The 71,886-nt window shown below is 47.2% G+C and overlaps 1 protein-coding gene across 1 annotated transcript; it reads right to left on the minus strand.

The window, feature by feature from the left end:
* Positions 1-25,746: 25,746 nt before the first annotated feature.
* Positions 25,747-43,866, minus strand: LOC309392725 (vomeronasal type-2 receptor 26-like; the record flags this gene model as incomplete). Its single annotated transcript, XM_081954152.1, has 5 exons — positions 25,747-25,835; positions 27,431-27,572; positions 34,410-35,308; positions 35,605-35,731; positions 43,777-43,866. The coding sequence occupies 5 exons, from the start codon at positions 43,864-43,866 to the stop codon at positions 25,747-25,749; spliced, it is 1,347 nt and encodes a 448-aa protein (XP_081810278.1).
* Positions 43,867-71,886: the final 28,020 nt, after the last annotated feature.

A 71,886-nucleotide genomic window follows, 5' to 3' on the forward strand; every position in this document is an offset into this window, starting at 1 on the left:
AATTATACCAGACAGGGGTGTGGTTTAGATGGTTGATGCCTGAAGGGATGTTGATATTCTGGGAGGAGACAAGAATTAGAATTAATACACCCGTAGAGGCTCAGGCCTTTATGGAAAAAAATAAAGCAAACCTAGAAAAAGCAGAAGACTCTACAACGGTTATACAGGACACGGGAGGGGCCGGAGCTCTGCCAGCGGGGGGGGGGAAGGGGCAATACCAAGAAAGCTCAGATCACAAAAATGAATAAGAAAACCACATTGTTATAAACATACCGAAAGTAATAATGAAATTATATTTAGAAAATATATTATGATATATAAGTTGATTGAAAACTTTTATTCCTATATGCTGATTTTACATGATTATGTATTAATGTTTTATATCCAGATGTATACCATGAGTTTGGAGGGAGGGGGCGTCTGCCATACTTGCAACTGCCAAAATTTGTATATTATTCCACATACCCTTTTCCTAGTAAATGTTTTAAAAAACCAATAAAATTTTTTGAAAAAAAAAAAAAAGAACACTACAATTTACTCAAAGTTAGTTTAATAAAGGGGGAGTTAAAGCATAAGAATAGTAACATGTTAAAATTAGTTAGCTTATGTTAGCATATGGTTGTTAAATGTTTATACCCTGTATTTTGCTCTGGGAGGTTGGGGGAGGTCGGGTGGGAAGAGGGAAGGGTAAGGGGGGGTGATAATTGTAAAATTTATTTAAAAATTTAATTAAAAAAAAGATAGCATACCAGAAGACAAGATCAAACAATACTTACATTTTGCAACCATAAATCTAGTCCCAGACAAACACAGAGAAATAATAAATAGACCAATTACAATAAAGGAGTTAGGGATGGCATTGAAAAAACAGAAAAATAACAAAACTCTAGGTCCAGATGGAATCCCGATGGAATTATACAAAAATGAAATTATACAACAAGAAATATTGGAAGAACCTCTATTAGAAGTATTCAATGAAGTGCTAGAAGAAGCTAAAATACCAACATCATGGACAGAAGCAACAATAACTCTCATACCAAAAGAAGATTCAGACCTTCAGAAAATTCAAAATTATATACCCATCTTGTTAATGAACTTGGATTGTAAAATATTTGCCTCAATTATGTCATAGTGGATTAAAGGGACTCTAAATGAACAGATTCACCCAGATCAAAATGGTTTACTTCCACACAGACAGATTAAAAATAACATGAGGATTATAATAAACATCCTAGAATATTACGAAACACACCCGGAGAAACAAACTGCACTGGTTTTCCATGATGCCCAAAAGGCTTTTGACAAGGTAAATTGGAAATTCATAACTACAATGAGAAATTATGAAATTTGGAGAAAAATTCGTAAAAATGATAGAAAAAATATACACAAACCAAACAGCAAAACTGCTTATGAATGGGGATACAACAGAAAAAAAGGAGATAACAAAAGGAGTAAGACAAGGATGTTCTCTCTCTCCACTTCTTTTTATTCTAACCTTAGAAATACTCCTAACCAGAGTTAGGAAGGATCAGGAGATAATGGGACTAAAAATCCAAAAGGAAGAATATAAAATCCAAGCTTTTGCTGATGTTCAAGTTTTCATATTGGAAGACCCATTGGAATCCGGATTTAAATTAATTCAAAGGATAGAAGAATTTGGTGGTGTGGCAGGTTTAAAAATCAATCAAAACAAAACAGAAAATCCCAAACAGGCAGAACCCAAGGGGACTGATTGCTTCCTTGGCATTAGAAGACAGGCAGCACCAGTTAAGGGTCATCAACCTCAAGTGACACCAAACTCCATAGCTCTGGACGACCTCTTCCAACAGACTCTGGAGACAAAGAGAACCAATTGAAGTCAATTCCATGGTGTTCGAAGTTTCTTTTTCCAGCATTCCTTTCCTGACATATTCTGACATGATAGACCACAGAAAATGACCCCAGGAGTGTAGTTGTAGTTTTTCACTAACATGTTTTTCTCCAGCCTCTCCTCTGCACACATGGAGCTCAGAAGAAGCTTAGGATCCCAAGAGGAGAAGTTGCTTCTCCCTGTAATTAAGACCATTTGGGCCTTTGAGATCTCCATACCTGTGATAGAGGCAGCAGACTGAAGCAATATGCAAAGGATCTTATATCAGAAAAGGATAAATTATTTAAGTCAAGCATTCTTGGAACAAGTTTTGGGACAGGCAGGATCTGTGCTCTTGATTGTACCTCTCTCTCTTTTCCTGGTGAAGCTGAGTGTTTCTCTGTTTGTATTAGGAAAGTCCCTGGCGTTTCCATCTTGTGAGAATGCTTTGAATTCTTCCAACTGTTCCTGCTGTTGGTGTTAGAAACAGGAAAAGGATTAATAAAGGTCCATGAATTATGAACCTCCTGCTTCTGCTTCTGATGCTGCTGGTGTCCCAGTCAGTCTCTGGGAAGCTTGGAATGAAATGCCCACTGAGTCTGGAGCACCAGGATGGAAACAATCCATGGAGCTATTATAGGCCAGGAGACCATCTCATTGCTATAGTCACAACTGAAACACTGTTATTGCCTATAACGTTGCCTTTCGACAGTGCTCCTTCTAGTCCATCACCGTAAGTCATTCAGGGTGATTGGAGTTTCATCCCCTCTATTTGCAGTCCTAACACTCTCCTTCTTTTCTTCTTATGTCACTTACTTTTATATTACAGAAATTCTCTAATTTCCTGAATAATTTTGTTTTCCCTAGCTTGCCTGTTTTTTCTTATTTTGTGGAAGATTCAAATCTAAAGATGGGGTTATAAAAACCTGAAGGCAATACAGATTATTTTTCTATCCCAGTTCAATCCTCAATTCATTCACACTTGAATTCATTTTGTTTAAAGGAGTGATTGAAACAGTTGTAGTTGCCTCTGCCCAGCCCATTCCCAGATTTCTATAACTGATTATTGATGTTGGATCAATATTGGCTTAAGACTCAGTAGGCTTGTGGAGGCAAAAAGGAATAAATTCTTTTAAAAAGTTATTTGTTACTGTTGATGAGAATAACATGAACATTTTTTTACAGTAAGGATTCTTTTGGTTTTTTAAACACTCTACGATTAATTTTCAATATTCAAATGGTCAACAAGAACCCCCAGCTCTTGCACAATCTCACACTTGGCTACAACCTCCATGACAATTATTTGAACACTTTACGCACTTCTGATGCCTTGCTGGACATTCTCTCCACTGGAGAAGCCAATGTCCCCAACTACGGCTGTGGAAGGAAGGAGAACCTTCTGGCTCTTTTTGATGCAGCTAACAGTGACATCTCTATCCAGGCATCAACATTAGCAGCACTTTACAAAGTCCCACAGGTTTGTGTGTGTTTTTCTCTCTGATAAAGTGAGTGGTGGGTGTTGGTGGGCGAGCAACAGATACATCCTTATCTTCTCCATGTAATTCAAAAGCTGATTTTCTCCATATTAGCGAATGTGTCAATTATGGTTTTCTTCTCTTATGTTCTTGTTCAAATTCCTCAAAAAAGGCCAGAAATGCAATAAGGTCCTTGAAGAGGACTTTGTCCTGGCTATTCGGTTTTCAAAAAACATCCTTAGTTGTGAGTGAAATATTGGCATGTTCATTTTCACATAGAAATAACACCTGCAGCATGTGTGTGTGTATGTATATGTATATATGTGTATGGTTGTGTGTGTGTGTGTGTGTGTGTGTGTGTGTGTGTAATAAAAAAGTTCGTAGCAGTTACAGGCCAATTAGTTTGGTAGGTATTGTGGCTAAAATATTTCCCATGTTCCTCTAAACTAAACTTGAGATTGGGTAGGACAAAAGTGCATTAATTGCAGAAGAAGAAATAGAAGGCTTTTTAATAAGGAAAAAGTTTTATAAAATCATAATAATTAATCAATGCATTAATAATCTAATATCCGCAACATATTTGTTTTGAAATATCTAATTACATAATATGTCAGTTGGGTAAACCAGGGTTTTTTGGTTGTATAGATGTTAGTACAGCATTTGACACAGAGAGCAGAAAAAATATGATGGAGGAAATTGATTACCCTTAAAATGGAGGTCAGACTGTTGGCCCTGATCCCAGCCCTTTCTCAAAGCCCTTGTTTGAGAGGGAGGTTTCAGCTTTATGGAACCATGAGAAGAAGGATCTATAGTATAGATCTATAGATTCTATACTTACCAAGGGGTAACACAGAAGGGTGCATATTTGAACCATTGTTATTCAGTCTAGATATTAATGACTTACCAGGTCTAAGGAAGGATCTCAGTACATGGCTAAAGTGCTAAATTGTTTATTTATTTAGCATATGGCAAAGGCGTAATTAGCTAGGAGACTACAATGTTAGTACATAGTATTTGTCCCACTGCCGTAGAGTGCTAGTCCGTTCAGTTTGTGCTCATGAGCTTCTCCAGGGTTCATCACAGGGGGTGAACTAGCTCCGCACCAGAAGGACAAGAGGTGTCCTGTGGCATCATATGGGCTTCTCTCACCACTGATGTCACCTTGCAGTTGGGTTTCACATCCAAGCAAGTCCAGCACTGGCAGGGGCCCAACCATCTGCACAAAACATACCATATTTTCCACCAAAGTGGTGCCTATTTATCTACTACTGTTGTCACGTGTTTTCAAATTGCTAGGTGGGCAGAAGCTGAGGCAAGTGATGGGAGCTCACCCTGCGATGCAGTGGTAGGACCAGTGGTGGGTTCCTAACTAGTTTACTACCGGTTCACTGAGAGAGGGCATTTTGTACATACGTAACATTTTTGCCCCCCCCCCCTCTTCTCTATAACATGGCTTCAGTTCATTGAGGTTTGTGGGGTTTGTTTCTACACAGCCCTCTCAGGTCTCACCACGATATTTCAATTGTGGTGGGGTCTGGACTCTGCCTGGGCGATTGCAACATCTAGATTATTTCTTCTTTCAGCCACTTGTTGGTCTGCTTGGGATCATCAGCCTCTTGAATGACCCAAAGTCCTCCAACCTTCAGCCGTCAGATAGATGGCCTCACCTTGGACTCTAGAACACTTTGGTACCCAGAGGAGTTCATGGCCAAGTCAATGATCACAGGGTCCCCAGGTCCTCTGGCTGCAAAAGAAGCCAAAATCACCACCCCTCCATCCCTGTGGTTGACGGTTGGTGTGGCATGTTGGTGCTGATATGCTGTGTGAGGTTTTCACCAAATATGGCTCTGTGCATTATGACCAAACTTCTCCACTCTGGTCTCGTCTGTCCAAAGGAGAATGTTCCAGAAGTCTTGTGGTCTATTCAAAGGCAACATGGCCAACCTCAGCCATGCTGCCATGTTCTTTTTAGAGAGCAATTTCCTCCTGGCAACCCTTCCCAACAAATCAAAGCTGTTCAGTCTTTTTCTGATTCTGCTGTCATGAACTGGAACATTTAACAGGCTCCCCGAGGCCTGTGGAGTCTGAGGTGGAACTCTTGGGGTTGTTTGCCATGTCTCTGAGCATTGCAGGGTCCGACCTTGGGTGAACTTCCTGGGATGGTCCCACCTGGGAAGATTGGCAGCTGCCTTGAATGTTTCCCCCTTGTGAATAATCTTCTTTGCTATAGAATGATGGACTTTAAATTGTTTGGAAATGGCCTTGTAACCCTTCCCAGATTGACAGGCAGCAACAATTCCTTCTCTAAGATCACTGCTGATGTTTTTACCCTTTGGCATTGTGTTAACACACACCTCAGTGCTGGAGACCAGAAAACCCCTGAAACTTTGGCTTTTATAGAGGAAGCCACACTTGTGATGATCGATGAATGAAAGTCCCTTGATCAGCAGCCCCGGGCTCCCTCTTAGCCTCTTCACTCCTATGGAAGCAGTCAGGATGTCCACCTGTCTTCTCCATTTTGGCTCTCTTTCTGTAAAATACAGGATGACAGGGTGTGATATGTTCTCTGTTGTTGTTGCTTATCTGAGGTTGTATTTACCTACTTTTAAGAAATGCTTAAGACCAGATGCTTTTTACTATGCCTTGTAATTTGAGAAATTATATTAGGAGCTGTGGTCTCCCTATCTCTTGTATAACTAGGTGAGACAGAAATAAAAACAAAAGTCAAAAGATTGCTTCAACAAGCATCTGGAATATTGAATGTCAACTGCATAAGAAAGAAAGAGCTCAGAGTCTTGGCCTGCACATTAGATAAATAACCTATTGGGATAGATTTGCTGTTCAATCAGAATTAAACATGTACATATAATACGGCCCTTTATTGGAACAAAACATTCACTTGACCAATGTTCCCTCTAATTTTTTTTCGATGTGAGCAGAAAAGTATAGTGTTTGAGTGGCACATTTTCATGCCTGAGCACCCGAATTTTTTTCACAGATGTCACCTAAGACAACAACGAAATCAGTATTATTTGAAACTCAAAGTTATGTTTCTTCAAGGTACCTGCTTAATTCAAAGTGTTATATAATATCAGTATCACTTAACAACGCTCCTGCTTAGCAACCAAAATGTTGGCTCAGAAACTCTGGCATTTGAAGCACGCAACTCTTAAAGCTGTCAAGTTACAAGACCCTTGCACCCCTAACCCTTTAGGGAAAAAAACCCCCAGGGGTCTTCAAACCTGACAGCTTTAAGATTTGTGGACTTCAACTCCCAGAATTTCTCCTCCAGTCCTGTTGGCTCAGGAACTCTGGCATTTGAAGCATGGAAGTCTTAAAGCTGTCAAGTTACAAGACCCTTCCACCCCTAGAAAAAAAATGCAGAGGTCTTCAAACCTGACAGCTTTAACACTTGTGGACTTCAACTCCCAGAATTCCTCCACCAGTCATGTTGCAGCGACGTCATCTGCGTGGATCTGCTCCATCTTTGCTTTCTTCATTGTGGGCAGGGCTTCTGCTGAAGATGCCGACGAGTACGAGTTGCCACCAGAATAACTGCTGCTACCTCCTCCTCCTCCTCCTCCTCCTCCAACAGAATCACCAGATTTGCTCCTGAGCTCAGCGCTGGGTTACCTCTGCCCCCTCCCCCTCCTCCGTGCTTTTGAGGAGCCATGAGGCTTTTTTCCCCCTGCTCCCCCCCCCGCCTTCCTACTGGCTCCTGCAGCCTCATGGCTCCTCAAAAGCACGGGGGCGGAGGAGGAGGGGGCAGGGGTAACCCAGCGCTGACTGAGCTCAGCTGCTCCAAGCGGAGGGGAGGCGCCGCTGCCACGCACGGAGATGCCAGCTGGAGCTTTGGTGGCTTCATCTCAGCCACAGCGCCGGGCGGCAAATCCGGCAGTGCTGCCTGTTAGAGGAGGAGGAGGAGGAGGTGGCAGCAGTTCTTCCGGTGGCGGTGGGGGCTTTGGGGCTTCACAACTAGCCTCAGTCGCCCCGTGCTCCTCAAAGCAAGTCTGGGGAAGTCCTTTGCAGGCGGCCCGTGCTAGCTGCCTGCAAAGGACCTCCCCAGCTTCCAAAGCCTGTGGCAATAGAAATCACTGCGCGGCAGTTGAAAACTGCTGTGCGGTGTTTTCTTGCCACCTGCGCGCTAGCGCAGCCGCGCACCTTAGAGGGAATGTAGCACTTGACATTTGCATATGTGGGTCTGATTGTCCCAAAGGTGCTTTTTCAAGAGGCACTTTCTGGTTTTTCTTTGAAGACATTTTGCTTCTCTTCCAGAGCTGAAGAAGCTTCTTGGATTAGAAGCGAAATTTCTTCAAAGAAAAACCAAAAAGTCCAGTTGCCTCTTGAAAAAAGCATCTTTGGGACAACCATGACCTGGATGACTAAGATTGTACATAGACATGTGGGTCTGATGATTACAATAAATTGGAGGAATGATACAGAAATATGTTTTTTATTCTTATTTATTTAATTTGTTGCTTGTATTCCATTTTTAAATAGTGTTGTTAACTCTCTGTGCTTGATATTCTGTTTCTTGCTATGGAATAATTGATAATTTGTACATCAATACCAAGTTGAATTTATTAAAAAATAAAGTTTCGGACTTTATCTGACACCCTCCCCCCCCCAAAAAAAATATATAACACAGCTTTCTTCCTTACTTTTTTCAGATCACCGATAACATTGTTTCGGAGACTCTGAGTGATAAAAGCAAATTTCCCTTTTTTCACCAGATGGTCCCCAAAGAAGGATTCCTGTACCCAGCAATTGTCCAGCTGCTCCTCCATTTCAGATGGAACTTCATTGGCCTCTTTGCTTCAGGCACAGAGAAGGGAGAGAATTTCATGAGGACTTTCACTCCTATGCTTGTCAGGAATGGAATTTGTGTGGTTATATCACAACTTTTCTCAAGAATTGGATACACAGCGCCCTTTAGGGAGGCCCTCTCTAGGTGGAAACAAGTCAATGTCTATGTTCACTTCATGGATCATGTTCCTGTTACGGACAGAATTGTTCCTTTCCATTTAACACTTATGCGCCTCCCAGGACCCATTGAAGGGAAAGTCTGGATCAGTACAGCTTTGGGAGGATTCCAGTTTAAAAAGCACAAGCACAGACTTGTTAAATACATGCATAGTTTTTGGACCTTTGCTTTTCTGCCAAAAGAAAGGCCAAAAGATTCTGCCTTTGAACCCAATTTCTTTGTGGAAGATCCATTTCAAGATCCTTATTTCCGCTGTTCTCTTTCAAAGAATGTCTTTTCTGTCAAAGGCCGCAGAAGATGCACCCAGAAAGCCCCAATGGAGACCCAGTGGGAAAGGAACACTGTCCGGATCAAAAATCACTCCCATTTGTACAGTTTTATTCAGACTCTGGCCCAGGCCATGAACGCTGCCTATTCCTCCAGATCGAGGAGGAGGAGAAAGAAGGAGGGCGAAAAGATCTTGGGGGCTCCAAGGCTGCAGCTGTGGCAGGTATGGGCTCCTGATATTGTGGAATATGAAGTATTGTTTCTAAAATAAAGTTTCATTATAGCTTCTGCATAATAAATAGAGAAAATAAGGAACTGGGAAGTTAAGGAACTTTTTGAACAGCTCGTGAAAACAGTCTTGTTCTTACAGTCAACAAAGTGATTCAGAAAAGTCTAGAAAGAAAAGGGGGCGGTGCTTTCTGAGCAATAGCTTAACTGGCACATTTCAAAATATAACCGATTTACCCAAAAGAGAGACGGAAAGTTGGTGATGTTAGATACTAGCTTCAGTTATAATGGTTTCCACCAAGGTCCTCTGTTCCAGCGGGAACAGAGGTTTAATCTCATTAGTCGAAGGGTCTGACAGCTCCCTATAAAAGGGCTGCTGTCAGACTCAACCTTTCCTGGATTGTTCTTACTTGTTGTGTTATAATAAAGAGCTGTTGTTGCCTTTAGCCTGAGTGTGCCTTTCCATAACCCGATCTAACACTGGCGACGAGGGTGGGATTGGAAGGCAACTAGGTGAACCAAAAAGAGTGTAGCAATCCAGCAAGTATATCCAGCCTGTAGCTCAGCGCGGCTTCGAGCAACCATTTTTGAGTAGCAAACTCAAAATGCCCTCAGAAAACAAAATGGCCATTCATGCCCCACTCACTCCATATGACCCAGTCACTGAGCACTGGGACTCGTATATGCTGAGGTTCGACTGCTTCCAACGACCTCATGTACCTTTCTGAAGGCCGCAAGAAGAACGTGTTCCTCGGTTATTGTGGACAGGAAGTGTTCGAAACTGCCAAAGACCTCTCTGAACCAACGCCGCTACAATTGGTTGCTTGGTCCATGCTCCAGCAGACGATGAGGACCCACTACGCTCCCAAGCCGTCTAAGCACGTCCGCTGGCATGAATTTAATATTCGCAACCAGAAGGAAGGCAAATCGATCAATGAGTACGTTGCGGCGCTACGAAAGGCCACAGTGTACTGCGAGTTCCGAGACCTAGACGAACATATTCTTGACCGCATCATATGCGGTTTGCGGGACATTAATTTACAGAGGAGGTTACTTGCCAAATCTGACCTCACTCTACAAATTGCCTTGGACGAAGGCAGGGCATCAGAATTGGCCATTAAGTCTACAGAAACCCTGCAGCGCCAAAGCACTCCGCAAGACGCGTGGAATAGCGCACGCGCACATCACAAGACTGAAGAGGCCGAGAGCTCAGAAGGTGAAGTAGATGACAGCTGCCGCATGCGCAGTAGCCGCACCAAGCCGGCACGCAAATTCAAACCACGTCTACCGCCTTGCTCTAACTCTGGAGGAGACCATGCCAGATTGTTTTGCAATTTCCATGATGCTATCTGCCAGTGCTGCGAACGAAAGGGGCACCTCACCAAGGTTTGCAGAAGCAAGCACCCCACGATGACCTGGCAGCCAAGAAGCCGACCTAACCACTAGCAGAGGCCCCACCAAGGGGCATGGCAGCCACCACCACGGCGCTCAGAGGGCGATACCAGAGTCACCCACCACACCTCAATCGGCCAACTCCGCACTAGGCAACCAAAAAACCTGAAGGTCACAGTCCTCATCGAGGGCTCTCCATGTGAGATGGAGATCAACATGGGGTCATCATTGACCATCATGCCATGGTCTACACTAAAGCAGGCTATCCCTAGCTTGAAGAAGCAGCATCTATGCACCCCTGACATCCGCCTTCGCGATTACCAGGGGAACCGAGTCCCCATCGTGAGCCAGGGCACCTGCCTGGTGAGCTTCAATGACTTCAGCGGTCAGATCCCAGTGACAGTGGTCAGCGGTGACCTGCAGAGCATCCTGGGGCTTGACTGGTTCAAAGCCCTGGGCCTAGAAGTGACCAGTATCAATGAGAGCGCCGACGAGCTACTCGCAGACCCTACCCCCGAGACACCAGTCCTTCGTATTGACTGCTTTAGAGACTGGTCCCATCTAGCTTAGTGACGTTGCCCGCCACTCTGCAAGATACTCCATGATCAAACAGGTTTTGAACTGGGTGTGGAGGGGGTGGCCCAAGGGGCCTGTTGGGTCTGATTTCAAAATGTACTATTATAAGAGAGAGGAGTTGTCTGTTGTTAATGGCTGTGTGCTGTGGGAGGACCGGGTTGTTGTTCCACCCAAACCGTGCATTGCAGTATTAGAGGCTTTACACGTAGGGCATCCTGGAATTGTCATGATGAAGTCTTTGGCTAGGAGTTACGTGTGGTGGCCTAACATGGACAGGGAGATTGAAGAATGGGTGGCTACCTGCAGACCATGCCAGGAGTCCAGACCAACTCCCTCAGAGGCGCCCGCTAAGGAGTGGGAGCGACCTCAAGCACCGTGGTCTAGGGTGCACATTGATTTTGCTGGCCCAGTTCATGGCCAGACATTCCTCGTAGTTGTGGATGCCTACTTGAAATGGCTAGAGGTAGTCCTGATGACCTCCACTATGGCAGAAGCGGTCATCAAGGTGCTACGGAGACTTTTCTCCACACACGGCCTGCCCGACGTCCTGGTCTCTGACAATGGGCCCCAATTCACAGCCATGCAATTTGAGACCTTCTTAGCAGCACAGGGAATCAGACATGCCCTGGTCGCACCATTCCATCCGGCCTCCAATGGTCAGGCGGAGAGAATGGTGAGATCTGCAAAAGAGGTCCTATCTAGGATGGGCCCAGGAGATTGGCAAACACGGTTTGACCACTATTTGCTAATTCAACACATCACGCCAAGTGCCACTACAGGGAGAAGCCCCTCCAAGCTTCTCATGGATCGCCAGTTAAGGTCCCACTTAGACCGGCTACATCCAAACTATTCTGCCGCATCACCCCCTGACTCCACAAGCAAAATTCGGAACTTTAGCGTAGGGGATTCAGTTTGCACCCACAAATACGCCGGGGGAACTGTGGATTCCTGCCACAGTGATAGGTATCACCGGGCCTCGCTCTTATCTCGTAGAGCTTGAGGACGGTCAGAATTGGAGAAGGCACGTTGACCAACTCCATGGCCGCCTCTCCAACTCCACTCTTAGGCAGCCAGAGGTAACTCCTGCTCAAGTTAGCCAAAGCCCTACCCAAAAGGAGCACGAAGTCACTCCTTCCACAGCCAACTCAAACCTGAAGTCACCAGGACAGTTAGCTACTTGTGTTGCAGGCCTGCAGTGAGCTCTGAGCGAACCGGCTCTAGAAGCTCCAGCCGCGGCCTGTGAAAGGTTCCAGGAGCTTCCACCAAGCGGAGCTGCAGAGCAAACATGTCCGTCTGACCTGTCCGAAGAACACCCTCCGGCTGAACTGTGCAGGTCTGGTAGAGCTACCAAAAAGCCCGCCTACCTGCGTGACTATGTTACCAGTAGGATTATCCCATCTAAGAGGGGAGGGGTGTTAGATACTAGCTTCAGTTATAATGGTTTCCACCAAGGTCAGACATTCATGGCTTAATCTCATTGGTCGAAGGGTCTGACAGCTCCCTATAAAAGGGTGTCTGTCGGACTCAACCTTCGCTGGATTGTTCTTACTTGTTGTGTTATAATAAAGAGCTGTTGCTGCCCTTAGCCTTGTGTGCCTTTCCATTACCCGATCTAACAGGTGATGAATAACTATATCAGGCCATGGAGACAGAGGGTTGCTGGGGGAAATAAGGCCATATTGCTGAACAGGCGCTCCGAATAGGTTGAGAGCTTGGTAGTACCCAGCCAATGGGGACACAGGACAGTGTTGAGTGACGGGAGGAAGGGCATGAAACTTCTTGCATGCTTTGATCCGGGTCCACCTGGTGTATCTGCAGATGCATTTGAAGAGAAATAATAGTAGAATTAGCAGAAGCTTGTTAGACATAATACCGGTAGTAGAATATACTATACTGGAATAATAAAATCTGTAGAAGCTTGTTATTCTGTTCTGTAAACCTTTGCTTCAGCTAAACCTTTGTTTCCTGTAACACATGCATGCTGTATTAGGTATCTGCCAAACACTTGCTCCTGCCATCAGTCTGAACCCCATACATCATCCTCAGGTCTCACCCAGCAGACACATATGGGGGCACCTTGTTACAATTCACACCCCAGTTCTAATTTACACCTTTGGTCTGCGTTGCTAATCACTCCCCCCGTCCGTCTGTCCCCGTTCCCTGCTGCACAACCCATGCAGGGCTACAAGGAAGGCATGGGCCCGGGGGAGGGGGGGCGTATTGGGTACTAAGCTGATGTCTCTAAAGGAATAAAAGGAGGCCATACCTTCTCTAAGGTGTGGCCTTCCTTACATGTCTCTTTTGTACATGTTTGGACCCAGCTCTTTGCTTTGATCAAATTAAACGCTGATTCTTTCTCAAGCCTCCGCTTAAGTTCTTCTCTTGGCTCCTTGCTGACTTAAGCACATCGCCAAAACTTACACGTTAATGAACTTTTGCTACTTTTTGGTACCAGATTGCCTTCCTTGCTTTATTTCCTATTTCTAACAATATGGAGTTCCTTTGCGGAAGGAACCCAGAGGAGAAGGAGGGGAACCTTCTCAACCACATTGTCCTTCAGAAGGTCAACAGTTGGGCCAATCTAATTGCTTGAGACATAATCTTCTAAACACCAGGCACCACAAGAGATGAATTTTGGTTTCAAACACTGTTAATTTTAAAAGCATGTATGCATTTTTAAATACATTCATGTCTTTATGGGTTTGTGATTAGCAGAGTAGAATTATATATCAGTAGCTTTGAAGGACACACTAAGTTCATCCAGCCCAACCCTCCTCTCTGCACGAATCCCAGTCAAAGCTTCTCTGACTGATGGCTGCTCAGTCTTTGCATCCCTAGTGAAGGGGAGGCTGAACTTCTCTGCTTTGAGGGTTCAGCTCTGAAACTGCTCCTCTTTCCAGGGTGTTTTTCCCCTCCTTCAGCCAGAATCTCCTCCCGTCTGACTGAGCTCATTTCCCCCATTTCCCTCCCTCTGGAACAACGTTGAGAAGATCTGGAGCTTCTGAGCAACTTCTTCCAGGTATCGGAAGAGGCAGGAGGGGATTTACCACCACAACTGAGCTCAGCATTTCTGTTGCTAAGCAAGACAGCCATTAAGTGGGTTTTGCTCTATTTTATGACCTTTCTTGCCTTTTCCTGTTACGTGAATCATCGCAATTGTTAAGTCAGAAACATGGTTGTTAAGTGAATCTGGCTTCCCTATTGATTTTGTTGTTTTAACCTTCATACGTGGATGCCAAGAATTCTGATTTTGATCCCCTGGAGACCCTGGAGATGCTGCCATGATTGTGGAGGAAACTATCATAGGTCACCTTTTTCAGTGCCCTTGTAACTTTATACAGTCACTAAATTAATGGTTTCTCGTGATCAACTTGATGTTTTCTAGGCGTTTATTTATGAATCTTTTTTTCTATGATTCGTTTTATTTGTCACCTGCTCTAGAATATCCCCCATAACTTACCAATTGCATGAATTATATTTTGTTAATATATATATTTGCCAATATATGGCTGAGAAATTTTGCTGACTGTTTTTTTATTTATGAAGATAACAGTAAAATCTATTTTTTTCTAAATAAGCATATTTTGATGTTAGACATCTGTAGAAGGAAGATAGAAGTGTATAAAAGCTAAATGGGATTTTTTAAAAAAAAGCTTTCAGATTTTAAACTTCCTGGATATTCTCCTCCTAGTTCCATCCTTTCCTGCAGAAGAATGAGTTTTGCAATATTTCTGATAGGAAACTGTACTTGGATCAAAATGGAGATGTAGCAGCAGATCTGATAATCCTGAGCCAGTTGATTCTCCCCAAGGAGGATTCCATCGGACACTATATGGGGACTTGGGAAAGACAGAGACTTTCTATCCACCAAGGAGTTCTTTCGCGGCTAAAGTTGTTTAACAAGGTGGGAGAAATTTTTGGTGTTTTCCCCTTTTCCCCCCCAAAGATTTAGGACCCATTTCATGTGGACCAAGCCTGTTAATCTATTAAATCTGTTAGAGTGCAGCAAGTGGGAAATGAAATATCAGCAGAGAGCCAGAACATGCAAAGACGAAGTCAGGAAAGCAGAGTCTCAGAACGAACAAAGACTTGCAACAAAAGATTTTTTTTTAAAAGTTCCTTCCGAGATATTAATAACAAGGAAAAAAAAATCAGGGAAACAGTTGGTCCACTTAAGAGAGAAGACGGCAAGGAAGTAAAAGGCAGCAGAGAGAAAGCAGAGCTGCTTAACTCATTCTTTGCATCGGTCTTCATGCAAAAAGAAATTATAGCCCCATCTATCAAAAAAAGCTACTGTAAATGACAAACTCAAAATTAAAATTAAAAAAGCAAGAAAATGGTAAGAGAGCACCTTTCTGACCTTGATGAATATAAATCACTGGGACTTGACAGATTACATCCCAGAGCTGTCAGTTGTCATCTCAGAGCCATTGTACCATATCTTTCAAAAATCCTGGAGCACCGGAGAAGTACTGGAGGTTTCATCTCCAGACAGGCAAAATCAAAGGTATAAGTACAAATTAGATGAGACTTGGCTCAAAAACGAACAAAAACTGTGAGCGGGGCCTTGGAGTCCTAGTGGACGATCAGTTAAACATGAGCCAGCAGTGTGCAGTGTCCATTCCATTCCATTCCCCCATGTCTATCTGTCTCGTTCTCTGCCTCTCTCTATCCCTGCCACTATTTGTCTGTCTGTCTGTCTTTCTGTCTGTCTGTCTGTCGTATGTATGTAGGTATGCATGTATGTATGTATGTACCCGGAGGTGGTATTCAGCAGGCTCTGACCAGTTCTGGAGAACCGGTAGCAGAAATTTTGAGTAGTTCAGGGAACCGGCAGATACCACCTCTGGCTGGCCCCACCCCTATTTGCTGCCTCCCGAGTCCCAGTTGACCACCTGGGTCTTATTTTGTTGCTCTGCAGAGGAGTATGAAGCTGGAAATCAGGTTGGTGGGGTGGGGAGGAAATGGAGACTTTCCAGTATCCTTCCCCTACCACACCCACCACGCCACACCCACCAAGCCATGCCATGCCCACTAAGCCAGACCCATAGAGCCGGCAGTAAAAAAAAATTTATCCCACCTCTGTTTGTATCTCTCTATTTTTATTCTATTCCATTTCTATTACTTACCAGGCCCAATGGCCTTTGCTGAGAATTCAACATGGGGAGTAAAACCTTATAGTTTCATTCATTGTATAGACTACCTGGGAGGTTTTAATACCATTGAATAAGGTGCTCTTTAATATTGGAGACTTTTTTTAGATGATTCATCCTAGGATGAGAAGCCCTCAAGTGCTGGAGATTGTGTTGTTAATAGCCTCAGGTTGGCTTCTTCCTTGTCTTCAAAGAGCAAAGCAGAAGGGAATTCTGTTGAACAGACCCTGAATTCAGGTGTGGACTGAATGCAGTGGTGTATTAACCATTAAGCAGACTAAGCACGTGCTTAAGGGCACTAGGCCCAAAGTGGGCACCACAAAGTTGAGAAAGACTTCATTTGTACAGTATGTGCACAGGACAGGGGCACCAAGATTGGTCAGTGCTTAGGGCACTAGTGAGCCTTAATCCACCACTGACTAAATGAGATTGGATCATGGCTGGATGGAGCTCCTGGTGGTCCCATTGGTAGAGAAGCTTCCTCTTGTCCTCCTTAAGGAAAGGCCATTGGGAAATGCTTCCCTGAAAGGGCATGTCCAGGGTCTGTGATAGTTTTCAGTGGTCCAGCCCTGGTCAAAATTAGCCATATCTGTCTTTCACCCAACTGGGGGGAGCAATTGGCCTTCTGCCCCTAGGAAGGAGGTCCAAGACTTTCAGTTCCCATAAAATAACAGTGACCAGTGTGATAATCCCTTGACCCAGAAACACTGAAACACAACTTTGATTCAAGGAAAAGACCTTCCTGATATCAGAAGTAAGGAGAGAGATTGTGACAGGAAACACTACTTAGATTTGGCCTTTGGCTCTTAAGAGGGCTCTTCATCTGAAAATCCCTTCAACGGCCTTGTTTATCTTGAATGTTAGCCACCTTTAGTCCAGTGGCGTAGCGTGGGTTGTCAGCACCCGGGGCAAGGCAAGTAATTTGCGCCCCCTAACCCCAACTGTCATATGAGAGCAGCCTGGATAGTTGTAATTAGAGGGAGATTAACTCTGCCCTCCAAAAATGATAGATATGGTATTTCAGAAGCAGGTGTACTACTGTCTCAATTTCAAAGTCTGAGCAGAGATACCAATGGTCTTCATAAGGAATACTATTGTATCTTTCTATCAGCTCCACCCAGTTAAGAGCATCCAAATGTGACAATATATGTGAAACAAAACCAATAAATGAGACAGCTACTGGGGGGGATTGTAAAATGGGACTCTGTTAACATTGTAACAGAGGTGAAAAATGATTTATTTTTTGTAAAACAACACCTAAAATTCTGTTTTACTTCTTTCCAGGTTTCAACCAAGCGTAGCATGACTTGGGGGGGGGGGGGGGAGAGTCTACTACAGTGAACCACGTCATCCATTATTTGTTTCTTCCAACAAGACTTGGTATCTGTCAGGACTTGTTGGGATAGTAATTCATCTCCCAAAAATTTGTTTTAAGCTAATAATTCAATTAGCTCAGACAAGAGAAAGGCAGAGATTGGATAAACTCTACAGTGTTAATGAGCCAGAAGTCAGCAAAATACTGGCTTTGGCAAATAAGTCTCTTTGCGTACTTGCTCCAAACAGAAGCAGTTTCAAGCAATGCTAGTGTACTTTCCTCCAGCCATCTACTAAGAGATAATATCTCAATCCAAAATGAATAAAGTATACATTTGTAAGGGAGGTGGGGGGAGATGAGTAGCAGCCTCTGCTAAGTGGCCTGAAAACTTAACTCTCCCTTGAAAATGCCTTTAGAAGTAAAGGTTTCCCCAAACACAGTTCAGCCGGTTTACACCTACAGATCAATTTAATACTCTAGAAAATCTGATCACGAATGTCATCTCCTTTTAATACCTTTAGTAAAGGGACTGAGAATTTTGTAAGAGGTCTAAGGAACAAAGGGAAGTTTTCTCCTCCTCTGCCTCCCCCACACCCTATTTTTGACAAAACACGAACTATTTTGGATTTGTTAGCAATTCTCCACAAGATGCAATGTGCATTTTTTTAATCAGTGCAACGCTTCCAAAACTGCATGGAGCTAAGAAATCAAATTCCCATAGACTTCAGCTGGGTTCGTTCCTGGATAAACGAATCTAGGCTTGCAAAATCTGGCATCATACCCATCGGAAAAAGAACCCATCTCTCTGCTAGCCTCAGCCTCATAAGGCTGGGTTCAATACCGAAACCGGTCTGCGTAACCCTAAGGCCTACGCTTTGCCTTAAAACCAGGATGAGGAACAAGAACCAAGTTCGGGGCGGGGACGCATTCCCACAAAGAGACTCCGCTTCCAGCAAGACAGTCGTGGATACCGCCTCCAGCAAATCTGGGGAGGATACCCTTTCGCGTGCTTTCTTAACTACTTTATTTACTAGCTACTTACTACTTAAAAATAATTCTTATTAATCGGCTGCCAGTTCTCGTTTGCTTGCAAAACCCAAAACCAACCCCAGCCCGGCACTCTTTCTCGCTTTACAAACTACCGTCCCAGCCGGTAGACCTTTCTGAAAAGTGCTTGGAAGAAGGAAGAGAGAGGAGAAGAAAGTCAAGGAGAGCCGCTTTCCACCTCTTTCCAGCCCGAAAGAAAAGGAGCCCACAGACCCTTCCCGCCGGCCACCACGTGAGCCAGAAAAGACAGGCCACCGTCTCAGACAACGGCAAGCGAGGAGAACGACTACCTACCGCCCGAAGAGCGGTGAAGGGCGCCAGCGGGGACGAGTCACGGAAGCTCAGCAAGAGCGCACGCGTCACGGGATGCCCGGGACTCGCGCGCTGGGTCGGCCCGGAGTGGCGTTTGGGGAGGGGCAACTTCCACCCAGCGGGAACTTGGGCTGGGTGACCTAAGCCAGCATTGCAGTGAGAGAGAGAGAGTGAGCCAGGCAGGGGCAGAGAGCTGTGAGTGTGAGCGCGCCCCCCCCAGATGTTGCGCCCGGTGCGCCCGGCCCCCCTGCACCCCCAACGCTACGCCACTGCTTCAGTCTCTCTGGGCAGTGGTGGGATTGAAATAATTCAACAACTGGTTCTCTGCCCTAATGATTTCTTCCAACAACCAGTTCACCAAACTGCTCAGAAAGTTAATAACCGGATCTCCCAAAGTCGTACGAACCGGCTGAATCCCACCAATGCCTCTGGGTGAAAAAGAGTCTCCCAATTTAACCAATATGAAATGTGGCTCTGTCTTTCCATGCCAGTTGGAGTCTCCCTATTGCAGTTCTTCAACACAAATGACTTTCTCTTGGATAACTGGATGGGCCTTAGACATATCTCCTTCTGACCCAGGACTCACACTCATCTCTCATCTGTTGCAGCCAAAGATTTGAGACTTAATCTTTTTCAGGGAGACTTTCTCATGATCTCCCCTCAGTCTCACTACAGTTGCAGAAACTATGCAGAAACCTTTAGTCTTAATAAAGGAGAATATTTGTAGCTCAGGGTTGACATGGGGGCTCCTTGGTGCTCTCTGAGCTTCCTTGTTTTCATGCAGACGTTTCATTACCCAACTAGGTAACATCATCAGCTATAATTTATGAGGATGTTTTCCTTTATCTCTTACCTGGGAGACTGTTTTGAACTCGTGTCAAAGGGGAGCAGCTTTGCAAGGCTTTCTCTAGTCCAGAAGAAACCTTTTCAGAAGCTTCCTTTTAAATCACATTTTATTCTACTTAAATAAATCTAATAAAATAACAATTTAATAAATCTTTAACAATAAATGTATTCAAAAATCTAATATGGGTTCATCCTAACCATGGATAAATGAAGAGTGGAGGAATGCATTTTAATTCAGCCATGAGGAGGAACTGGTTGTTTGTCACTTAATGCTTAAACCTTTACTCAATTCCATCCCTCCAGACTTTATTAAGTAGAAAAGTCCTTTATTATTGCAATGTTAAATGCCAGAAGCAAAAAGGGGGAACGAAAGAAAGAAACTGCCAGAGTCGCATCTCCTACACCTGTTTGGAAGGAATCAGAGATTTCATATTTACCTACGCGAAGCTCAGAATCTACTTGTCTAATATCCACGCCTACCCCCATTTTCCATAGACAGAGAGTCCTAATATCTTTCCTTTGGCATTCCTTTTCTTCTGCTTAGCCTCTGCCTGAGTCCAAATGTGTGGAAAGTTGTCAGCCTGGATTTGTCAAGAGGGCTCGAGAAGGAGAGCCATTTTGCTGCTACGATTGCGTTCCTTGTCCGGAGGGGACCTTCTCCACTCAGAAAGGTGGGTGATACCAGAGGGGTCTCTACGGCCTTCAGACTCCTACCCTTGGCCTCCTTCTCCTCCAGGCTCCCTCATTTACCTCCAGTTTTCCTCCTCTGTTGGCCCTCCCCCAGGCATTCAGCCTGGCCAATGGGCCTCCGCCCCTCTGCGTGGAAGCGGGAGCCTGGAGGAGAAGGAGGCACAGCCAAGGGTAGGAGCCCGAAGGTCCCATTCCACACCAGAGGAAAGGAAGGCCTGGTGGAAATGGATTTATCCAGAGCATTTTTATGAAAGTGGAAATTAAAACATTGCATTGAAGCTCAGTTCTTTTTTTGTGTTTATTCAAAATGTACTAGAAATCATCCAATATTGTATACCTTAGCTATAAAGGTATTAGAAAATTATACTATCTTTTTCCCCCTGTGGAATGGTTAAGCAACAAAATGTCCTTGGAATTAGGCATTTCCCCAAAAAGGTATTTCTTGAAATGTAAAAGAAAAACCAGAATATTAAAGAAAAAATGCTTTTTGACTTTCTCAGATACAGGAAAATGCACCAAGTGTCCGGATGATAAATATCCAAATGAGGAGAGGGTCCAATGTATCCCCAAAATTATAACCTTCCTGTCTTATGAAGAACTTCTGGGCATCATCCTGGTCTCTTTTGCTGTATTTTTGTTCGTAAAGTCAGGCCTTGTTTTATTCATTTTCATTAAATACAGGGAAACACCCCTTGTCAAAGCTAACAATCGGGACCTCTCCTACATCCTCCTGGTCTCCCTCCTGCTTTGCTTCTTGTCTCCTCTTCTTTTCATTGGTCAACCAAGGAAAGTCACCTGCCTTCTTCGACAGATGGTTTTCAGCATCATCTTCTCAGTTGCCGTTTCTTCTCTCTTGGCCAAAACTATCACGGTGGTGCTGGCTTTCCTGGCCACAAAACCAGGAAATCGAGTGAAGAGATGGTTGGGGAAGAGTTTGGCCAACTCCATCATCCTTTCTTCTTCTGCTCTCCAAATAATCATCTGCTCCATCTGGCTGGGAGTTTCTCCCCCCTTCCCTGACTCTGACCTCCGCTCCCAGCCTGGAGAGATCATCTTGCAATGCAACGAAGGGGCTGTTGTCATGTTCTACGTCACCCTCAGCTACATGGGCTTCCTGGCTGCCATCTGCTTCACGGTGGCTTTCCTGGCCAGGAATCTGCCTGGGGCCTTCAACGAAGCCAAGCTGATCACCTTCAGCATGCTGGTCTTCTGCAGTGTCTGGGTGACTTTTGTGCCCACCTACCTGAGCACCAAAGGGAAATACATGGTGGCTGTTCAGGTCTTCTCCATCCTGGCCTCCAGTGCTGGTCTGCTGGGCTGCATCTTCATCTCCAAGTGCTACATTATCCTTCTGAGGCCAGACCTGAACACAAAGGAGCAGCTTACGGCCAGAACAAATGTAAAAGCATGAGATATAATACCATTATGATATTGGAAGAATTATTACATTTTCTTTTATTTGAAAGGAGATATTCTTTCCATTTAGATAGTATGCAGGAGTCAAAGAAAATCATATCTACTTGTTTCAGAACGGGAAATGGTTGAATGACTGTAATTCTTGTAACTTTTCCCCTTTAATCCCAATAAATCTAGCTAAATACAACTCTGTGAAAGTCGTTCAGAGGAATTTAATATTCAGCAACTGCCAATAAACATTAGACCTTTTTAAGAAATCCTTTGAGCAATTGTTCCTGCTGACAGCATCTAAAAGTGTCTCTGTGTGAGAAAGTGAGCAGGAAAAGAAGTAAGATGGAAGCCATGGGAGGGAAGACCCAACCATGGTGTATGATTATCTCTATGGGGACCACTGTCCCTCTGTGAGAACAATATCCCTGATGTATTTTCTATATACTTAAGAAAAACCAAACAAGGAGATTATAGGCAACAAAAAGCTTTATTAATCAATAAGAAGAAGTCTTATTGAAAACTCTCATGCGCACGAAAGGATTCTCAGAGAGAATCCTGGGCAATGCAACAGGTGAGACTTAAATACACAAGTTGAAGTCCCATAGGTATCATTAAAGTGAGTCGTAATACACTTACATAAATGTACTTGGCGTGATCGATAGTTGGCAATATTGACAATAATTGGCAATAATTAAGCTGCAGCCCAAAAATAAATTTCCCGTGTTCTTCTCTGGGAAATTTTCTTGTTACCTGCGTGTCAAGAACAAATGACATTTTAAACTTTACCCAAAATTCCTCATTTCCTCCGTTCTCACACTTTAGACAATAACAAGATAATTACCGACTTCCCAAAAACATATCCGTATCAAAAGAGACATCCAAGTTCCCACCTGGGCTATTCCTGGCTGGGTCAGAGTGACCCAGGCTGTCAGCAAAACATGGGATGCTGTTACAAGCAGTATTTTTCCAGCCTGAGCAAGCAAAATAGAGATGTATTTGTTCAAAATGGAATCTGTCAGGTTCATTCTCTTTACACAAATAATTCAGATCTCATCCCAATTCTTACACCCTCCAACCAAAGCAGACAGGCTGGTGGCCTCCAGGTACTCTGCTGGGGAGACAAATATTCATTGCGATTACATGGTTCCTTCTTCATCTGCCAATTAAACACACTGTGCAGTAGCTGTTGATCACAACGGCTGTCCAGGATTTCATTTTGGGGTTGTTGTTTAGGTGTGTACCTCTAAGAAATTCTCACTTTGGTTTTTTTTTTTTCTCATCCAGAGAATTAAAAGAAGATTGTGAGGAGACAAATTTCTTGGAGAAATGGGGGCATATTAGCAAGACAGAAATATAGACGGAATGTAGGGAGGAACGTTGATGCCCTCGTTTCTCAGTACATTTCATTCAAACTGCTTTGCCAATGCAGCTGAGATGTTTCTTTTTATTTACACAATAACTCTTTCTTGAGGGTAGCAACAGTACAAGGGTGGGGAGGTAATGTGAGCCGTGCTAATTATGAATATTCATGTTTACATTGTCTATTAAATAAACTATGCACATGTATGATTGTCATTTTCTCCTCCTTTCCTGGAATGTATAAATATGTCTGCATCCTTTTGTCTGTAAGATTTCCTCTCACTATTTTCTGGAGGGAAATTCCTCCAGTGGAGACTGAATAAATAACAACTCCACTGAGCCTGGATTATTTGGTTTCTCCTGCATTTGATTCCACAGAAACTGGTGTCAGGAGTGGAATTCACAATCTTCCATCTGCCACCAGGGACAGCAGATGGGGCAGCCCTATAGGGTGAGTGTTGTGAGATTGATCCCATATGACCCTTCCCACTGCCCCATAAAGGCCCCATTGAGGAGCTTCTGTGAGACCACAGTCTGTGTCTGAGAGTCAGTTGTGGCTGGGGAAGCTTGAAGAGGGTTTGTGATCCCTTCCATCCCAATTCTCAGCCACTTTGGCCCTGCTGTGAGCTGAGCGATGGACGGAGGTATCCAGGAACCGAGGGGGGATTGGGCTTTGTGGAGGGAGTGTCACCCTCTGAGGGGAAGAACGGAGACTGACCCGGGGACTCTGTCCAAACTCCCTTTTTCCTATTGTCTGAAGGGAGGAATTCAGCTGATCCTAGGCAGGGAGGGAAGTGGATGATGGAACTCAGGCAGGCTCTGCTTGGGGAAGGAATCTTTCCAAAAGAAACAGAGAGACCGGCTGTGTCCCAGGGCTGGGAGGGGCTCTGGGTTCCCCACTGGGGCCTCCACAGGAAGTGAAAAAAGGAGTGAGAGAAAATGGAAAGGATGATTTTTTTAAAAAAAGAATCTTCCTCCCTGGTGAGAAGAGAAATTCCTGGATCTGCACACGGCCAGGACAGATTCCATGCAAACAGAAGCAGGAAAGTCCATTTTTATTTTTGTTAGATTTTTTCCCACTGTTTTATTATTTTTTCAACTAACTAAAGGAGGTGAACATGTCCAACTCGTCTTCCTCTTCCTCCTCTTTTCCCCACAACAATCACCCTGTGAGGTGGGCTTGTCTGAAAGAGAGCATCTGTCCCGAGGTCAGCAAACAGGCTTTCAGGGCTAAGGCAGGACTTGAACTCAGGATCTCCTGCTTCCTAGCCTGCTGCCTTAACCCTTGTCAATGTTAAGGCAGGGCGGATTTTGGGCAGAGGCCCTGCTGGTCACCACTGCCGCCTTGTCTTCCAGCAGGACCCCAGGTTTCCCCCCTGGGTCCTTCTGGGGTAGAGCAGCCCCATCCGAGAGCATAGGAGAGAAACTCCTGGACGGACATGGACAGACACACACACACACACACACACACACACAAATACACCAGCCACAGCCCCTCCCTCTTGCCAGGGTTCAGCTGAAACTCACTGCCTGTAGGGGGCAGCATAGAGTCTGGCCCTGAAGTCCTAGCTGGGCCTTGGGAATTCAAATCAGAGCCTTCTGGTGATTGGTTCAAAGTCCCCAGCTGCCTTTGATGCCTAAGGCGGGACTAGAACTCAGAGTCACTTACTGATTGGCTCACAGTCACTAAGGGGCTCCACCTAATTTTCTTCATAGCAAGATAGGTTGGCCACTGCCTTCCTCTCAACCTATCCCTGGCATTTCCTGGTGGTCTTCCATCCCTGCTTAAATCCAGGCCTGCTTAAGCTTCTCCAAACCATCTTGCTCCTGCATTCTATGGGTTGTCCTCGACTTATGATCAGAATTGGGACCAGAAATGCCATTGCTAAGCTAGGCGGTCATTAAGTGAGTTGTGCTAAATTTTACAATGTTTATTGCTACAGTTGTTGAGTGAATCACTGGGGTTGTTGAGTGAATTTTGCAATCATTAAGCAAATGCCATTTCGCCCCTAATTTTACTTGTAAATCCATGTTGATTGCTGTGCACCCAAACTGTTATTATGAGACCATGGAGATGCCTCAATAGTCATAAGTGTGAGGACCCATCATAAATCACTTTTTTAATGACTGTGGAACTTGGCACTGTCACTAAATGAATGGATACAAATCGAGGACTTCCTGTAGGGTACTTGGTAAGACTGTACAAAATTGGATCCATTGTTTCTTCAGGCACCTTCTCTCAATGCCTTTTGAATATTAATAATATTTAATCTTTTATGCATATATTTCCCTCTCGGCTCCCCTTCATCTGGGCGTGGAGAGAAAAACCTGGATTCCCTGCATCTGTAATACCAGATTCCAGATCCAAGGGACAAGATTCCCAATCTGGACTCCACCACCAGGGAAGGGCCAGTAATTTGGAGCTCCTCGACCTCTCCAGGTGACCAAGGGTTCGCCCTTCAGAGGGAGACACTCCGGCTGAGGCAAATTCGGGGCTTAAAGCCCCTTCAGGATTGGCTCATCAAGGAATAAGCCACACTCCCAGGGGAAGGCAGCCGGTTGGTGATTATTCTTCAAATCTCAGGTCCAGGCCATTCAAACCCTTGGTTTGTGACATCAGGCTCCTCCTGAGCTCATTAGCTGGAGCTCGCCATGACAACCTCCAGCATCCTTGGGGAGTCTGGACCACATAATGGAGGCTCTGCTCAACATCCCTGGAAAGTGGCTGGATTGGATGGATGGCACTGGGGGCATCGCAGGGTTGCCCTCGGCTGGGGTCCTCAGGAGGGAGAGACCCCTCCCTTTTAGGCAGAATTACAGGGTGGGCAAGAATAGAAAAGGGGGCTTCAACCAAACACCACAGACATGCTGATACCTGCAATGTCTGCAGCCTCCATACCTTCACCAAACTCCTCATCCAACTTGTCAAAGGTTCCTGTCTGTGGAAAGGGGCTGGGAGAAGCCGGCTGCTGCCGCCCCCCCCCCCCCATGTGATCTATGACAAAAATTGGCTTTAGGATGTCCCATTTGGAGAGGCATTGCGACCCCAAAGATAGAAGCTGACCTGGGGAAATTAAAATTAAAAAGGGATTCCATTGGCCAGATATAGTTATTTCCTAAACAGACTCATCCTGCTGGTTGACTTATTCATATATTTTTATTTTTTATTACTCATTTATCCACCTTTATTATTTCTCCAAATAGCTCAAGGCAGTGAACATATGGAAGACTCCATCATTTTCACAACAACATGCTTGTGGGTTAGGCTGTGGCTGAGAGAGGGGGACTGGCTCAAAGGGACCCACCAGGATTTCCTGCCTTGGATGGGACTGGTAAGTACTTGGAGGGGGGGGGCTCTTTCCTAATCCGAATGGTCCCCCCCTTTCCGTCTCATGAGAAACCCCCTAGCAGTGTCAGGATAGTTTGAAGGGAGATCAGTTGTGATGGATTAAGTCAGAGTTTCTCAAGCTGGGCCACCTGAAGGCATCTGTGGACTTTAGGCAGTTAGCAAAATGTTCCCTGAACTGAGAGAAGAAGTGATTGTGTCTCTCCATTTTCCAAACAGGTCAGCAGCAGGGAAGAAATGGTCCTTTAGGGAATATCCTTGGGCTGTTTTCTCAATGAGCAGTGATGGCCTCCATGATCTCCAGATTAACCAGATTCCCTTGACTTTGAGAGCCAGGAATCCATGAAAGACAAACAACGAATGAAAGAGCAGCACAGTTGTCTCAAGCAGACAGTGAATCGACTTCGGATCACAACAGAAGACCTGCAGAAAACTCTGCTGGACAACAAAGGAAGCTTGGACCCTGCCAACACGATGACCCACCAGTTGGAGCCAGAGAAAGAATCTTTGGTGAAACACACTGAAGAACTCCGGAAGGAAATGTCTGAGGTTCCTAGCCAAGTGGCTTTCCTCAAACTTGAGAAGGCTGCCTTAGAACTTCTGAGAAGCTCCTCAAAAAGTTCTGGAACCTTCTTAAGAACTCAAGAAGCACCTCTAGAGTCTGCAGCATGAACTGGCTGAGATGGATCAAAGTTCCACTTTGTGGAGAAAAGCCATTGAAGCAGAAAGTCTCCATTCTTCAGAATGTGAGGGGAAATGAGAAGAAGCACCTCAAACATCTGCAGCAGCAGCAGACCTGTGTTTACCAGGACAGAATGGAAGACCTGCAGAAAACTCTGGAGGACAACAGAGAAGGACTGACCCATGTCAGAATGGCCATCCAAGAATTAGAGCTGCAGGACAGGTGTTTGGAGAAAGACAGGGAAGATCTCCACAGGGAGGTCAGCAGCCAAGTGGCCTTCTTCAGAAATGATGTTGGCACTCCTGAGTGACCAGCACATGGGACAACTTTGCTGACACTCTCTCTCCCCATACCTGGAATGGAGGAATGGTGGCCTTTTACCCATTTGAAAGAGAAAAGAGATTCTTCCCCTCCCTTCCCTTGACTTGCCACCCAGTGTGCCAGGGGAGTCAGGAGAGCCCCACCCTTACCAGCTTAAGCCCCTCCCTTACCCCCACCTTACCAGTCACTGCAGGACTGTCAGTTGAGCTGAAAGCTTCGCAGCCAAGAAGGAGGATGGAGGTGATGGCCGTGGCAGTGGTGAGGTGAGGTTGGTAGAGGTGGATCCCCAGGCTCAGCTCCAAGCCTCGGAGTGCCATCTGAGGCTAAGGGGCAGCAGTGAGGAGGGTGAGGGCTGTGCTGTGGGGAGGGCAGAGAGTCTGGCCAGAGCCAGATCTTGGAGCCAGAACCGAGCAGCCAAACGAGCCGAGCAGCTGAGATCTGGGCAGTCCACAGGAGAGGAGAAGAGAGTAGAACAGCTAGAAGCCGAACTGGGAGCAGAGGGGTCTGCAGGAGACGCGTCGAGGCAGCAGAGACCCCCGGAGGCCGCAAGGCTGACAGAGCTGGTGGCCGAGGTGGAGGACAGGGCTGGGTTGAGGGTCTCGGGGGCAGCCAGAAACTCCTGCTGCTCCAGAGGCTGCAAGAGAGAAGCAACAGGAGGGGGAAGCCAGGGGCCACCAAGGCCAACTGGAGCTGGTCAGTGGCCGGTGGGTGGTGGGTGGTGAAGTAGTCTTAGGGATGGTAGAACACAGGAGGTAGATTTATAGGGTGGAAGGGACTTTGGAGGTCTTCTAGTCCAACCCTCTGCTCAAGGCAGGAACTTTATACCATCCCAGTTATTTGGTTCTCTTGTCCACTTTCAAAACTTCCAGAGATGGAGCACTCACTACTTTGGGAGGCAACTTATTCCATGGCTTAATTGTTCCTGCTGTCTGAAAACTTCTCCTAGATTGGGTCTTTCTTTAAAAAACTCCCACCCATTTCTTCTTCTCCTTTCTTTTGGGGCTCTGGAGACGAAGTCACCCCCCTCTTCCCTGTGGGAGCCCCTGAAAGTGCCAGAAGATTCTATCATGGCTGCCCAATCCTTCCCATCTTGTCTCGGCTGGACATAGCGAACTCCCTCAACTGTTTATCATACGATTTGGCCTCTAGACCTTAAATCATCTTTGTTCCTCTTCTCTTCACACTGTCCAGAATCTCCTCAAATTTTCTTTTTCCGGGGTGACCAGAACTGGACAAAGTATTCCAAGGATGGTCTGACCAGAGAGACAGAAAGCGGTATCAGCACTTCTCTCCCTCTTGAATCTGCCCCTCTTGTATTGCTGCCTAAGACTGCCTAGGCCTATTTTGTCATCTGCAGCAGAGTTCTGGCTGACCTTTAAGTGCTTTGCCAGGAGATCCTTCCAAAGGTACCACTGCTGAGCCAGGTACCCCCTGTTCTGTTCCTAGGCATTGGGGTCTTTTCTCACCAGTGAACTGCATCTTGTTAGATAGTGTTCAATGTTTGTGTCTTCTGGATATTGAGCTAATATTCTCATAATTCCCACAAGCTTAGTGCCATCTGCAACCCTGATGAGTTCCCTTTCTGTCCCCTCATATAGATCATTTGGGAAGATATGGAAGAGTCCGGGGCTCAAGGCAGAAACTTGAGGTCCCCCTCTGAATATTTCACCCCATGTAGATGTAGCTCCATGAAGGACTACTCACTGGGTGCAATTGGTCAGCCACTTTAGGAATTTTGTGCCTATTTGGAATTGAATACCGATTCTATCTCTCTCGTCGTTCTTTCCATGTTTTTTTTCTTTGTGCCTAAAAAGAGATTCAAAGAAGGAATTAAGCATTTCTGCATTCACAGGTTCTGACATTCACATGTGGAATCTTTCTCAGTCTCTCTAGAAACTAGAAAAGATAAATAGAGTTGGAAGGGAGCTTGTAGGTCATCTGGTACATCACCCCTCCCCCCCAGCAGGAGACCCTTCACCATTTCTGACAAATGGCTGTCCAGTCTCTTCTTGAAAGCTTCCAGGGATGAAGCTCCCACACCTTCTGAAGGCAACTTCTGTTCCATTGGTTGATTGGTCTCCCTGGCAGGAAATTTCTCCTTAGTTCTAGGTTGAATCTCTCCTTTTTCTGTTTCCCTCCATTATTCCTTGTCCGGCCTTCAGGTGCCTTGGAGAAATAGCTTGTCCTCTCCCTTTCTGTGACAGCACCTCAAATATTGGAAGACTGCTATCATGTCTCCCCTAGTCCTTCTCTTCACTACACCAGCCATGCCCAGTTCCTGCAACCGTTCATCATATGTTTTAGCCTCCAGTTCCCTAATAGCAATAGCACTTAAACTTATATATAGCTTCATAGTGCTTTTACAGCCCTCTCTAAGTGGTTTACAGAGTCAGCATATTGACCCCAACAGTCTGGGTTCTCATTTTACCCACCTCAGAAGGATGGAAGGCTGAGTCAACCTTGAGCCTGGTGGGATTTGAACGGCCAAACTGCAGCTAGCAGTCAGCTGAAGTAGCCTACAGTTCTGCACTCTAACCCCTGTGCCACCTCTGCTCATAATCATTTTGGTTGTTCTTCTTTGCACTCTGTCTAGAGTCTCAACATCTTTTTTTAATAGCGTGGTGACCAAAATTGGATGCAGTACTCTAGGTGTGGTCTTACTATGGCTTTATAGAGTGGTATTAGTACCTCTCTTGATCTTGATAGTATCCATCTGTTAATGCAATTTAGGATTGCACTTGCTTTTATTGCTACCGCTGCACACTGCTAGCTCATATTTAATTGGTTCTCCACTAAGACTCCAGGATCCCTCTCACGGTTACTGCTATTAAGCCTGATTTCACCCAGTCTATATGTGTACCTTTGGCTTTTCTTACCCAACTGTAAGACTTTACTTTTCTCTACTTTGAATTTCATTCTGTTAGATCTCTCTTAGCTTGCTGAAGGTAGAACTCTCTTAAAGACTCCACTGTTAGCCTGCTTGAGCAGAGCTTGGACTAGAAGACCTCCAAGGTCCCTTCCAACTCTCTTAGACTGTTACGGTTGGTTAAATTCCCTGTGCTTGATGAAGAATGTTTGGGGGGCTCCCCATAGGCTTAGAGCCAGAGGGGTTCAATGGGATGTTTGCCAGTTTTTTTATGGGCTGAGAGTCGGGTCTAGAGTGGTTTGGATGTGCTTGTCTGACCGGTGAGAGAGGCCATCTATGGGGTGGTATGGGGTGTATGCATGAGGGCAGGGGGGAGGGAGCGAAAGTACAGGTAGATGTTAGGCATGGCCTCCTCCTTCTCTTGCTTCCCCCTGAGAGGCTCTGGAGCAGCAGGAGCTTCTGCCTGCCCCCGAGACCCTCCACCCAGCCCTGTCCTCCCATTCTGCCCCCCTGCTCCCTCAGCCTTGCTGCCTTGGGGCTCTCTGCTCCCCCGAGACCTCTCCTGGGGACCCCTGGGCTCCCCTTCAGCTTCTGGCTGCTCTCCCCTCCCCTCCTCTCCTGCGGGCTGTTGCCCCCCCTCCAACTGCTCAGCCCATTTGGCTGCTCGGTTCCAGCTCCCAGATCTCGCTCTGGTCAGACTCATCTGGCACACGAGGTAGCAAGTCAGTCCCCCACCTCCCTCCCTCCCTCCCTCCCTCCTCCAATCGTCCATCCTCTCCTGGATAGACAGTTGGACACAGACTCCCTTGATGCTCTTTCTATGGAGATATTAGAAAGAAACATGTCCTCCAAATAACCGATAGGCATCCTGGCCATTCAGACATTGCTTAGCTCCAGTGGCTGCTTAAGACCGAACAGACTCTGGTTACAGCAAAGGTGGCTCGATTCTCCACAGCAGCACTGGGGATCCATGGGAAAGACGAGATTAAGCCACCATAGCTATTTTACACAACTGATGTAGGAAACCCTTTTGCATTACTACTTCATCTTTTAGTATTTAATGACTTTGGGCCTCACAGGTTAAGGAGTGATAGTATTGTTAGGCCATGTGTAACTGACAGATTGGATGCCCAATTGTGATTTTAATATAGATTTTATCTGTTTATTATTTCATTCTAGAATTTTTAACTGGAGATAACTTGAGTGTTTTTTTTTGTCCTGGTCTTTGATGTAATAAACTTGATTTGATTTGATTTGATGCAATTCCATTTACCAAGAAGAAGGGGACCTAAAAAGACATAGGATAGACTTGACTGTTCCCCATGTAGTGAATACTTTCGTCAGATAAAGGAACAATTCATGTGTCTTCAAGGAATTCACCATCACACTGAAGTTACAATTATCACATTTTAAAAAATAGGAGAGAACCAACCATTAATTACTGGACAGGAGCCTTCCACCTGTTGATTCATGGCTGTTAAGACTCCATCAGTTGTGGATAATGAATGAGAACAGCCTGCCCCAATCTGGTGGCCTCCAGATGTTAATTCATGCATCCTTGTGGTTCATGCTTGGCAACAAATAAGGCCACCTTCCTCCAAGAAGGGGGACCCAGGTGTGTTTGCCAACACTGGTGTGGCTCCATTTGTAGACCAGAGACCAAACCTTTGATGTTGTGTCTGTTGGTGCTGCAGCCCTGGGAGATCTAGAATAAAAAGGGACCTCAACATTGTGACAAGATCCTTGGACTTTCACTTGGACCGGTAGCTCCCATTCATTGCCCAGGCCCCTCTCCACTTTAAGGGCACCTGTCAGGCCAACCTCCTTCAGCAACCAAGGAAAAAACCACTTAACTCCATTTTGTAGAATTAAGAGTATTTTTACTGGTTATGAAAAGATAGCAGCAAAGTAAAGCAAGGTCTGAAGCAGAAGCGCACGAAATCATACATATAAATATATGTCCAACCCCCTCCCACCCAACAACCCCCATCCCATTGTCCAATCCATAAATCCCTCAGGAGTCATGTGGGTTGCATCTCCAAGAAACATCATCAGGTTGGTATGCAGGACTGTTGGCCTTGACCAACTCTAAAACCCAGGCATCAGCATGCGCAGTAGATGGTGAGAACAAAACTCCCTTTTCCACTTTCTCTCGTGTAACAATTAATCCCCTCCCAAATACCATGCCCCCCCTCCCTTTTTCAATGGCAGCCGAAAGCGAATAACGATGCAGAGGCTGACAGCACCTCAGTTATCTGGATGCTGATGGAGAGAGCACAGAAATGGCCTCTCTGCCTTTTGATCTCCAACCTTCGAAGGGGAAATTTGTGGGCCTGATTCCTCAAGGAAATCCTGTTGTTTCTGAACAGTTACTTAAAGGTGTCAACTGGGCTTTGGCTGTTATAACTATGGGTGTCCTTTACGGAAACTGCTGCATAAAACTTTATATCTTGCATATATGAAGAATTTCTGAACTCTGTGTTTGTGTGTGTATTTGTGTCTTGTGGCACAATGGTCTTTTTTCTATTCTTATCTTTTTCTTCTTCTTTCTACTCCAGCTAAATTCAATAAATTTAAAACTAATAATTAATATATTTCAGTTGCCAGAGATGACAAACACTGAATTAAACAGTATAGGAATTCCAACATTTAGGATCCTTTGGCTTTATGTCCTCATGGTTTACGTCCTCATGTTTCATCCAAATCCAGTCTGCAAATCGCACACGAGTGGCTGGCCTCTAGGAGCCTCCTTCTCCGTTCCATCATCCAGCAGGTGCATCAACTACAATTCCAAGAAGGCCCAGGGCTGGGTGGCCCATAGGTCAGAAGTATCCATGATGATGCAATCAACGCTCTGCTGGGAATTCTGGGAGTTGTAGTTGAACCTATCTGAAATGGCCAAGCTGGGGAAAGCCACCCCAGGGACAGATTAAGAGACATCCTGGATTCCGTCCTGGATATCTACTCTATGTTTGCACCCAGGAGTTCTTTCCCCTCTCCCACTTCAGGTCTCCTTCATCAGTTCCAGGAAAGAGGAAGAATCCCCTGCAATGAGTCATCCTGATTGGCGACCTCCCACTTGTGGGTCTTCTCCTGCCTTTGCTGCTCTGGAGAAGCCACTCAGAAGAAACCTCCAACCCTCCACAAAAGGCCAACAAGGAAGATGGGAGCAATCTAAGATTTGCTTAATGACCACGCTCATTTGCTTAACAACTGTGGCAAGCAGGTTGTAAAATGAGGCAGAACTTACTTAAGAACTGACTTGCTTAGCAACAGAAATTGTGGTCATACATGGAGGACTACCTTGATTGGCTGATAGTCCATTGGAATTTATCTCCAGAGATGTTCAGGATCTTGTAATAAGAATTTCCCCTTCTGCTAGCTTCTGAGGAGCCTGGAGCTGAGTTCTTGGTAGGGCTTATTTCTGGGGCTGGAAGCAGCCTGAGATGACTGAGGGCAACCCAGCAGGTCAGACCTTCAAGAGTTGCACTGCTGGGCTTTTAACCTGAAGAGAGGGAGATCCTCTTTCTTTCCTCTGATGGAGTTTGAGACACACCCGATCTCCTGCTTGCAACTATTCACCTGGTACAGCCACAAGGAGCCCAATCTCCTCAAGATGCAGTCTGACTCTCCTGTGGGGTTTCTCCACCCACATCTTCTGGACTCCAGTCTCAACCTGGACCATGGGGAAAAGAACCGGATGTTTCTACTGTCCTTATCACCCAAAAAACAGGATGGAGACAGGATGGTGGATCTCATAGAAAAGCTTCTTTAACAGGGCAGGAGCAACTATGGGAAAGGTGAACTAAGCAGGTCTCCTTGGGTGAGAACATCTAAGCAAGAGGACCTGGAGGCCCCCACATTCTCTGGCTTGGTGGGATGGCCAATGGTTCTCATGGAGATTATCAAATAACATGGTAGTTGGAGCTTGGCTCCCATAGAATCCATCTTACCACTTTTCCTATTCATTCTCTCACACATACACTTTTAGTGCTGTCCATAGGAATCTTTTTTTAAAAAACGATTTTTAAAAGGTGTCAAATTCATTGGCTGTTGGTGAACAACAAATTCCTCTGAATGACTTTAGCAGAGTTCTCTTTAGCAAGATTTATTGAGGTGAAAAGGAAGGCAGTTATAAGAATTAAAATCCTTCAACAATTTCCCATTTGGAAACATTTAGATACGTCCTTTGATTCCTGCATACTATCTAAGTGGAAATAATTCAGGTATTCGTTCAAATAAATGGACATTATACAATTCTTAAATATCATGGTGTTTTTTCTCATGTTTTTACATTTGTTCTGGCTGTGAGATGCTCCTTTGTGTTCAGGTCTGGCCTCAGAAGGATAATGTAGCACTTGGGGATGAAGATGCAGCCCAGCAGACCAGCACTGGAGGCCAGGATGGAGAAGACCTGAACAGCCACCATGTATTTCCCTTTGGTGCTCAGGTAGGTGGGCACAAAAGTCACCCAGACGCTGCAGAAGACCAGCATGCTGAAGGTGATCAGCTTGGCTTCGTTGAAGGCCCCAGGCAGATTCCTGGCCAGGAAAGCCACCGTGAAGCAGATGGCAGCCAGGAAGCCCATGTAGCTGAGGGTGACGTAGAACATGACAACAGCCCCTTCGTTGCATTGCAGGATGATCTCTCCAGGCTGGGAGTGGAGGTCAGAGTCAGGGAAGGGGGGAGAAACTCCCAGCCAAATGGAGCAGATGATAATTTGGAGAGCAGAAGAAGAGAGGATGATGGAGTTGGCCAAGCTCTTCCCCAACCATCTCTTCACTCGGTTTCCTGGTTTTGTGGCCAAGAAAGCCAGCACCACCGTGATGGTTTTGGCCAAGAGAGAAGAAATGGCAACTGAGAAGATGATGCTGAAGACCGTTTGTCGGAGAAGGCAGGTGGCTTTCCTTGGTTGACCAATGAAGAGAGTAGAAGACAAGAAGCAAAGCAGGAGGGAGACCAGGAGGATGTAGGAGAGATCCCGGTTGTTGGCTTTGACAATGGGAGTTTCTCGGTATTTAATGAAGACAATTAAAACAAGGCCTGTAGTTAGGAACAAGAGCAGGGCAAAAGAGACCAGGATGATGCCCAGATGTTCTTCATGAGACAGGAAGGTTATAACTTTGGGGATACATTGGATTCTGTCCTCATTTGGATATTTGTCATCCGGACACTTGGTGCATTTTCCTGCATCTGAGAAAAAAAACCATATTCCCTTACTATTCTCTTCTTTTACCTTTCAGGAAATACCTTATTTGGACAACAATGATACCAGGAGATATTGTCTAGGACACATTTATTAGTACCACTAGTGAGAGATGGTAAGAAGTATAAGACTTTTTTAAAAAATAATTTTTTGTTTAATCGTCTATGAAAGTGAGAGAAGAATTGGGACCCAAATAATTTCCTGTGTGATGTTCAGAACCAAACTTTATTATTTGATGTATGTAATGAATCAGTTCCACTTCCTTTCCTCCAATGTGACCCACCTTCCTGAGTGGAGAAGGTCCCCTCCGGACAAGGAATGCAGTTGTAGCAGCAAACTGGCTCTCCTTCTCGAGCCCTCTTGACAAATCCAGGACGACAGCTTTCCACACATCTGGACTCAGGCAGGGACTGAGCCGAAGAACAAGGAATGGCAAAGAAAAGATGTTAGGACTCTCCGTCCATGGAAAATGGAGGTAGAAATGGATGGAGACAAGTAGCCTCTGGTCTTCACTGAGGTAAATATGAAATCTCTGACTACTTCTAAACAGATGCAGGAGGTAGAACAACTGGCAGATTCTTTATTTAGTTCCTTCCTTTTCCTTTTGGAATTTAACATTGCAATAAGGTACTTTTCTACTTAATAGTCTAGAGGGATGGAATTGAAAAAAAGATTTAAGTATGATGATATATTCATATTAAACTGAGAATAAAGTTTACTATAAAATTTTTAGGAAATTTTTATTCCATTAGATTTTTTAAAGATAGAATAAAACTGTGATGAAGAAAGAAAACTCTGACCAGTAAGATCTTGAAAGGTTTCCATAAAACATGGCAAAGCCCCTCCACTTAGGTCCCATCTGTTAAAGAACTTCCATTAGATGACACCAACTGGCATGGGAGGCCAACCACCCTGGAGACTATAAGCTTTGCCGACTTGAAATGGGACCTCAGGCTTTGGAAAACAGAGAAAAGACACCAAAATTTATCCCACCTTATTGAGCAACTTTAGCCGTGAAAGAGCATCTTGTCTGATAGAAAGTCTCTGTTCTTGAAAAAGTGCCAGAGCCTCTTTTCTGGGATCCTTCTTGGGGAGAACCAAGAAGCCCCAAATGGCCAGATCTGCTGCTATCTCTCCATTTTGGTCCAAGTACAGTTTATAGTGAGAAATATTCCAAAATTCATTCTTCTCCAGAAAGGGATGAAACTAAAATGGGAACATCCAGGAATATGAAAAACAGAAAACTTTGTTTCTTATCCCACATTGAATCTTTCTTCTACAATTGTCTCATCTCCAAATATGGTTAAATAGGATACAAGTACTGCCATTATCTTCATAAGTGAATGAATAAAATGAACAGAGAAAAAAGAGATTATTCATAAACTCTTTGAAAACAACAGATTGATTCCCAGAAATCATGGGTGGATCAAGAAGAAATCTGTCAGGCTAATCTTCTCCCTTGTAATCCTGATGGAAAACACCTCCAGATCAGAGGTGGGTTCCTACCTGTTTTGACCAGTTTGGCTGAAACGGTAGTAACCTGGTGGCCTGGGTCGCTGGAACCGGCAGCGACCCAGGGTGGCCACGCCCCTGAACCGGTTCTCTCGGCCATATTGTTTTTGGCTTCTGTGCATGCGCAGAGCAACCGGCACTGGCGGTAGCCAGAACCCACCCCTGGCTCGATCCCACTTAGAAACCTCAGTTTACAAGTGAGCCCCATTGGCCCTTCTCCCTGCCTCTCCCGGCCAATGTTGCTCACGGCTTAACTGCAGCTAGGATCTCCCGCGTGTTGCACGCCCAAAAACGACATGGAGGCATGGCCGAAAGCTGGGAGGGGGGTGCAACACACGGGGTGGGACCTGGCCAGCCCTGCTGTTGCAGTAGCTGCCTGGGCAAGCCTCTCCCCACCTCCCCAGATCAGGCCCTCAGCTCGTGTCAGATTGAGGCCGCAGCCGCCACCTGCTCCTTTGTCCACCCAGCCGGCGGGAGCCACAGCAGCGCCGGTCATGGCTGAGAGCTTTGTTTGCCAGCTGGCAGCTGAAAAGTTCTCCCTTTTCAAAGCCTCCAGTGATGGAGCTTTCGGATCCAAGCACACTTTAACCAACCAACCAACCAACCAACCAACCAACCAACCAACCAACCAACCAACCAACCAACCGGGGCTTAGTTTGGAAACAGAAGAAGAAAGAACCGGTGAGTGTCTGTGCCCAGGCATGGGGGATGTTGGGGGGAGGCTGGGGGGGGGGAGCCGGAGGGTAGGAGGTCTCTGAGCAAGTGCTGGGCAAGCAGGCAGGAGGGAGACCTCGGAGGCTCATTGTCAACCCAACTTTGCGCCCAGTTGGCTCCGGTTGCATAACCATCGGTTGGCTTAACGGTTGGACACGGGGAGGTGGGGGACGCTGCTTGGCAGGAGCGGTTTGGCTCAGTTGTTCACCGGGCGGCAAAGCAGACCGACTCAAAAAGGATGAAGGGGATCTTTGGTGGAGCCGGTCGAGGGAGCAACCCTTGGCTTATTGAGTCTTATTGGGTTGATTGGCCCTGCCTTGGGGTGAGGGGTGGGCCCAAATTGCACCCCACTGCAGGCGTCTCTCAGCCGTTGTGTGCAGGGAAAAGCCTTGCACAGTAAAGAAAACCTTCTCGTGAGTGTGAGGTAATTAACAATTTCTTGAACTTTTGGGAAGTTTTTCTTTACTGTGCAAGGTTTTTCCCTGCACACAACGGCTGAGAGACGCTCACAATGAGGTGCAATTTGGGGGTGGTGGGTGGGGCAGGGGATGGGCTGGGCCAGGCCACGAGATGCACATCTTACTGGAGACTGGCAGCTCCGGATCTTGTGGCTTTTGGGGGGTTTTCTTTTAAAAAATGCCTCTGCAGAGGAGCTGAAAACCTCCGAGGTTGCTTTGGGAGAGGGAAGATGGACAGCATTCCCCACCCCCCTCCCTGGGTGCCTGCAGCCTTGGAGCAACTCTGGGCCCTTCCACAGGAAAGAAAATCTTCTGGCGAGTGAGAAGTTGTTCATTGCCTTTGCTGTGCAAGGGCCGGGAGTTGCTGCAGGCTCCGAGGCTGCAGGCACCCAGGGAGAGGGGAATGCTACCCATCTGCCTGCTCCCTCCAGAAGCAACCTGGGTTTTTTTGGGGGGGGGATCCCCAGAGCACCCTTGGAAAGGACTTTGGTGATCGGCCTGCCGCTAAAAGCAAACAATGAGGCGAGGCACAGAGATGGTTGTTAGAGGGAGGGAGGGAGGGAGGAAGGGAGAAAGAGTGTGTATATGTAATGGCTGGTTTCATCCAAATGAGTTTTTGTTTCAGGTGGATCTCCTAGCTTTGAAAGGAGGAAAGGAAGGGATAAAAGAGAAAGAAAGAAAGGGTGAAAGGGAGAGAAAGAAAAAGAAGGGAGAAACAAGAAAGAAAAGAAAAAAGAAATAAAAGGTAAAGAAAGAAAGAGAGGGAGGGAGGGAGGGAGGGAGGGAAAAGAAAGTGAATAAGATATAGATGGGTGGATGGATGTATATATACATATATGGAGGGAGGGGGGAGGGAGAGAAAAAAGAAGAGAGGAAGGAAGGCTCCAGAAGACTCTTTGAAACAGCACAGCAATCTAGGATTGGAAGGGATCTCGGAGGTCATCTAGTCCAACCCCCTGCTCCAGCAGGAGACCTGATATCCTCTGGATTATTTTGGTGCCTTTAACAGAGAGGAAAATTGCCAGAAAAGGAGAAGGAGTTTACTAGGACAAGGCTGCCATGCAGAGGAAGGCAGAGACAGTTCTTGACTTATGACAATTGAGCCCAACAATTTGGTTGCTAAGCCAGAGTGTTGTTAAGTGAGCTTTGCCACATTTTACTCAATCCATGACATCTCCTGGCTCTAACAGTCATGTGCAGGCTAGGGAAGAACATCTGAAGGCCTGTGTAATGTTCTAACGTGCAGAAGTTATAGTTAAATGTGTGGCAGAAAGTGGACTCTGGGTGTGTTTTTCCAAACGCAATAAGTGAGGTTGAATGTGTATAGTTTTAGAAGAGCTTTGTGTGTGTGTGTGTGTGTGTGTGTGTGTGTGTGTACATACAGTATACAATATATACTTTACACACTAAACTATGTAATATGTATGTACACATATGGCATTTATACATAGGATTCAATTGTGTATTTTAGATGTTCAGTAGTTGTAAATAAATAGACAGGGAAATTATATGTAGTTGACGCAAGGAGAGGTATCTACCTTGTCATGAGTGATGTCAAGTTAACCATGCCCACCCAATCACATGACCACTAAGCCACACCCACCCAATCACATGACCACCAAGCCATGCCCACCCAATCACATGACCAGCAAGTCATACAACCAAGCCACACCCACCCAGTCACAAGACCACCAAGCCATGCCCACAGAACCAGTAGTAAAAAGATTTGAATCCCACCACTGGATGCAACCCTCTTCCAATAACTGACTCCTGTTACACACGAGTGTAAGATCCGCTCACTCTTATTCCAGAGTGTCAGACATGGAAAAAGTGAATTTAATTACAAGAGAGGAGATTTTAGCTGAATGAGAGAGAAAATATGATAAAAGGATGAGATGTTTTAGAGCTGAGCTAATAAAGCAGAGAAGTTCAGTCTCCTCTTGATGGATCGTCTGAGAGCAAAGACTGAGCAGCCATCAGTCAGAGAAGCTTGAACTGGAATTCCTGCAGAGAGGAGGGATTGGGCTAGATGACCTCAGGGTTTCCTCCTAATTTATAAAGGTTGTCATGCCACAACATGTACCATATTTTTCGGAGTATAAGATGCACCAGAGTATAAGACGCACCAAGGTTTTGAAGAGGCTTTTTTTTTAAAAAAAGTAGGTAGGTAGGAAGAGGGAGAGAAAGAGAGAGAAAAACAGTAAGTAGGTAGGGAGAGAGAGAGAGTAGTTAGGTGGGGAGGTAGGGAGTTAGATAAAGGGATAGAGAGAGAAATACAGAGAAATATAGAGATAGAGAAATACAGTAGGTCGGTAGGGATAGAGGGGGGTAGGTAGGTAGAGGGATAGAGAGAGAGGAAAAAAAAGAGATAGAGAGAGAAATACAGTAGGTAGGTAGGTAGAGAGAGAGAGTAGGTAGGTAGGTAGATGTTTCCAGGTGTATTTATCCATGTGCTGGAGAAGGAAATCGCTGACAATCTGCAGCACCTAAGACTTTGTTTCTGCTGGCAAAGCACTTGATCAATGCAATTCTCATCAACCAGTTAAAGAGCTTTCCAAGAGGGGGGGAAAAGTTTTTACACTCTGCAAACCTCCCCAAAACAGCCCGTTTTTGTGAAAACGCCCCCCCCTTTAAAAAAAGTCATGAATAGCCTTGGGGGGGGGGGGCTTGCAGAGTGATCCTGATGGGGGGGGGGCAAAAATGAGCAAAAAATGACCTGTTTTTCACAAAAACACGTCCGTTGTTTTGTCAAAAGAATTGCATGCATAGCCTTATGTTGGCTTACAGAGTGCTGCTGGGGGTTGGGGGGGGACACAAAACGGTCCATTTTTTGCTGATTACTGCCCTCCCCAGCCTCCAGGAGCTCTCTGAAAGCCTCCATAAGGCTATGCACGGCATTTTGGTGAAGGGGGTGGGGCTTCAGGAGGTAAAAAAATTGCTGTATTTGATGTATAAGACGCACCCAGATTTTCAGCCTCTTTTTTGAGGGAAAAAGATGGGTCTTATATTCTAAAAAATACGATAACTGTTGTGCTGTTGTTGCTCTAGCCCCACCTAGTGGCCAGGGGCAGATAAGCCTAACTATAAGGTCTGAAGCCAGACTCCATTTTCTGTCAGCCTTTGGAGAAGACGGAAGCAGCCGTTGTGACCGAGATCCCTGGTCTTCCGGAGACGGCCTCCGTCCCTCACACGGAGCATCACTTGAGAGGTTCCAGCTGCTTCTTTGCTGGCTGTTAGTTAATGCTGCCTATCTCCTATTTATATTTGATTTCCACTTTCTGCATCTCCTCAGTTTCACCTGCCCTCTTCTCCCAATAAAGCATCCAGATCCACGCCAGGCTCCCTTTCATTGGAGGAGAATAGGGGGGCTTAGCTACCTGTCCAGCTGCACACAGACCCACCTGCAATGGGGACGGAAGAAAGGTGGGATTCCACCAGGCTAATCACAAACCCACAAATACGGGAATTTATTTTAAAAAGAATTCAGCATTTTCCAATTAGCAGTGCTAAATATAAAAAATGCCATGGTATCTACTCTTTGGAACCATTAATTCCCTGAATAATTAAATTGGCCAGATCTGTTGAGATGGTTCCCCTCCTTCTCCTCTGGATTCCTCCTCCAAAGGATCTAAGATTAATGGATCCATATCGGGACCCCCATACCTGCCATGGCTGCAGCCTTGGAGACCCCAAGATCTTTTCATCCTCCTTCCTTCCCCTCCTCGATCTGGAGGAATATGCAGCATTCATGGCCTGGACCAGAGTCTTCATGAGACTGTAACGATTGTAGTCATTTTGGAACCCTTTTCTGTCCCTTTTCCCCTGGGTCTCCAGTGGGGCTTTCTGGTTGCATCTTCTGCGGCCTTTGACAGAAAAGACATTCTTTGAAAGAGAACAATGAAAATAATGATCTTTAATCTTTACTTCCACAAAGTAATAGGGTTTAAAGGCAGAATCTTTTGGCCTTTCTTTTGGCAGATAACCAAAGAGCCAAATACTATGGATGTATTTGAGAAGTCTGCGCTTGTTTATTGGATATGCTGCAAAATTTGTGAGGATCCAGACTTTCCCTTCAATGGGTCCTGGGAGACGCATAAGTGTTAAATGGAAAGGAAGAATTCTGTCCCAAATGGAATCATATTCCATGAAGTGAACAAAGACGTTGACTTGTCTCCACTTAGAGAGGGAATCCCTGAGGTATGCAGTATATCCAGTTGTTGAGAACAGTTGTGATATAACCACACAAATTCCATTCCTGACAAGCACAGGAGTAAAAGTCCTCATGAAATTCTCTCCCTTTTCTGTGTCTGAAGCAAAGAGGCCAATCAGGGTCCATCTGACGTGGAGGAGCAGCTGGACAATTGCTGGGTAATGGAATCCTTCTTTGGGATTCATCCGGTGGAAAAAGGGGAATCGACTTTTATCACTCAGAGCCTCTGAAGCTCTTGCAAAACTGATCTGAAAAAGGAATTGAAAGGATTAGAGCCATGATGGGGAACCTGTGGCATGCAGAGCGTCCTCTCCCGGCACGCCAGCCGCCCCAGCCCAGCTCCACTAGCATCCACATGCAGGCGCACCTCCTGCCGGCCAGTTGGTTTTCGGGCCTTTGTGGAGGGCCAGGGCGGGGGACGCGTGAGAATGCAGGGGGGGCTCACATTGCGCAGGAAACTCCGGTGGGCTGGAAGTGAGTGTGAATGGCCTGGCTCTCCAGTGCTTCCTGGCTCAGTTGGAGGCTTCCGTCAGCCTTCAAACAGTTGCAGGGTTTGGGGGAGGTTTTTTTGCTTTCAGGTTGGTGCAGGAGGCTTTCCAGGGCCAAAATGGGGCATGGAAAGCGCAGGGTTCCCCCCCCCCCATTATTCCCGAATTATGAGCTCTTAGGAAAGTATCCCTGTTAGATATTAGCATAAACCGCTGTAAGTCTCCACTCAGGTCCGCCACTAGGGCGGGAACAAGGGGTTGTTCTGATTGGTCGGGTGGTCTGCCAGATCCCTATAAAAGGGGAGCTACTCGACCCCATAGCAAGCGGGATCACTACTACTACTAAATAAAGAGCTGTTGTTGTCACTATCGTCTGGAGTCTGTTCTCTCGTTGCCCGAATCTAACATTGGCGACGAGGATGGGATAGAGAGACAGATAGGACGAAGAAGCCACCTCCAGAATCTACAGATCCAATCCAGCCCCGGGATTCGGAGGAAATCCCGGCAGCCATCTCAGCGCGGCAAATTCGAATGCAGACAAGATGTCGATGCACGCTCCACCAACTCCATACGACCCAATCGCCGAGCATTGGGAATCCTACATGCTGAGATTCGAATGCTTCCTTGAGGCAAACGATCTCACAGGAGTACCGGAGTACCGGAAAAAGAATATGTTCCTGAGCTACTGCGGTCGAGAGGTTTTTGAAACGGCTAGGGATCTCTCTGAGCCAACCCCCATCCAGGCAGTAACATGGACGGCGCTACAACAGACGCTGCAAACACATTACGCGCCAAAACCTTCCCGCCACGTTCGCCGCCAGGAATTCAACACGACGAACTAGAAGGCGGGAGAATCCATCAACCAGTACGTTGCAGCGCTTCGAAAAGCAGCAACGCATTGCGTGTTCAGGGACCTGGACGAGCAAATCCTGGCACGCCTCATATGCGGGTTAAAAGACATTTTGTTACAAAAACGTTTGTTGGCCAACAAACTAAGCCTGCAAATTGCGCTAGACGAGGCGAGAGCTTCTGAATCAGCGGACAGATCTTCCGAAACAATACAACGCAGTTACAGCGTGATCCAAGCGGGAGCCAGACAAGCCAGAGTGCATTATGAGGCCGCCGATCAAGACACCGAGGACAACGAATACGAAGACAGTCATCGCATGCGGAGCAGTCACGTGAGACCGGTGGGGAAACCCGAATTCCGTTTGCCACCCTGCGCAAGTTGCGGAGGAAACCACCCCCGGTCTACCTGCCGTTTCAGGAACGTTGTTTGCTCGCATTGCGACAAACTGGGGCACATCGCAAGAGTGTGCCGGAGCGAAGTCCCTGCCACACAATGGCAGCCTCAAATGTATCGCCGACAGAAGCCCAACCCAGGGGCTTGGCGAAAAAACAAAGGGCGCCCAGAGAGAGAACCAAGGGAGTCAGCCGAGAGAGAATATCCCCAAAGAGCTGAAAGGGCGTATTCGCAGAGAGCTGAGAGAGAGTATTCCCAAGAAGCCGAGAGAGAGTATACCCAGAGAGAACCATTGAGAACCTATCTCACTACAATAGGTCAGGTCCGCACAAAGCGGCCCAAAAAGCTGAAACTCACTGTCCTCCTGGAGGACTCCCCTTGCGAGCTTGAAGTTGACACGGGATCGTCCCTGACGACCATCTCATGGTCAGCCATGAAAAAGGCAATTCTGAGTCTTAAGAAGTGCCAACTGCGAACACCAGACATCCTGCTGCGGGACTACCAGGGGAACAGGGTCCCCATCGTGGGTCAGGGCACGTTTCGGGTCCAGTTCAAAGACATCATAGCCCAGCTGCCCGTGACCGTCGCCAGCGCGCCATTACAGAGCCTCCTGGGACTGGATTGGTTCGAAGCCCTGGGGCTAGAATTCACCAGAATCAACGCCGTGGAGAACAGCAGCGCTGAAGAAATTTTTAAGGAGTTCAAGGATGTGTTCAGCCCCGGCCTTGATAAGTATGTGGGAAAGCCTATATCATTCAATTTGGATCCAAAGTGGTGCCAATCCGACTCAAACCTAGAAGAGTGCCTTTTGCACTCCGCCCTAAAATTGACAAAGAAATCGATAAGCTAGTAGAGCAAGGGATCCTGGAACCGGTGGATCACGCGCGCTGGGAAACCCCAATTGTGACCCCAGTTAAGCCAGACGGGTCAGTCTGCATCTGCGCAGACTATAAATGCACAATTAATGTCGCACTACAACAAAGCGCATATCCTGTGCCCGTAGTCCAACACCTATTGCACTCGTTGGGGCCAGGAAAATTTTTCGCAAAATTAGACATGGCACAAGCGTATCAGCAGCTGCCTGTGGAAAGCGCCACGGCGGAGGCCCAAACTATACTGACGCACAGGGGTGCTTTTAAATGCAACCGGTTACAATTTGGCGTAAGCATTGCTCCGGGTTTGTTCCAAAGCGTTATGGAACGACTTTTGCAGGGCATACCAGGAGTCGTCCCGTATTTCGACGACCTCTTGGTGTCGGCTGCAAACGAGGAGCAACTAATAAAACGTGTCAAGACTGTTTTGGCCAGAATTAGAGAAAAGGGTCTCGGACTTCTTAACTTCTACAGCGTTTTTCTAAGACAGAAAGCTACCGTCGCTGAGCCGCTACACCGACTCCTAGCCGGGGACGTTCCGAGGTGGCCGCCTTCGCCGCCGTCAAGCGCCTGCTGACGACCGACTCTCTACTCATCCAGTACAGCCAAACTCTACCACTGATATTGACCTGCGATGCATCACCTTTCGGCGTCGGTGCAGTACTCAGCCACAGAATGCCAAACGGGAGCGAAGCCCCCATCGCGTTCTACTCAAGGACTTTGTCATCGGCGGAACGCAACTACAGCCAAATGGACAGGGAAGCGTTAACCGCTGTGGCTGGAGTCAAGCGTTTTCACGAATATCTCTACGGCCGCGATTTCGAACTGATAACAGACCACAAACCATTGCTGGGTCTTCTGGTGGGAAACCGCCCCACACCGGTCTCCCTATCCCCACGCATGACCAGGTGGACTGTTTTCCTGGCTGCGTATTCCTACAAACTGATACATCGACCGGGTTCCACATTAGGACATGCAGACGCACTCAACCGTTGCCCGTTACCGGAACTGTTAACAGACCCCACTCCAGAGATACCGGTACTTTTGATTGACTGTTTGGACTCAGGGGCAGTTTCTTCTGTGGACTTTGCTAGGTTTTCTGCTAAGGATAACGTAATTAAACAAGTACAAACTTGGGTATGGAGGGAGTGGCCCAAAGGGATTGCGGGACCCGAATTCAAACTGTTTTGGTCTAAGCGCGATGAACTTTCAATTTTACAAGGTTATTTATTGTGGGGGGATCGAGTTGTGGTACCATACAAACTGCGGAGAAATGTATTAGAGGCTTTGCATGTTGGGCATCCAGGGATCGTAAGGATGAAAGCACTAGCTAGGAGTTACGTTTGGTGGCCGAACATGGACAAGGAGATAGAGGAATGGGTAGCCACTTGTAATCCATGCCAGGAGTCCAGACCAGCCCCCCCTGAAGCGCCCGCTACGGAATGGGACAAACCAAAAGCACCCTGGTCGCGAATACACATCGATTTCGCAGGGCCAGTGCAAGGGCAAACGTTTCTAATAGTTGTGGACGCATACTCCAAATGGTTGGAAGTAGTCCTGATGACTTCAATCACGGCAGAGGCAGTCATCAAGGTACTACGGCGACTTTTCGCCACACATGGCCTGCCCGACCTCCTGGTTTCCGACAACGGGCCCCAATTCACGGCCATGCAATTCGAAGCATTTTTAGCAAGTCAGGGAATTCGGCATGCCCTCATCGCGCCATTCCACCCGGCGTCGAACGGACAGGCGGAGAGAATGGTGCGATCTGCAAAAGAGGCCCTCGCTAGGATGGGCCCGGGTGATTGGCAAACACGAATCGACCATTATCTATTAATCCAACACATTACCCCTAGCGCCACGACGGGAAGGAGCCCCGCTGAACTCATCATGGGTTGCCGCTTAAGGTCTCACCTGGACCGGCTTCACCCAAATTACTCTGCCACATCTCCCCCAGACTCCACAAGCAAAATTCGGAACTTTAGCATAGGGGATTCAGTATACGCCCACAACTATGCAGGGGGAACACTGTGGGTTCTGGCAAGGGTAATTGGTATCACGGGCCCTCGATCATACTTGTTGGAATTAGAGGACGGTAGAAATTGGAAAAGACACATAGAGCAACTCCGAGGTCACCTAACGCACTCCAACCTACGATCAGCAAATGAAGACTTCATTCCGCAGGAAAGTGTTATGGCCCGGCAGGAGCCGTTGGAGTTGCCACCAGACTCCGACAGCGAGGGTCCCTCGGAGTCGGCTCAGGAGGACCCTGGACAGGGTTCCGACTCTGAGCAGGGCGCAGAGAGGCTGGTTGGCCACCAGGAGGCGCCTGAGGCATGGAGCAGTGGTGAAAGCCAAAGGAAGGGGGCTCCTGATGTCATGCCTTGGAGCAGTGGGGAGGAGTCACAGGACAGTGAGTCAGATATCAGCAGTGAGCTATTAGATGCTCGTTACCGACGTGCTTCCCGGCGCAAGGAGCAATTGAGCAATTATAGGAGATAATGGCTCTCAGCTGCTGATCATTAGACTCCTCTCCAGACTATAAAGGGACTGCTTGTGGACACACCCTTTGCAGGAATCAACTGATCATTGGAGTTGGAGAAGCTCTCAGATCTGTGTCGTACTTTGGCAAGCTGGATTGCTGCCAAAGGATTTACCTGGATTGCTGCCGATCTGTTCCCTGGACCTTGGCAGGCAGGAGTGCTGCTAAGGTGATTATCTGGAGCTTGGTAGCTGGATTGCTGCCCAGAGTGCTATCTTGACCTTGGCAGGCTGGATTGCTGCCAAGGTGGAACCTGTATGTCAATAAACATCTGGAAGAGACTTTGTGTGTCTTGGAGTGACTTGGTGACAAAAGGGGGGGTCAGAACAGAAAGTAAGCGATGCAACAACCCGAACATCCAAACACAGATGACTACGGCACCACGGAGCCTGAGGTGGAATCTGAGATCAACGATAGAGCAGAGCAGCCTCCCAGCGAGGGGAACCTACCATCCCCAGCCAGCTCTACGGAACAAGAGGAATACTCCGATCTCACGCCCGCTCCCACGCAACCCGAACTTCGTAGGTCCACCCGAGCAAGGCAGAAACCGGCATACTTACAGGACTTTGTCACTAACCGGAACACTCCATCTAAGAGGAGAGGGGTGTTAGATATTAGCATAAACCGCTGTAAGTCTCCACTCAGGTCCGCCACTAGGGCGGGAACAAGGGGTTGTTCTGATTGGTCGGGTGGTCTGCCAGATCCCTATAAAAGGGGAGCTACTCGACCCCATAGCAAGCGGGATCACTACTACTACTAAATAAAGAGCTGTTGTTGTCCCTATCGTCTGCAGTCTGTTCTCTCGTTGCCCGAATCTAACAATCCCCTCCTTGTGGGTTGCTAACAATGGTGGGTTTTAAAATTGCCAAGGGCCATGGCGAGGGATGCATGAGTATGTAGTGTGTGTGTGTTTGTGTGTGTGTGTGTGTGTGTGTGCATGTGTGTGTGTGCGCTCACATTGTGCAGGAAACTCCTCTGGGCTGGAAGTGAATGGTCTGGGCCTCCAGTGCTTTCTCTCTCAGTTGGAGGCTTCCTTCAGCCTTCAAACAGTTGCAGCGGTTTTATTTTTTATTTTTTGCTTCCAGGTTGGTTCAGGAGGCTTTCCAGGGCCAAAATGGGCTGCAGAAAGCACAGAGGTTTTTTTCCCTCCATTTTGGCCCTGGAAAGCCTCCTGCACCAACCTGGAAGCAAAAAACCCCAAACAAGCCCTGCAACTGTCTAAAGGCTGAAGGAAGCCTCCAACTGACCCAGGAAGCACTGGAGAGCCAGGCCATTCACACTCACCTCCAGCCCACCAGAGTTTTCTGCCCCAGGGCAGAAATGAAAACCTGTCCTGTGGAGCCCACTGCCACTTGGGCGGAGGAGGATGACCACACGAAGAAGAAGAGGAGGAGGAGAATGGCGAGGATTTGCAGGAGCCCGCAGGGAGCAGGTCAGGTGGGGCTCGCTGGTTGGCTGGGGAGGGGGCAATCATGGTGCTTAGTTGGCAGCAGCCTGCATGCCCCAACTGTGCTGGGGAGGAAATAAGAGGCCCTGCTTGAATGGGGATGAAAGTACACACACACCCTGCCTCCCTGCTCAGGTGTTGGCCATAACAGTTTGGGTGCCCTGGCTGAAGCACAATTTCTCTGACACACACACACACACACACACACACACACACACACACAAATTACTCTCTTACCCTTCCTGTCTCTGTCTGGCCCCATTTGCATGCTCAGCTGTCACCCACACCATTGGCAGCAGTTTGGGTGCCTTGGCTGAAGTATGCTTTCTCTGCCAAGCACACTTGGATTGCCTGTCTCTGTCTGGCCCCATTTGCTGCTCCTTGAGACAAAGAAGCCTCATTAAGTAGCTAAGTGGAAAGTAGTTGGGGGGAGGGGAGGAGCAGGAGACCTGCAGGTAACCACTTTCCCCACCCCTGAGAATGAAAGTTTCTGGATCCCTGACTCTGCAAAAGAAGATGGGTGCCTGAATCTGCACAATATTATAGCACCCAGGAGCATCCATTCTCGGCACAAAAAGCATTTCCCAGCCAACTCTCCTCTCCCTTCTTCAAAGGCAAAGAAGCCGAGAAACAAGAGAGGAGACAGAGGTTTGGAAAGTAAGTGAGTCCTTGTTGCAGGAAGGGAGGGAGAAACAGGAGGTATCTTAGTGGGTTGGAGAGGCCTTTAGGGTCTCTTCTATCACTAGGACCCCCATGGCCTTCCCCACCCTGAGATGCAATACAATAGCAGAGTTGGAAGGGACCTTGGAGGTCTTCTACTCCAACCCCCTGCCCAGGCAGGAAACCCTATACCATTTCAGACAAATGGCTATCCAACATCTTCTTAAAGAGTTCCAGTGTTGGGGCATTTACAACTTCTGGAGGCAAGCTGTTCCACTGATTAATTGTTCTAACTGTCAGGAAGTTTCTCCTCAGTTCTAAGTTGCTTCTCTCCTTGATTAGTTTCCACCTATTGCTTCTTGTTCTACCCTCAGGTGCCTTGGAAAATAGTTTGACTCCCTCTTCTTTGTGGCAACCCCTGAGATACTGGAACACTGCTATCATGTCTCCCCTAGTCCTTCTTTCTATTAAACTAGACATACCCAGTTCCTGCAACGGTTCTTCATATGTTTTAGTCTCCAGGGCCCTAATCATCTTTGTTGCTCTTCTCTGCACTCTTTCTAGAATCTCCACATCTTTTCTACAACGTGGCAACCAAAACTGAATGCAGTATTCCAAGTGTGGCCTTACCAAGGCATTATAAAGCTGTATTAACACTTCAAATGATCTTGATTCTATCCCTCCGTTGATGTAGCCTAGAACTGTGTTGGCTTTTTTGGCAGCTGCTGCACACTGCTGGCTCATATTTAAATGGCTGTCCACTAGGACTCCAAGATCCCTTTCACAGTTACTACTGTTGAGCAAGGTACCACCTATACCAGTGATGGCGAACCTTTTTTGGCTCGCGTGCCACAAGTGGGGGGAGCGGAGGGGGGGTCGAGTACAGGCGTGCCGCACCCGTAATGCAACGCGCGATCCCCCCAGTGCGCATGCGCGCACAACGCGTGAACCCCCCCATTTTTACATTTTTTTTGCCCTCCCCAGGCTCCAGGGGCTTTATAGGAGCCTGGGGAGGGCGAAAAGAGCCTCCCCCGACCCCCCAGAGGCCCTCCGGAGGCTTCAGGGACAGGGGCTACCCTGTCTGGAGGCTTCAGGGACTGAAGTCTGGAGGCTTCAGGGACTGTCTGGAGGCGCACCTTCGGAGCGCTTAAAACCACCCTCCGAGCAAACCAGAAGTGACTTCCAGGTTGCTCGGAGGGTCGTTTTAAGAGCTCCAAAGGCATCAGGGAAGCCTCGGACGGTCCCTGAAGCCTTCGGAGCGCTTAAAACCACCCTCCGAGCAAACCGGAAGTGATTTCAGGGTTGCTCGGAGGGTCGTTTTAAGCACTCCGAAGGCATCAGGGAAGCCTCGGACGGTCCCTGAAGCCTTCGGAGCGCTTAAAACCACCCTCCGAGCAAACCGGTTTGCTCGGAGGGTTGTTTTAAGCGCTCCGAAGGCATCAGGGAAGCTTCGGACAGTCCCTGAAGCCTTCGGAACACTTAAAACGACCCTCCGAGCAACCTGGAACTTCCGGTTTGCTCGGAAAGTGGTTTTAAGCATTCCGAAGGCTTCAGGGACGGTCCCTGAAGCCTCCCGGGGGGGGGGGGCGGGGGAGGCTCTTTTCACCTCCCCAGGCTCCTATAAAGCCTCTGGAGCCTGGGGAAGGCAAAAAATAGCTTTTAAAAAGGTGAACTCAGCTGGCCAGCGCGTGCCATAGGTTCGCCATCACGGACCTATACTTTACCTGTGCATTTCGTTTTTGTTGCCTAAATGTAGAACCTTACTCTTTTCACCATTGAATTTCATTTTATTAGATAGTGCCCAGTGTTCAAGTTTGTCAAGATCCTTCTGTATCTTTAGCCTATCTTCTGGAGTGTTGGCTATTCCTGCCAGCTTGGTGTCATCTGCAAATTTGATGAGTTCCCCATTTATTCCCTCATCCAAATCATTGATGAAGAGGTTGAAGAGTACTGGGCCCAAAACAGAGCCCTGGGGTACTCCACTGCATACCTCCCTCCATGTAGATGCAGTTCCATTGAGGACTACACATCCATCTGGTAGTGGTCATGGGCACATTGGTATCCTTGAATTCTGAGCTCTTAGGAAAGTATCCCCTCCATGTGGGTTGCAAACAGCTGTTTCCAGTGGGGAAAAAAGGACAAAGCAATTGGGGAAATAGTTTCCTTTGCTATATTTCCAGTCTGAATCAGACCATGGCAAGGTCCCTACAGAAGAGATCTTTCAAGGATCATTATGTATTCATAGAAAAGCAACTAACTTAGCTCTGTTCTTAAATGCTAAAGCTGTTGCACATAAAAAACAGAGGAGCTCTGATCAACTACCAGAGCCATCATTTTGACAGTTTTGCTGTCCTGTAGTCTGTCCCCATGAAATGCAAGCATGGAATAAACTGAGCCTGGTTTGTTCTCAGTCTTTTCAGTGGCCACAAACTACTAGCAAAAGTGGCATTTGATCACAAGGCAAGGAATGTTTCCCCTTTTGCATTGGAGCATCCAAAAAGGGACAGGAAAGACAAAGAAAAAGACGGAAAGAGTAGAAGAGAGCAAGGAAGCAAAAAGAAGGAAAGAGGGGAAGAAAGAATGAAGAGGGAAGGAAAAAGAAGGGAAGGAAGGAGATTATAATGAGAGAGGCTGAGGGTGTGAGGTAAATCCTGCCTTAGCACGATCACCAACAGCCCTGTTGCCTTTTACCATCTCCTTGTCCCATCCTCCTGACCTCTCCTGGTGGTCTTCCATCCTATCATTGAGGATGCTTTGGTTACAAAGCTAGGTCTCATAAAAAGAGGGAGTGGGCCTCTTTCTGACCCACATACTTTGACCTCCTGCACACACCATGGGCAACCAAGGAGAGTGAGCACAGCAGCAGTGGGAGCTGGCCGTGCCCACCATGGCCTCCAAAGTCAACCACAATGGGGCCCTCATTGAAATTGAGTTTGACACCTCTGGACTAACAGATGACCTGAGTGCTGCATGTGTTGCTCTCAAACTTACAAAGTATGAGTCAAGGTTAGAAAAATTATCAGCTTGCATTCAACAGCAAAAGTCACATTAATCAAAAGCATGCCAAAGGCAAGTGTTTACCTTTCAATAAAAAGGTGTTTGTATCATTGAAAGCGCTGTTATTGTGGGGGGGGGGTTTCAGAGAAAAGACGTTAATCGTGTATGAGTTGTTTTTCTAAACTAAAACCTCATTATTCAGGTTAAATTGCCGTGTTGGCACTCTGAGATAAATAAGTGGGTTTTGGGTTGCAGTTTGGGCATTCGGTCACTAAAAGGTTTGCCATCACTGGATTGGAGCACACATAGAGTGTAACCTAATTCAGCTTTTGTTAAATTGCTGTTGAGAGAAGCTCCATTGTAACCTAAGGTGCCAACTACATAGATAAAACTTGTAGGCGATTTGCCAAGCTTAGCCTAGCAAAGTAACTTCTTGTGAAAAGTAAAATGTGGATTCTGCCAAGTAGCCTTGTTTGTAACCTAAAATGTGTGTTCAGCATTCCCTAACAAAGATCTGAGTTATATGCCAGAAAATGGATTTCTTTTTCCTTATAAAGTCTATTGTTTTCAGAGCACTGAGAAAAATCATGAAATTTGTGTGATATCAAATTACGTTCTGTGCAAGCTATGTGAGCTGTAAGATGTTTGGAAAAGTTTTTGGTGCATGCCTGTTTTTCTCTCTCTGCCTGCGAGACAAAAAGGTCATCCAGTCTTTTGCTTTCTGCAGAAATAAAAGCTGATAATCCATAGCTTCCTCTTCAGAGTTTCACTGGACAAGTCAGATTCTGAGCTGCATTCAAAAACCTTGCACAATGAAGAATGCTGTGTTATATTTGGGGTCAGATCGAGTCCAAAATATTATATTTTAATAAATCCAATCTTGTTCTCATGAAAACATTAGAATAATTTGTTAATTAGACATTGTTTAAAATATTAAAGACAGAATATTAGCAAGATTGAATCATAAAAGTGGAAAATAATAAATAAATTAAAAAACTATAAACAATGTAAGTCATATTACTGTATCTCACCCCTACAATTTATTGCAATTAGATGAACATGTGCAAATGCTAACTGAAGTATTCTATTCCAATAAAGGGCCTACTATAATTTTTGAGGATTGGTGCATATCAGTCAGTGGTGGGTTTCAAATTTTTTTAGAACCTATTCTGTAGGTGTGGCCTGTTTTGTGGGAGTGGCTCGGTGGTCATGTGACTGCGTGGTCATGGCCAACTTGGAAAATGTGGTGAAACTCACTTAACAACGCTCTTGCTTAGCAACCAAAATTTTGGGCTCAATTGTGGTCATAAGTTCTCCTTCCTTCCTTCCTTCCTTCCTTCCTTCCTTCCTTCCTTCCTTCCTTCCCTCCTGTTTCCTTCTTTCTCTTTCTCTCTCTTTCTCTTTCTGTCTATCTCTGTCTCTTTCTCTGTGTAGCTCTTTGTCTCTCTCTCCCTCCCTCCCTCTGTCTCTCTAAGTCATTCTCTCTCTGTGTCTGTCTGTCTGTCTGTCTCTCTCTCTCTCTGTCTCTCTCTCTCTCCCCTCCCTTCTTTTCTCTCTGTCACTGTGTGTGTGTATATCTTTCTGTCTGTCTGTCTGTCTCTCACTCACTCACTCACTCACTTAATCACTCACTCTCTGTGTGTGTCTCTTTCTATGTGTCTCTCTCTCACTGTCTGTCTCTCCCTCCCTCCCTCCCCGTCTGTGTCTGTGTGTGTCTGTCTGTCTCTTTCTGATTCCCTCCCTCCCTGTCTCTCTGTCTTTATCTCTCTCTGTGCCTCTCTCTGTCTCTGTCTGTCTGTCTGTCTGTCTCTCTGTATCTCTCTCTCTCCCCTCCCTTCTTTTCTCTCTGTCACTGTGTGTGTGTGTATGTGTGTGTATCTTTCTGTCTGTCTGTCTGTCTCTCACTCACTCACTCACTCACTCACTCACTTAATCACTCACTCTCTCTGTGTATCTCTTTCTGTGTGTCTCTCTCTATCTGTCTGTCTCTCCCTCCCTGCTGTCTCTCTCTGTGTCTCTCTCTCTCTCTCTGATTCCCTCCCTGTCTGTCTGTCTCTCTCTCTCACTCTCTCACACACACACACACACATACTGTGGTCACCTTGTTGAGTGTTCCTATCACATTTGAAACACTCAATAATTGGCCTGCATTTATGGTTTTTTGCAGCATTCTGCAGTCATGGGACCAAAATATATGATTAAAAGTACCTGGCAGCGGCATTTTTCCCTGGGAGGCTCTGCAGAACATCCCAAGACCAATTCGACCACATCTGCCCTCTTCGGGGAGAAGCTCTCTTTGGCAGGTCCTCTTCAGAAGGATGAGGCCACCCTGGTCCCCCTCCTGTTCTTCATCTTCCTGTCCCCATGGATTGGCTCTGGAGTCATCGCTGGCAGCACAGAGTTTCGTGAGTCCCCTGCCATCGGTCCTGCAGTTCAGGTCAGCAGCTTTGTTCCCACTCTCCCCCTGCCTGGTTCCTCTGTTTATGTGCTTCCTGAAAGGTAGCTGCTAGTGGCCCAAAAAACGCCATGGAAAATATAGGCAAGTGCACACCCCGCACAATTACACCCCCAGAGTCTTTCGGAGGGAAGCCTCTGCACAAGCTCGGGTGAGTGAGAACAAGTTCCCTCTGTTACAAAGGCTCCGGGATGAGGGACGGAATCTTCGCTGTGGGACAGTAAAGCCCTATCCGCCAGAGGCAGCAGGACCAAAGCCCCTCTCCCAACTGGCCCTTCCTCCCTCTGAGGGTGAGGGACCTGGCTGCCCCGCTGCCTCTGGAGCCTCATCCCGGAGCCTTCGTAACGACTTGTTCTCATTTGCCCGGGCTTGTACAGAGGGTTCCCTCCAAGACTCTCTGGGGCTGTAATTGTGTGAGTGTGTGTGCGCGCCTATGTTTTCCATGGCATGGGGTCGCAGCCGTCATTTTGCGTCACTAGCAGCTACCCTTCAGGAAGCGCATAAAAAGAGGAACCAGGAGGGGAGAGAGTATGAACAAAGCCACTGGCCTGAACTGCAGGACCAATGGCAGGGAGCTGTCGAGGCTCTGCGCTGCCGGCGATGACTCCGTAGCCCATCCGTGGGGGCAGGAAGACGAGGAATGGGAGGGGGACCAGGGGGGGCTCATCCTTCTGAAGAGGACCTGCCAAAGAGGGCCTGTTCCTGAAGAGGACAGATGTGGTGGCATCCATCTTGGGATGTTCCGCGGAGCCCCCCAAGGAAAAATGCCGTTGCCAGGTACTTTAAAGTGGGAATGGGTTTTTAAACAGGCATCTGTCAAAGAGAAGAGGACAGCACATGTCCCGTGGGCTTCTCCAACAGCCAAAGAAGGAACAGGAAGCGAGGATTCATAGGACAAGACCACGGCCTTCGCTACTCTCTCCTCTGACAGCCGCCTCGTTTCCAATGAAGGGAGTAGGGAATCCATGCAATTTCCTCCCTCTGCATGGATTCCCCACTACCTTCATTGGAAACTAGGCGGGCATCAAAGAGCAGAGGATAGTGCATGCCACGTGGGCTTGTCCAACAGCTGAAGAAGGAACAAGAGGTGAGGATTCCGGTACGGGGACTCCGGAAGAACGGGTACGAGAAGGCATGCAAAATATCACCAACCGGTGCGCCCGTACTAGTCAGTACCGGCTGAAACCTAGTCCTGCTGCATATTTTAATGCTTCCATAGCCCAGATTCTTTGTGGAGGAATCTTTTTAACTTCTTCTCCAGTTGTACAAGAAACAAGGAGACCTCAAGTTCTAATACAATTTGTCAGTAGTACAATCCAAGATTGGACTTTAATTGAAGTTTTATCTATTCTAACAGCCACCACAATTTTCAGAGTCTGTCAGTTTCCATAGATTAAATGCCAATATCCACATTTTCTATTTTACAGTATAAATCAACATGTTCCAATAGGTATTTAGCATGCTAAGCATATGTACATACAACAGAACTTATAACAAAATAAAAGTGTTGGAAAGGACCTTTGATGTCTTCTAGTCCAACCCCCTGCTCTAGCAGGAGACTTTACACCAGGTGTCCTCAAACCCGGCCCACGTGGCCAGATACAGCCCACCAAAGCCATTAATCCAGCCCACATGGGACCACGAGGCTGCCCCACCCAAATCACTCTGCCCATCTGCTGGCCCCCACCCACCGGCTGAGTGCAGGCCTTACCTTCACAAGCCCCACGGACTGAAACTACAAAGTAAGACCAAAGCTTTTGGCCGGCAGAGTTCTTCTGGGGGGCGGGGAGGCCAAAAAGAGGATGTACGGAGGCCCCAGGAGGGGAAAATGCTGCCCTCTGCCTCAGCTTCTTAGCTCGGGCTAAGTGGAACGCAGAGCCATGTCGCCTGGCACGTGTGGCCTTGCCAGTTGCTCTTCTGGGTTTCTGGTGCACATGTGCACGTGACGATCAGCTGGCTTTTGCGTGCACAGCAGTGCCAGGAACTGGAAGAGCTGGTCTTTGGTTGCCTACCAGCCAGCTGATCATCACCTGCGTGTGCACCAGAAACCGAAAGAGGAGCTGCCTGGTGCACATATGCGCAGTGGCATATGCATTGGGCAACTCCTCTTCCAGATCGTGTCCCTGACAAAAGCACTTGATGCTGTAAAGGTTCACCATCAATACCCAATTCCAAGGGTGGTTTTACCAAGGCATTATAAAGTGGTACTAATACATCACGTGATTTGGATTCTCTCCTTCTGTTGATGCAACCTAGGATTCCAATGGCTTTTTTTGGCTGCTGCCACACATTGTTGGGTCAGATTTGAGAGATTGTCCACTAAGATTCCAATATTCCTTTCACAGTTACTGCTATTGAGCCAGGTTTCACCTAATCTGTACCTGCACATTTGGTTTTTCTAGCCTCAGTGTAAGACTTTACTTTTCTCTACATTGAATTTCCTTTTGTTAGATAGGCCCAGGGTTCAAGTCTATCTAGATCCATCTGCATCTTGAGCCTGTCTTCTGGGCTGTTGGCTATTCCTGCCAGTTTAGTGTCATCTGTAAATGGGATGAGTTCTCCATCTATCCCTCATCCAAACCATTGATGAAGATGTTGAAGAGGACTGGTCCTAAAATGGAACCTTGGGGTCCCCCACTGCTTCTTTCCCTCCATGTAGATGTAGTTCCATTGAGGACCACCCACTACCACCCACCCCTCACTTTTCCAGAGGGAGAAAAACACACACAAACCTGTGGGACTTTGTAGGTGCCTCCTAACATTGACGCCTGGACGGAGATCTCCCTGTAAGCTCCATCAAGAAGAGCCAGAAGGTTCTCCTTCCTTCCACAGCCATAGTTGGGGACATTGGCTTCTCCAGTGGAGAGAATGTCCAGCAAGGCATCTGAAGTGCGGAAGGTGCTCCAATAGTTGGCGTGGATGTTGTAGCCCAGTGTGAGATTGTGCAGGAGCTGGGAATTCTTGTTGACCGTTTGAATGTTGAAAATAAACCGTAAGCCAATGTAAAAACCATAAAAGTCCCTATGGTTAAAAAAAGTGTTATTATAATGAACAGCAACAACAAATACTTTTTAAAAAATATATAATCCTCCAGAAGCCTACTGAGCCTTAAACCAACATTGATCTAAAACCAATGATCAATTATACAAATATGCAAATTGGCTGAGGTATGGCAACTACAACTGGTTCAATCACTACTTTAAATAAAATTCATTATTCAGGTGATAAATCAAGGATTGAACTGAGAGAGGAAAATAATCTTGAGTCCTTTCAGCTTTTTTTCAGACCCCTTTTTGAGTCTCTTTCACAAAATCAGACAAAAGAGAAGCTATGGAAATCAAAATCATTCAGGAAATTAGACATAATCCCCAATATAGGAATAAAGAAGAATAAAAAACAGAAAAGAAGGAGAGTGTTAGAATGGAGGGAGTGCAACTCCATCACCCTGAATGACTTACAGTTCTTGGAAAACAAACTGAAGAGAAGGAGCGACATTGAAAAGCAACTTTGTATGCAATTTTTCCTCTCCACTGATAACTATACCAATGATATGGTCTCCTGGGCTGTAAAAGCTCTGTGGTCGTTTTCCATCCTGGTGCTCCAAACTCTGCGGGCATTTCATTCTCAGCTTCCCAGAGACTGGATGGGACTTTTGCAGCATCAGAAGCAGAAGCAGCAGGAGGTCCATCATTCATGGGGCGAATCAACGAATCCCTTTTCTGTTTCTAAAGAAGAATTAGAATAATTCAAAGGATTCACAAGGTGGAATATGATCCAGTGACTTTCCTGATTGAAACACAGAGAAGCACTCAGCTTCACCTGGAAAGGAGAGAGACGGACATTCAAGAGCACAGACCCTGCCTGTCCCTAAACTCCCTATTTCTCTGCCCAAAGTCTCCCCTGGAGGATTCGGCCAAAGAGCAGAGCTGACACTTTTATCATAATTCTCCCTCTCAGGAAGGATCCCTGGATAATTCAACCAGTTCTCGGACTCAAAGATTGTTGGGAAATTCTCTGGAGGGAAATGAAAGGGAAATTATCCTCATGTGATTCATAATAATAGAGGCAGAGATGCAATTAAATCCATCATCTAGAATTGAGAAGTTTGGGGTCTCCAGGCTTGAAACTGGCCCCAGAGGGAATACACGGCACTTGTGGCTGAAGAAAAAATAAGAAATGTGACATTTGTTGGCATTGTGGTTAAAGAGAAAAATCCCAGATGCCATTTAATACCAGAGTATGTCACAGATCTGAAATAGCTGCCTGCTGAGTTGGAACCAAAAATTATTAAATATGAAAGCTAATGCTCAAGGGCATCACCGGAAAAGGTCTGATGCAATAGTGCAGCCAATCTGTTGAACAGAATCAACTTTAGTGAAAAACTAGTTACCAGAACTTTGCAGAGTTAAAAAGAAACACACAGAGACAGAAACACAGAGTGAAGTTAGAAAAAGCAAGTGAAAAGAGATGGTGAAATCAAGTCTGCCTCTCATGGAAGGAAGGAAGGAAGGAAGGAAGGAAGGAAGGAAGGAAGGAAGGAAGGAAGGAAGGAAGGAAGGAAGGAAGGATAGGGAGGGAGGGAGGAAGGAAGGAAGGAGAGGGAGGGAGGGAGGGAGGAAGGAGAGGGAGGGAGGGAGGAAGGAAGGAAGGAAGGAGAGGGAGGGAGGGAAGGGAAGCTCAGAATCCTTGTGTTGCAGATGAAAAAGTTGATCTACAAAATCCAATTTCCATCTTCAGAGACTGGGAATGCAGAAGCCCATATCCCATGTTCCCCTGCCACCCTTTTCCATGCAGAGGCTAGCCAAGGGGGCTCTTGCAGGGATGCCAGAGAGGACTCTGCCCGGCTGAGTGGGGAGCCCCTCTTGGGAGAAGGAAGCTGGAGAGTCTCATGTTGGGGAATGGAAGCAGATCTGCAAAATCCCCATCCAGGTTCCATCTCCTGAGTCCTGGGAAGGGGGGAGACCATATCCCATGTTGCTCAGCCACCTCTTTCCATGCATGGGGCACCCAGGGGAAAGCAAAGCCCAGACCCACAGAAAAGGCCCAGGATGGCCAGGAAGGAGGAGGGGGGTCTGGGGCATTCCTGGGAAGAGAATGGGTTTATGGGTCCCAGGGTTGAATGTTGGGGGGATGTAGCCCCCGGGGTTCCTCCAGCCTTGCTTGGGCTGCATGTCTTTCCAGGAGAGGCTCCTGTGGGAGAGAAGCCATGTAGGGCTGGGTCTTCCAAGGGGGATCTGGGGTTGCCCTGGAGGAAAAGAGGAGACCCTCCGTGACTCTGAGGAAGATGGGGTTCTCCTGTGGTCCCTCCAGGCTCTCAGAGCCCCCAGCTGAGGAGACCCTCTTCATTGCAGCCTTTTCTGGGTAGGGGGCTTAAGCCCTCCTCCCTCTGCAATTCTGGGAGGTTTTGTCTCTTCTTCATCCCCTCCCCTTTGGCTTGGCTTCTTCAGCCTCTTCTCCATCAGGCTGAGGGCAGGGAAGCTCCCAGGCAACCGTCTCTTCCCCCCGTGTGATTGGCTACAGGGTTGTCATGACAAAGGGGGTGGGCCAGGAATAGAGGCAGCCACTAGAGAGAATGAGGGGCGGGATTTTTGTCTTCCCTGAGAACTTCAGGATTTGAATGCGAAATCTGCTTTCTTTTAAGAAACCCTTTAAATTATTATGGAAAAGTAAAAAGTTAAGGTTTGATTTTAATGCTTTATTTTATTGCAACACAAGAAGTCAGAAGTCAATTTTTCTGTTCTCCCTCCCCCCCTTATTTTTCTTCCCCCTTCTCCCCCCTACCAGTTTCTTCCTATTTGACTTCGTGTTTTTGTATTTTATTTTGTAATTGATAAAATGTTTAAAGAGCAAAAAAAGAACTGGAGGATTTGAATGTGAAATCTGCTTTCCTTTAGGAAACTCTGTTCAGATGCAGCCCAGAATCAGAGGGAGGGAAGGGTCAGAGGAAACGAAGGAATATTTAAAAATATATTTATATATAAAATACTGACTGCTACATTGTTTTTGTAACAATGTAATAAGGCTTATTCTTAATGGAGGCTCCATTACTGGAGGTTTTGAAGAAAAGATTGGGGGTTGGACTAGAAGACCTTCAAAGTCCCTTCCAGACCTGAGGTATTCTATCTTTTCTCCTATTAGTTCCACCAACATTTTGGGGAGCTTTCAGTCTCTTAGGGCTCCCAGGTTGTGATGACACCACGCCCTTGATCAGGGCCACCTTACTTGCACTGATGAAGAAAAACGCAGAGGCCAATGAATAAATAGACTCCAAAGACAAACAATGTCATTTTCCAGGGGTCTCCAAGGAAGTTCTGGGGTCTCTCAATGGAGGGCCACATCAGCTCATTTTGATCCATTTCTGAAAGAGAAAAGGGATGGAGGAAGAAGAGTCAATTTCTGGTTTTGATGGTTGGTGTTTCCCTCCAAGACTCTCCATCCCAAGGCCAAACTCCCAAGGAAGAAAGAAAAATACCTGAGACTAAAAACCAAGTCCTGCTTATCTACAGAATGGATTTTCTCCCTGTGTCTCTCTGTATCTATCTATACACCTATCTATACAACTATCTATGTATCTGTGTAACTATCTATGCAACTATCTCTGTAACTAAACCTTGATCAGGAGCAACTTCCCTTCCCTGGTGCAGGAAAATACAGAGGCCAATCATCACAGAGATCCCAAAGATGACTAAACTTACATTATGCTTATTGTGTTTTCTTTATACACGTATGCAGTACATATATATAAAACGCTGTAATACATCTTGAATTCAAGTGCTTGTTTATATTTAGACTCAGGGCTCTAATAAAGAAATTTGAAAGTCAGGATTGCTGTTTGAATATTTCTCACCTGTTAAGTTCATCTTTCAGATCCTTGTTTTCTTTTGGGAGTTCTGCCTTCTCCCATCTTGCTTTAGACCCAAGCAAAGGAGACAATTGTTCTCCCTTCTAAGATTTTCTATCTGCAAAGCTTCATTTGATATATTTCTTCTCTAAAATATCCAGACCAGAATAAAATTAGCCCCCTTAGGTTTTTACGTGAATAATCAGGCTTGTTTAAAATAAAACCTAATTAAACAATAGTTTGTTTTTTATACATAGCCTTACATTTTCATTAATGTAGTTTTCCCATGTTTTGAAGAAGTTGAAAAGAGTCACCTCTTATTTTCCCAAACTTTGTTCCAAGGCAACAGAGTTCAACTCAGAACATTAGAGGATATTTGTTCATGGGAGGAAGCTGTCGAGAATTTAATATGAAATTCTGGAAGAAAAGCTGGGGTTGCTATCTAAAAGTTCTCAGTCTCTCTTCAAAATCTATGCAGAGCTCTTCCTTCTCTGCAATTAGTTGGAGATTTTTCTGTTATGTTCCTCTCAGTTATGGAGAACAGAAAGCAATTAGACTCCATTAAAAAAAACTTGGAACACTTTCTTAAATTGCAAATATTAAATATAACTTCATGTATTTGTGTGTGTGTGTCTATGTGTATAGAAATCCAATTTTGCAATTTCTGTTATAACAACCAGCAGTTTCTCCTGTAGGAAGTTCGCACCCACCTCTCTCCTAGAAAATGAAATATTTTGGGAAATATTAAAGGGCAGAATATTTCCCCCTAAAAGGGAGTAAGAAACTTATTTCCCTCCCCACCCCCACTTTTGGCAATGAGCCATTAAGGCCTGGGCTAGTCTATTCTACATAACAAAGATCTCTCCCCTTCAGCTCCAGGTGGTCCTGTCCACCATTAAACCTTTTTGGGTCTCATTAATGCTTGAGCATGTCACAGATCTGAAAAAATAGCTGCCGGCTGAGTTGGAAGAAAAAAATATTTTATTTTGAAAGCTAATGCTCAAGGGCATCCCTGGAAAAGGTCTCATGCAATAGTGTAGCCAGTCTGTTGAAGAAAATCAACTTTAATGAAAAACTAGCTACCAGAACTTTGCAGAGTTAAAAAACAACAACACAAAGACAGAAACACAGAGAGAAGTGAAGAAAAAAAACAAGTGAAAAGAGATGGTGAAATCAAGTCTGCCTCTCACCCTATGGAGGGAAAGAAGGAAGGAGGGAGGGAGGGAAGGAAGGAAGGAAGGAAGGAAGGAATCCATTTACAAGAGTGAAAAATCAGTAGCAACTTACACTCCCTCTTCATCTGTAAACATTCAGGGAAGACCTTTCCTTTCATTCATGTAAGGATGACACACATTAGGCTTTTTAAATGTGTGTATTTAAGACAGTCATTGTATAGCTTCAACAGAAGTGTACATGTCAGATACCATGCAAGGAGATTCATCATTTCCAGTTGCTTTCACAGCCTTCCTGGGCACACAGGTTGTGCTGGATTGCTTTCCTGGGGTGTAGAACAACACAATCCATTTCTCTCGGGTGGAATGAGAACAAGGGATTCCTTCTGTTGATGTACCCAGCTGGTCATTCTTGAAAGTTGCCTCTGACATTTTTCCTAATTTGACTTGGACCCCAGCATAGAGGTAGTCCTCACTTAACAACTGCCCTGTTTAGCCATTATTTAGCAGTTAGGACAGCAATGAAAAAGTAACATTACGAACAGTCTTTGAATTTGTGAGAGTGCCCCCCTCCCCCATCCCACAGTCATGTGATTTCCATTTCCATGCTTCCCCGCTGACTTCCACCAAGCAGTCAATGAAGAAGCTGACCTGAAATTATAAGATGGAGTTATGGGGTGGCTTGCTTAATTGTGTTGCATAGCAACAGAGTTTCCCCTCTCAATTGGGGGTAAAGCAAGGATGATCCCTATTGGCAAACACTCAGAGTCATAAATACACACTCCTCTGTTTAAAATCTGTACAAAAACTTTGAGCCCATCAACTGCTTTCATTTTCCTATTTAACATATGTATTTCTTTCCTATATTTATGTTACTTCACACTCTATAATGTGGAAGTATTATTATGCCCAGTATGAGAAGGGCAGAGATAAGCATTCCCTCAATGAATCACACTCGTTCAATCTTGATCGGTCATTTTAACCCAAAGGGGGTAATCTGTGTCCCCCCCCCAAAAATTTAATCTACTCTGAAGAAATCAAACATTTGTCATCCTTCCGTAAGAAACTCAAGACCTACCTGTTCCAATCATCTGGCCTGGCCCAATCACAATCACAATCATAATCATAATTTAATCCCCGACCTTCCTGGTCGGTATTTTATATTTTAAATTTTAAATTTTGGGGTATTTTAATTGGTTTTAATTACTAGCTAATTTCATGTTCATTGTACAGACTTTGTTTAATTTGTTTCTCTGTGATTTTGTACTTCCGTTGTTTATAGTGCACTTTATTCCTGTCTGTACACCGCCCCGAGTCCCCTTGGGGAGAGGGGGCGGTTTATAAATCGAATAAATGAAAATGAATGAATGAACTTCAAAGGATCTGGGGCTTTGTAGCCCTTTGAAACCGGCTCCCCACATATGAAGCTTTTAATGAGACAAAGGAGGGATGCGGAGGGTCTCACCTGGATGGGCGATGGCTACAGAAGAGCCAGCCAGCCAACAGGTGAGTATTTTCCTCCCTCTTTCCTCCCCCAAAGAAGAAGGGAGCCTCCCCTCCTTTACTTACCTGCCAGAATCGCAGCTCCTCCTTTCCCTTCGCTCTGCCCAAGAGTTCCAAAACTCCCCCCTTCCCACAGGGGGCGCCCTTCCTCCCCATTAGCCGAAGGTTTCAGCCCCACCGAGGGACTCGTGAGCGCTTCAGCGGCTGCTGCCTCTGCTGCCTCCCCCCAAGGACTCCGCAGCCCCCGAGACGCTTCGGTTCCAGCGCCCTTCGGACTTCAGCCTGGCAGCCGGGTGGAGCTGGAGGGCCAGAAGGGCCCCTCGGGGAATGTGCCCTCCGTGACGACCATTCAGACAGCTCTGCCTCCCTAGGAAGCTCTTGCTCCCTCCCGCTGGATCCCTTTCTCTTCCACTCCGTCTTCCCGGGGCTGATTGAGGCTCCCGGGGATTTTGGGTTGGTGGTTGAGTTGGACTGGCTGGGTGGGTTTTGCTCAGCTGCGTAAGAGTGACGTAATAAGAGGACGTCACAAATAGGCTCCTCCAGGCACTCCGTGGCAGCTGATGAGGGAGGAAAACGGGAGGAAGGAAAAGACGGGAAAGTTGGGGGAGGGGGGAGGGAAGGAGACCAACAAACGAAGCAAAGAGAGATGCATGGGGGTCTTTTCCGAAGAGGCCATCTGATTGGTTTGATCTCTGAAGTTGTGAGCGGGTCAGGCTGATTCTTCTTCAGTTCTTTGTAGTTGCAAAATAATCCGAAGGGAAGGAAAGGTGAAGGGGTTTATTTCAGTTCTTCTTCCCCTTTTTGTTTCCCTTTCTCTTCTTCCAATTTCCCTTCTGCTTCCTTTTCCCTTTCCTTTCCCCTTCCTGTTTGTTTCCTTTTTACTCCGTTTCCCTTTTCCCTTTCCCTTCTTCTTCCCCCTTTCCCATTCAGCGGACACAGAGTTAAGGCAAATTCCTCAGTCATTAGGATAACCTCGATTATCTCGTTGGACAGGAGACCACACAGAAAAGAGACTTTATTTAACAGAGAGAGATGGGCATTTGTCATCATTTCAGGCACTTATAAAATATGTATGAGAGAAATAAAAAAGGAGCTGAGAGAGGCCCCCCAGGACCATTTCTTGCATCACTATTAGCCCAGGGCTCCCATTCAGACGATCGGAGGCTGGGAGACTCCAGACGGAGAGGAACCAGCTCAGCGTCACTTTGAAGGCTGGGAAGAGACTGGGAGACTTGCGATGCTCCCTACAAAGGACTCTGTTCCCTTGAGACCTACCAGTCCCTCTGGGGAGGCAGCGCTCTGGATAAATGGGGGGGGGGGCAAGTGGGAGCTGTCCTGGGGGGCGAGTTCTGGAGCTGCCGGGCAGAGCGGAGGGAAAGGAGGAGCTGGGATTCTGGCAGCCTGGGGGGGGGGGGGAGGAAAGGAGGGGCCTCTCTTATTCTCTGGGGGAAGAAAGAGGGGGACTTAATCCTGCTGGGATTGAAAAGAAGCCCCAAGGGACCCCGGTCAGTCGGTCAGTCAGGGCCACTCAGGAGCCTCCACGGTCTTTGGGGGCTGCGAAGGTCTGGAGGGGGAGGTACCGGCTCCACCTCAACCCCAAGAAAAGCATAGTCCCCCCCCCCCCCGTGTGATGTCCTGTCATTTTTATGCACTCCCCACAAGTGAGAGGACACCTCTCCTTCTCCGGGGGGGTAGTTGGGGGAGTGAAGAAGGGACGGCTGTGTCATCACTGCCCCCACCTGCCCCTTCCAAGGATACGAAGATGGGGCGGGGGGGGGGGAGAATGAGCTGAGGAGCCTCAACGCAACTGCCGCTGGGAAAAGCAGAGGCAGAAAGGGGGCTTTTCTCTCCTTGGGGGGCAGCGCCCCTCGGCTGCCCCTCCAGGGGCTTCTCGGCAGGCAGAAGGACCGCCGCGCTCGGAGTGCCCGGTCGGACAAAGACCGGGGAAGTGATGGGGGGGGTGGAAGTGGAGGGGGAGAAAGTCGGGTCGTCCTTTCAGATCATGGAGGGGGGGGCAGAATTGAGAAAGCGCAAATCTGCGGCTGAGGAGAAGCTCCAGGGGAGGCGGCAGCTCTTCCAGCCTTATTTGGATGCAGCCAAGAAAAGGGGGGATGTTGACACCTTCAACCTCCCCCCCCCAAAGAGGAGATTCCCTTCCCTCCCTCCTCCCCCTTCCAAGAGCCTCCAACGTTACACCCACCCACACCTACCCCCGCCGCTGCTGCTCTTGGCCTCTCCTCCTCCCTCCGCGGAGCCGGGCGCCATTTCTCCCCCGCCCGACAGCTGCACCCTTGGACGGAGAGAACGTGTCCCAGAGTCCGGCGGTGCCTGATGTGTTCCTCCCAAGACCGGCTTCCCCGCCGCCCCCTCCGCAGTGCCTGCCCACTTTGCAGAGTCTGCCCCCCCACCCCCCACCCCCACAGAGACTCTCCTTGGTCGCAGCCTCTGCAGACAGAGCCCCGATGTGGCCCGGGAGGGAAGAGGCCCCGGCTCAGAGAGACCGCCTGCCAGGGATGGCCCTGCCCGACCTGAGAGCGAGGCAGCGGGGCATTATGGGTGTGCGACGCCCGCACAAGACCCCCCCCTGCACTCCACCCCCCCCCCCGCTTTTGCCAAAAAATGTTCGCCACCACTGGTGTAACTGAAAGATGCTCAGACAAAAGCTTGGAATCTTTTCAGGGTTATTCCAGAGAGTCAGTCCTGGTAACATGAACTCGGGGACAGGAGAGGAGATTCTGGCCGAATGAGAGGGGGGGAAACCTGAAAGGAGGAGCCCTTTGAGAGCTGAGTGGATAAAAGCATCAAGTTTGGTGTGTGTGTGTGTGTGAGAGAGAGAGAGAGGGGGGGGGGAGCTCAACAATGAGACGTTCTTCTCCCCATCCCAGGCATCCTTGGCATTTGGGAGCCAGAGGACGAGGCTGCTGCACGTGGAAGCGCAGAGGAGAAAGTTTGCAGGAAGCCTTTGAGAACAACTTCTGCCTTGAGAGATCTCAAGGGACCTGTGGCAGCAGAAAGCAAAGTGTGTGTGTGTGGGGGGGGTGTCAGAGGGAGGCCCCCTCCCTCTCCATGCAAGGAGACCAGGCTTTGTAAGCAAAGCATCCCCAGCAATAAGATGGGCGACCCAGCAGGAGAGGGGGGGGGCAAGGGGAGAAGCTGCCCACTAGCTTCGGCTGTCTCGAGGGAGCTGGGTCGGGATGGAATAAGTTGCACCAGCTAAGTCAACATGGAGACAATTGCCCCTTTTCGTTCCCTCGCCCCCTTGAAAAATGAAATTAGTCCCTGGGGGTCAATATCACCCAGGTTAAGAACCACTGCTCCAGATGACAAGGGATCTCAAACAGCCAGATTTTTACTGTTTTTACTACTTAAATTCATTTTTCAAGACGACACTGTTGCCCTGCCTGGTTGATGCTCTTAGGACAAACCATATAAAATATATACCATCCTCATTCTGATGCTGTTAAGTCTGCTCTTCTCTATAATCTTAACAGGTAATAAGGTTTGTACTGTCCATGGGATGAGTCAAATGTACAGAAACATAAGCGAGGGCATCTTGGTGGCAGGTGCTGAATTATGTGCAGTCCCCACCACCACCACACCACCTGCTGTAAAGTAAGACATCCCCCAAAATAAGATTTAATATCCATTTTTTTATATTTAAAATCCTCATTAGGGCCCAGAACCAGTTGTTACATTATTTGAATCCCACCACTGCTGACAGTTGGGGGTCCCATCCGAGCATGTCCAGCACTGGCATGGGGCCTGAGCATCTCCATGAAACGGACCACATTTCCCACCAAAGTGGTACCTGCACAATTTTATTTATTTATTTATTTATTATTCATGCTTCTAGACCGCCCCCTCTCCCAAAAGGGACTCGGGGCGGTGTACAGTCCATGCAAAATATATCAAAATACAATAAAAATTGAATATGTACAGTTGGAATGGAGGAGGTTAAAAATGGAATTAAAAGAACTGTACAAAGCAATATATATAAATATAGGATTTTGAACCCCTAAAACACACACAATAAGTTAAAAACAATACCCCTAAAATAACCAGTTAATACATTTGCCAGGAGGGACAGTTGTAATTATGCCAGGCCTGCTAATCGGAACAGGTGAGTCTTCAATTTTTGCCGGAAGGAGCGGAGGTCAGTAGTGGTTCTAATGTCAGGGGGGAGGTCATTCCAGAGGGTTGGGCCCATCACAGAGAAGGCCCTACTCCTTGGTGTCGCCCGTTGGCATTGCCTAGTGGACGGCACCAGGAGAAGTCCCTCTCTGTGTGAGCGAATTGGCCGCAGGGATGTATGTGGGAGGATGCGATCTCGCAAGTAACTAGGTCCCGTGCCATGGAGCGCTTTAAAGATGGTAATCAGCACCTTGAAACGCACCCGAAAAACCACAGGTAGCCAGTGCAGCTCGCGCAGGAGAGGTGTTACGTGGGAGTACCTCGTACTCCCCATCACAGCCCGCGCGGCTGCGTTCTGAACTAACTGCAGTCTCCGGGCGCGTCCCAAGGGCAGCCCCATGTAGAGAGCGTTGCAGTAATCCAGGCGGGACGTCACCAACGCGTGAGTGACCGTGCGTAGGGCATCCCGGTCCAGTAGGGGGCGCAATTGGCGCACCAGGCGAACCTGGTGGAACGCCCCCCTCGCCACGGCTGCCACATGGTCATCCATTGACAGCCGGGCATCAAGGAGGACGCCCAAATTGCACGCCCGTTCCACAGGGGGCAATTGTTCGCCCCCTATGGCCAGCGATGGAATCAGCTGGCTGAACCGAGGTGCCGGTAGCCACAGCCACTCAGACTTGGAGGGGTTGAGTTTAAGTCTGTTGTCCCCCATCCAGACCCCGACGGCTTCCAAACACCGGGACATCACTTCGACAGCCTCGTTGGGGTGGTTTGGGGTTGAAATATACAGCTGGGTATCATCAGCGTAGAAGTGACACTCAACCCCAAAACCACGGATGATCTCACCCAGCGGCTTCACATATGTGTTGAACAGGAGAGGCGAGAGGACCGACCCCTGTGGCACTCCACAAGTGAGTGGCCTCGGGGTCGACCTCTGTCCCCCTGTCAACACACATTGCTTCTGGTCGGAGAGGTAGGAGCCGAACCACCGCAGAACGGTACCTCCGACTCCTATCCCCTCCAACCGGCGCAATAGGATACCATGGTCGATGGTATCAAAAGCCGCCGAGAGGTCTAATAGGACCAGGATAGAGGAACAACCTCTATCTCTGGCCCTCCAGAGATCATCGACCAACGCGACCAAGGCTGTCTCTGTGCTGTGCCCGGGTCGGAAGCCGGACTGGCGTGAGTCTAGATACTCGGATTCGTCAAGGTGTTGTGGAAACTGCTGCGCCACCACATTCTCGACAACCTTCGCTAAAAACGGAAGGTTGGAGACTGGACGATAGTTAGCTAGCTCCATTGGGTCGAGTGCAGGCCTCTTAAGTAAGGGTCTCACCACCGCCTCCTTCAAGGCGGCTGGTAAGGATCCCTCACCCAATGAGGCATTCACCAGGCCCAGAAGCCAGCCTCGGGTCACCTCCCAAGATGCCAGTACCAACCGGAGGGTCACGGGTCCATTAAACATGTGGTGGGTCGTAGCCGTCCACGCAACCTATCCAAATCCTCGGGGGCAACAGAATCAAACTCCTCCCAGGATAGTCTCACAAGACTCGCTGTTGGCGGCCCGTCTGGTCCACTGAGGGGGGCCCATCCGCTCCGGATCTGAGCGACTTTATCCTGCAGATATTCCCCAAACTCCTCTGCTCTGCCCTGCAAGGGTGCCCCCTGCGTCCTCTGTGACAAGAGGGAGCGGGTCACCCTAAACAGGGCGGCAGGGCGGTTATCCGCGGACGCAATAAGAGCAGCGCAATATCTACGTTTGGCCGCCCTTAATGCCACAAGGTAGGTCCGTAAATAGGCTCTTACCTGTGTTCGATCAGATTCGGAGCGTGAGGACCTCCACCTGCTCTCTAGACGTCTCCTATGGCGCTTCATCACCCTCAGCTCCTCGGTATACCAAGGAGCCCGGGTGGGTCGCTGCCGCAGGAGAGGTCGCAAAGGCGCAACCCGGTCCAAGGCCCCAGCCGCCGCCCTATTCCAGGCGGCCGCTAGGTCCTCCGACCGAGCGCGGGTCAGGGCTACAGGTAATGGCCCAAGCTCCGTCTGGAACCTATCCGGCTCCATCAGGTGCTTGGGGCGGTACCAGCTTGGACCATCTGGTCCCGCCTCCTCGCGGTGGGGGGTAGCACCAGGGAAGTCCAGCCGGAGACATGAGTGATCCGACCATAACAGGGGTGTAACAACAAAGTCCCCTATACCCAGATCACTCGTCCACTGCTCAGATACAAAAACAAGGTCCAATGTGTGGCCACCTTCGTGTGTGGGGCCCTGAATTAACTGGGTCAGGCCCATGGCTGTCATGGAAGCCATGAACTCCCGAGCCACCTCAGACGCTGCTCCCGTCGACGGCAGGTTGAAATCCCCCATAACCACAAGCCTGGGGATCTCAACCGCCGTCTCCGAGATCAGCTCGAGGAGCTCGGGCAGGGCCGCTGATGTATAGCGAGGAGCCAAGTATACAATCAGCAAACCCAACTGCCTCCCTGGGCCCCATTTCACACCAAGGGACTCACACCCAGATATCTGAGGAACAGTGAACTCCCTCGGCTCTAGACCTTCCCGTATAACTACCGCCACCCCACCACCCTTACCCAGGGCCCGAGGCTGATGGAATGCGCGGAAACCTGGTGGGCACATTTCCACGAGGGGTAAACCACCCTCGTGGCCCAACCAGGTCTCCGTTATCCCTGCAAGGTCCAGCTCCCCCTCAGAGATCAGCTCATTAATGAGGGAGGCCTTGTTGGTTACGGACCTTGCATTGCAAAGCATCAGCCATAGGCCCGGGCTCTGTAGTTCCTGGCCACCTAGATTGCGGGGGTTGGTACAAACGACCGGGCGTAGCCAACAGCCATGGTCTCCCAACCGACCTTGTAATCTTCTTTTGTCCTCGCATCCCCCTCCCCGCGACCGTTGTAATCAAACAACCCTCTATTGGAATAACTTGTTCCCTCTCCCCCCCCACTCCGCTCACTTCCCTCCTGGACTCACCTGTTCATCTGGCACTGGCTTCCCTCCTGGCCTGGTTATCCCCCCCTCCCTTCCCAGAACCCCCTAAAAACAATATAAAACATTTAGCTAAAAAGCCCCTCAGCTTCCTCTTCTTCCACCTCTCGGGGTTCACAAACCCGTCATCAAGGCTGGCCCCTGAGAGAGCCAAGGGCCATACCTGCGAAAGAGGGGCCTCCCGCAGGCGGAGCAGATCAGACCTCGAATAAATTAAAACGTTGTAATAGTCCCAGTAGGGTAGGGGTGCAGATAATGCAAAGTTAGTAATTAATAGAGTCTCGGTGGAATGGAGGGTAGAAAGTTAATAA

Source organism: Natrix helvetica (assembly GCF_964273705.1).
Source record: "Natrix helvetica genome assembly, chromosome: 5".
In the NCBI taxonomy this organism is placed as follows: domain Eukaryota; kingdom Metazoa; phylum Chordata; class Lepidosauria; order Squamata; family Natricidae; genus Natrix; species Natrix helvetica.